The sequence below is a fragment of the Benincasa hispida genome, chromosome 4 (assembly GCF_027475165.1).
Source record: "Benincasa hispida cultivar pf3 chromosome 4, pf3_genome.v1.1, whole genome shotgun sequence".
In the NCBI taxonomy this organism is placed as follows: domain Eukaryota; kingdom Viridiplantae; phylum Streptophyta; class Magnoliopsida; order Cucurbitales; family Cucurbitaceae; genus Benincasa; species Benincasa hispida.
In genome coordinates this window covers 17,415,602-17,487,198 of record NC_143481.1, presented here as the reverse complement: position 1 = coordinate 17,487,198, position 71,597 = coordinate 17,415,602, and the positions used below count along the sequence as shown (strand labels likewise).

The 71,597-nt window shown below is 37.3% G+C and overlaps 1 protein-coding gene and 1 pseudogene across 4 annotated transcripts; one reads left to right on the top strand and one right to left on the bottom strand.

Annotated features, from left to right (window-relative positions):
* Window positions 1-11,338: 11,338 nt before the first annotated feature.
* NRPA2 (nuclear RNA polymerase A2) lies at window positions 11,339-55,810 on the bottom strand. Of its 4 annotated transcripts, none has more exons than XM_039030093.2 (27): window positions 55,500-55,810; window positions 54,270-54,352; window positions 54,040-54,159; window positions 53,548-53,624; window positions 43,706-43,769; window positions 42,447-42,517; window positions 41,267-41,344; window positions 41,122-41,167; window positions 38,613-38,793; window positions 38,474-38,526; window positions 38,281-38,354; window positions 37,987-38,104; window positions 36,692-36,779; window positions 36,043-36,158; window positions 33,137-33,264; window positions 32,978-33,057; window positions 31,247-31,488; window positions 30,995-31,159; window positions 30,706-30,870; window positions 30,346-30,420; window positions 29,268-29,371; window positions 29,097-29,172; window positions 20,573-20,701; window positions 20,338-20,478; window positions 13,587-13,799; window positions 13,040-13,297; window positions 11,339-12,107 (listed from the first exon to the last, which is right to left on the bottom strand). In XM_039030093.2, exons 1-27 carry the CDS (start codon window positions 55,663-55,665, stop codon window positions 11,697-11,699), a joined length of 3,522 nt encoding a protein of 1,173 aa, XP_038886021.1. In that variant the 5' UTR covers window positions 55,666-55,810; the 3' UTR covers window positions 11,339-11,696. The 4 variants fall into 4 exon arrangements, with proteins under 4 accessions (XP_038886021.1, XP_090169065.1, XP_090169066.1 ...); XM_090312939.1 differs by having other exon boundaries at window positions 43,706-43,780; window positions 55,500-55,733; XM_090312940.1 differs by lacking the exon at window positions 53,548-53,624 and having other exon boundaries at window positions 55,500-55,776.
* Window positions 45,783-50,761, top strand: LOC150036547 (uncharacterized; annotated as a pseudogene).
* Window positions 55,811-71,597: the final 15,787 nt, after the last annotated feature.

Below are 71,597 nucleotides of genomic sequence, written 5' to 3'. Positions count from 1 at the left end.
TATAGTATCAATGATAGACTTCGATCAATTTTTATCACTAATAGATATTGAAAGACTTCTATTCGCCTTTATCAATTATAGACTTCTATCAGTTTCTATCATTAATAGACATTGATGGACTTCTACCAGCGTCTATCGGTAATAAACTTGTATTAGTTTCTATCACTGATAGTATCAATGATAGACTTCTATTAGCCTCTATCAATAATAAACTTCCATCAGCGTTTATCAGTGATAGACATTGATAACAATATTTATCACAACTATCTAAAAGCAACAAAAACTCAAATCTAGGATCCAACCTCATGGGGTGAATCAATTTTAATACCAAAACTTAATGGGTGTTTAAAAAAACCCAACAAAGTTAACCAAAAAGACCCAAATCTTACCCCTAATGGCCAAAAATCCGATGAACTTTAGCGCTAGCAGCGACAAGACAGTGGTGACGAGGGTTGGGTTGCATGGATCTAAGAGTTAGAGGAAGAGAGAGTGAATCAGGTAGAGAGAGAAAAATCGAATCACCGTTGATGACGTACGACCAAATCTGCGATGTAAACCCAAATGACAGTGGATCAATTGGATATGAGTGTGGTGCCTGCTAGACATTACAGTGTAGGTTGGAGAGAGAGATCTGTTGGGTTTTATGTCCTAAAACTCTTTGTAAATAATAAAACTTATTCTGAAAATTCAATAAAATTGTTATTGAATATATTGTTTTTAGAAATCCAATAAACTAAAGTCCCTTGACTATTATATGAGTACTTGAACTTTATGTAGAGATATACAAGTGGATCAGATTCGAGTAAATAATTAAGATGATCTATAATATATGAATAAGGTTGGGTACCTTATTTTGGTAACACTATTGGATGCGGCTTACTCTTTAGTTGTTACAAAGAGTTGTAAAGTGTTACAAATGAAGGGATCCTAATTCGTTCATATTGGGACATGAGGAATGGGGGCGTCCTGTACAAATGAGTTTTGTGCAAGTTTGGACCACGAAACCAGTCACTCTTACTTTATAACGTTGTTTATTGTTTAAGACTGACTATTTCAAAGCAATGACCTAGGTAACTGAACCTTAATCCTGAGCTAAATATGAACTCTTGTTTGTTCGAGATTATCCTTTGATCTGTAAACTGTGAGAAACTGCCTCTGCTCAATAAGCTTACCATTTTGGGGATAAGACCGAATGAATAGCTGGGAACATAGGATACAAGAGGGAATTCACTCCTACCTGATTAGGGGTAGTAGAGAGGTTATTCCCTTCAAGTGCTGATTATAGGTCTTGAACAAGAGGTCTCACCCTCTCATTGGCCTGAGAGGGATTCGATTTGTTGATTGGATCACAAATCAACAGTTCATTAGGGGATCAGTGGGACTTAAGGAACAAGAGGTAATTTCGAGGGTAAAACAGATATTCGACCCAACCGTTATTACAAGCAACCTGTGAAGGGTTAACTTACTAATCATGGTTATATCGAGTGGACATAATATATCTGGAGTTCGGTTATGTAGGCTTTAGTGGATCACCCATTAGTTAACGAATGGGGGTTAGATCGGTCTAATGAGTTTAGCCGATTAATCTCGGATTGTTGGAGTCCATGATCTGTTGGTCTGCGAGGTCTCTCTACTAGCTCGTAAATGGATTAACTCTAGAATAGCGTGATAAGTTAATTTGAAGTGTTCAAATTAGAATTAATTGAAATTGGCGAAATAATATTTAAATATTATTTAAATATTTGAAGATAGAATTGTGTAAAAATTAATTTAATATTTGATGTTAAATTAATTAGAATTATTTAAATTGTTTAAATAATTATCTATTAATTTTATTAAAGAAAATTAATTTATGAAATTAATTTTGTAAAAGTAATAATATTTTCAGTTTTATTAAATAAAATTTATTTATGAAATCAATTTTGATAAAATTGAAAAAGAAAAGAAAAACACAAAGTTGGAAAATTTATTTTCTATTTTCTTCTTCCTACTACACAAACAAACCACCTTAAACTCTTCATTAACTCCAAGCAGCATCTCATACAGCAAATCTCTTTGCATAAATGTCTGCAATATATTGAAGAGATTGGAATGTTTTGAAGGGAATGCAACCGAACAATTTTTCTGAAAAATTCGTGAGAGTTCTTCTGCTGGGTTTCTACTGTGAGCTTCTCCAAATTCCCTTAATTCCAACTTATTTTGAGTCTCACTACTCAATCTTAAGCACCGGAAAGATCTTGGGGTGGTCTACTACAAGATTTGCAGCTGGTTTAAAGCTTAAAGGAAGTTTTTCAAAGGTATGTCATGAAATCCTTTATTTCTATTGAAACATGTTTTTTTTCTGTCAAAATTAATGAATTAAAGTGCTTATGGATGCTGGTGTCTTCCGTTGCGCATTGGTACCTTCCAGCAAGATCAAGATCGGATTGAAGAAGAAAGTGTGTGGGTTAGAAGGAGACCGAAAATGGAGAAGGAGAAAATGGAGAAAGGGAAGATGATTAAATTTTGCTATTTTGTGTAAATTGTTTCTCCTATTTTGCTATTTTTGAAAATCCCCCTTTAATTAAATAAAATAAAAAATATATAACATGCTTCTCCAAATATATATATATATATATATATATATATATATATATATATTTAACATGCATTAAAATATTTTAAAAATTGATTGCAAAAATTTACATTATCAAATATAAATAAATTCTATTTTTAAATGTTGCTCAATTTGATTTGTAATGCTATTTCTCACTTGATTTATTATCTTGAATGATGTCAACTCAAATCTAATTCAATTATATTATTATCAGTGAAGCTAAGGGAATATTTTAATTAACATATTTTATATATTGTGAGATCCTAATTGATTTCAAATTTACTAAAAAAAAAAATCAAAATTAAAATAATATAAATATGATGTTGCAAAATTTAAAATTCAAAAGATATTCAAATATATAAATTTGAAATTTGAAATTTGAAATAATATATTAATATAAGTATTAGAGATTTAAAATTAAAATAATATATAAATCTAAATCTTGAAAATTTTGAACAAATAATTAAAGTAACATATTAATATAAATAAATTAATAAAGAAAAATAGAATAAATAAATATAAAAATATAGCAAAATTAATGCAGAAAATAAAGGAGAAAAATAAAGTTTGTCTTACCTGAAATTCAAACAGTCGGCGAAGCCTTAACATGTCCTCAAACACGCCTATTGTAACGGTCATGCTTGTCCAGGGCCTGTTGCCCATGGCCGCATGCCCAATCCAACCCCCTTCTAGCTTACTTTCATATCCTCTATTGTATTAGTTTAGTTAGCTTGCTTTATTTACATTTTCGTTGTAAGTGACCACTCGCCCTTTTGCATATGCAAGGGCGTCAGTTGGCTTTTTGTTCAGAATGCACTATATGGGGATAAGACTAACCATCATTTCCTCATACCCGGAGTAGTACTCTATAAAGCCGTTGTTGTTGCTTATTGCTTTCTAGTCTACTACAATCTTTCTTTCTTTATTCACACTCACAAATCTTCTTACGAAAACCTTTTCTCTAAACCCGTTTTCTAAAACCGTTTTCCCTAAAACGGGGGTGGAGGTTGCAAGAGGCACTCGGTGTGCCATCGGCAGTCCGTAATCGAGTTGGCTGACTTGTTCGTGAGCGGGAACAAGTGCCGCACAATCGCTAAGAGAAGCTTCCGAAAGAGCGATTGTGACAGTTGGTATCAGAGCCAGGTTGGCTTATAGAGGGAAGATCAGTGATCATGTCGGCGACGAAGAACCTGAACAAGTCCCATGTGGATAGATTGGTAGAGATGGAAGAACAAATGCTCTACCTGAGAGAGGTCCCAGATAATGTTTGTTTTCTTGAGACTCGGCTACAAGAAGTTGCCGAGAAAGCTGATGGAATTGATGCGGTGGTAGGCCGCCTAGACGGATTACCCGTCAGAGAATTGATGATGAGGGTAGAGACCATCGAGACCAAGACAGTACGGTCCGGCAGCTTTGAACGAGGCGATAGCTCCTCGGGCTCTGTTGCCCACATAGAGGAGCGTGTCGAAGAGCTGGACAGCTCCCAAAAAGCAATACTTCAGATGGTAACCGATTTATCTGAAGACTTTCGATCGGCCCTGGATGTCGTCAGAGCCGAGATAGCGGATGTGAGTGCTAGGGTGAATCTCACCATCCGAGCGGTAGGGAACCAAGCCCCACCTGGGGGAGCAATGGCAGTGAGCCGAATAAAAATCCCAGAACCGAAACCCTTCTGTGGGGTGCGAGAAGCGAAAGCCCTGGAAAATTTTATCTTCGACCTTGAGCAATACTTCAAGGCGACGAACACAGTGACTGAAGAGTCGAAAGTCACAATAGCAACGATGCATCTAGTTGAAGATGCGAAACTATGGTGGAGATCACGATTTACAGACATACAGGAAAGACGCTGCACTATTGATACTTGGGATAGATTGAAACAAGAACTTCGTTCGCAGTTCTTCCCTGAAAATGTCGAGATCTTGGCTCGACGAAAACTCCGAGAGCTAAAGCAAACAGGTAACATCAGGGACTATGTAAAACAGTTTGTAGGACTCATGTTGGACATACGAGATATGTCTGAAAAAGACAAGGTCTTTTGCTTTGTGGAAGGGCTGAAACCGTGGGCAAAATCAAAACTATATGAACAGAGAGTACAGGATCTCCCCTCTGCTTATGCGGCAGCTGAACGGCTGTACGACCTTAGCACTGACTCACAAGATGTGAGGAAACAATCAACTTCCTCCAATGGGGGAAACAGAAACAACCGTTCCAGTCCTCCCAGACCTGGGGGAGGAGACAAGAACACAGGGGGGGACCGCAAATCATCCCAACCGAGATCAGGAAACAACTGGCAGGGGCCGCCACAACAGCATAACAATTACAATCGCCCCCTATCTTGTTTCATATGTAGAGGGCCACACAGGGCGGGCGAATGTCCAAATCGAACTGCGTTCAATGCTTTTCAAGCCACATTGGCCTCTACCTCCGAAGACAAGGCTGAACTGGAAGAGACGATAACCGAGCCAGCGGCAGAAATTGAGAATCCCAGGATGGGGGCATTGAAATTCCTATCTGCACTTCAGAAGAATATGGGAAAGGCGACGAGCCACTAGAGAAAGGTCTCATGTATGTAGACGCTTGGGTCAACCAAAGATCGGGCAAAACCACTATGGTTGACTCTGGGGCTACCCATAACTTCATGGCTGAAAGGGAAGCTCGCCGCCTGAACTTGAATTGGGAAAGAGATGCAGGGAAGATGAAAGCTGTGAATTCCGCAGCCCTACCAATTACGGGGATAGCGAAGAGAACTCCGGTGAAGTTAGGAGACTGGAAGGGCTTCGTTGACTTCGTAATTGTCAAGATGGATGATTTCGACGTGGTACTGGGGATGGAATTTCTGCTTGAACATAAAGTCATACCAATGCCCCTCGCCAAATGCTTAGTCATTACCGGATCTACACCGACCGTAGTCCAAGCCAATATCAAGCAGCCAAATGGGGTGAGAATGATTTCAGCCCTCCAATTGAAGAGGGGCCTGGCCCACGACGAACCCACGTTCATGGCCATCCCGATAGAATCAGTTGAGTCCACTGAAGAGGAGATCCCCCAAGACGTTCTATTTGTCTTGGAAGAGTATCGAGACGTCATGCCGAAAAGCCTGCCCAAGTCCTTGCCCCCACGAAGGGGGATTGACCATGAGATTGAGTTGTTGCCAGGGGCAAAGCCGCCTGCCAAGAATGCATATCGGATGGCCCCGCCAGAATTGGCTGAGCTTCGGAAACAGTTAGACGAGTTGTTAGAGGCAGGATTTATTAGACTGGCAAAGGCTCCTTATGGAGCCCCAGTACTGTTCCAGAAGAAGAAGGATGGGAGCCTCCGGTTGTGCATCGACTATCGGGCCTTGAATAAGCTCACCGTCCGCAAAAAATATCCCCTTCCTATCATCACTGACTTATTTGATCAGTTTCACGGTGCTAAGTATTTCTCGAAGCTGGACCTACGGTCTGGATATTATCAGGTTCGAATTGCTGAAGGAGACGAACCTAAGACGACCTGTGTCACGAGATATGGAGCCTTCGAATTCCTCGTGATGCCTTTTGGCCTCACCAATGCCCCAGCAACGTTCTGTACCCTAATGAACCAAGTGTTTCACGAATACCTCGACAAATTCGTCGTAGTGTATCTTGATGACATTGTGGTCTATAGTGCCTCGCTAGAGGACCATCGGCATCACCTCCAACTAGTCTTTGAAAAGCTGAGGAGAAATCAGTTGTATGTAAAGAGAGAGAAGTGCTCCTTTGCCCAAGAGCGCATAAATTTCCTCGGCCACGTGATTGAGTGTGGTCGGATTGGTATGGAAGAGGGCAAGGTGGCCGCAATTAGAGACTGGAGGGTACCGTCATCCGTGACCGAATTACGATCCTTCCTCGGACTAGCCAACTACTATAGGCGGTTCGTAGAAGGATTCTCGAGAAGAACAGGGCCATTAACCGAACTGTTGAAGAAGGATAGCCAATGGAGCTGGACTCCTGAATGTCAAGCCGCCTTTGAGGGCCTTGAAGAAAGTGATGATTGAGGGGCCGGTCCTCGGAATTGCCGACGTGACCAAGCCATTTGAAGTAGAGACTGATGCTTCTGACTTCGCGTTGGGCGGTGTTCTCCTCCAAGACGGACACCCCATCGCGTATGAGAGTAGAAAACTAAATGATGCCGAACGGAGGTATGCCGCCTCCGAGAAAGAGATGTTAGCAGTAGTTCACTGCTTGAGGGCCTGGAGACAGTATCTCTTGGGGGCCAAGTTCGTGGTCAAGACCGACAACAACTCCATTTGCCACTTCTTCAACCAACCGAAGTTGTCGTCGAAACAGGCACGGTGGCAGGAATGTCTAGCGGAGTTCGACTTTCAATTCGAACATAGACCGGGGAAAAGCAACCAAGCGGCTGATGCTCTTAGCCGAAAGAGCGAACATGCGGCCCTGTGCATGTTCGCCCGCCTACAAGCAAGTACGTTGAGTGCAACAGTACGAGAAACTGTCAAAACTCATTTGACAAATGACACAGCGGCGCAGGCCATCTTACAGTTGGCCAGAGAGGGGAAGACACGCCAGTTCTGGGTGGAAGATGATCTACTATACATCAAAGGCAATCGCCTTTACATCCCCAGATCCGGGGAGTTACGAAGGTCGCTGATGAAGGAGTGTCACGACACACCGTGGGCAGGACATAATGGTTGGCAGAGGACTTATGCCCTTCTGAAGCAAGGCTACTATTGGCCAAGTCTTCGAGACGATGTCATGCAATTTACCAAGACTTGCCTTGTCTGCCAACAAGATAAGGTTGAAAGGACGAAATTAGCGGGTTTGCTGGAACCCCTACCTGTGCCCTCTAGACCATGGGAGAATGTGTCTCTCGACTTCATCACCCATTTGCCCAAGGTGGGAGAGTTTGAATCGATCCTTGTTATCATCGACCGGTTCTCGAAATATGCCACGTTCGTCCCAACGCCGAAAATGTGCACAGCCGTGATGACTGCTCAGCTGTTCTTCAAACACATCGTGAAATTATGGGGTGTCCCCATGAGCATTGTTAGCGATCGGGACGGAAGATTCACTGGGACATTCTAGACAGAATTGTTCAGAATATTGGGATCATCACTGAATATCTCCTCTAGCTATCATCCCCAAACTGACGGTCAGACGGAACGCTTCAACAGTATGCTCGAGGAATATCTGCGTCACTTTATCGACGCTAGGCAGAAGAACTGGGTCCAGTTGTTAGATGTGGCTCAGTTCAGCTTCAATAGCCAACAGAGTTCCGCGACTGGAAAAACGCCCTTCGAAGTGGTGTGCGGCAGACAGCCACTCATGCCACACTTGGTGGACCACCCTTATGCAGGCAAAAGTCCTCAGGCACATAACTTCACTAAAGAGTGGAGCAAAACCTCTGAGATCGCTCGCGCCTACCTAGAAAGAGCATCGAAGAGGATGAAGAAGTGGGCTGATAAGAAGCGGAGGGCCCTTGAGTTTCAAGCTGGGGACAAGGTCCTGATCAAGCTACGACCGGAACAGTTTCGTTTCCGAGGCCAGAGAGACCAACGGCTAGTAAGGAAATATGAAGGTCCAGTGGAGGTAATTGAGAAGGTCGGGAGAACCTCATACAGGGTTCAGTTACCCTCATGGATGAAGATTCATCCTGTCATCCATGTGAGTATCCTGAAGCCCTATCATCCCGATCCCGAGGATGAACAGCGAAACATGCTAAGGCGCCCACCGGTCACGATGAAGAGTTCTGCTGAGAAAGAAGTTGCACAAATCCTGGATAAACGTACGCGCCGTATTGGAAGACCCAGACGAGAACTGACAGAGTTCTTAGTGAAATGGAAGGATCTCCCCGACGAAGAGATCAGTTGGGAGCGGGCCGAAGACTTGAAGAATGCAGCTCCAGCCATTGCAGGTTTTGAACAAGGTCGGTTGACGGGGACGTCAACCAATTAAGTGGGGGAGAATGTAACGGTCATGCTTGTCCAGGGCCTGTTGCCCATGGCCGCATGCCCAATCCAACCCCCTTCTAGCTTACTTTCATATCCTGTATTGTATTAGTTTAGTTAGCTTGCTTTATTTACATTTTCGTTGTAAGTGACCACTCGCCCTTTTGCATATGCAAGGGCGCCAGTTGGCTTTTTGTTCAGAATGCACTATATGGGGATAAGACTAACCATCATTTCCTCATACCCGGAGTAGTACTCTATAAAGCCGTTGTTGTTGCTTATTGCTTTCTAGTCTACTACAATCTTTCTTTCTTTATTCACACTCACAAATCTTCTTACGAAAACCTTTTCTCTAAACCCGTTTTCTAAAACCGTTTTCCCTAAAACGGGGGTGGAGGTTGCAAGAGGCACTCGGTGTGCCATCGGCAGTCCGTAATCGAGTTGGCTGACTTGTTCGTGAGCGGGAACAAGTGCCGCACAATCGCTAAGAGAAGCTTCCGAAAGAGCGATTGTGACACCTATCAACCAAGTTGGCCAAGTCCAACCATTTGACCAAATTGAAACGGAATATTAAAATAGAAACAGAAAACGGAATCTATTTTATGTAGTTTTTTAAATTTGGCTCCATTTTTAGAAATGTTTCTCAAATTTTAAAATATAAAAGGAAAATTATTATCAAACAAGTTAATTTCTTAAAAATTAGAAATAGAAACAAAAAACAAAAAACAGGAACATTATTAAACAGACACTTAGTACCCGATTAGTGAAATTTAGACGCTGACAAAATTAAGCATAATAGTACAATAGGTGTAATGTAATGTTAATATCTATTATCAATTTGGATTATAATATCACTATTTGAAGTTTTATATAGTTTAAATTACAATATTGTTTACTCTAAATTATTGGATAAATCGAATTTAAAAAGGTAGAAGCAACAAATTAAATTTTAGAAATAATATGAGAGGACTATTTAAAAAGCAATTGCGCATACGAAAAGTTAATACAAAATAATAACAAATCTAGCCTAATTTAAAAATACTTGCATATGTAACATATTTTGAAGTCCTAATTGTCAGGGATCGATCTATCATTACTTAACATATATCAGCGATAGAAATTATTAATAATTAAGGTTTATCATAGATAAACTCATCTAATAGATCTATCAATGACCAAGGTTTATCAACAATAAACTTATTACTGGTTGGGATCTATTATAGGTGTTTAGCATAGGTTGTGTGCATATTTGTTTACCATTATGTTTATGATATTTTATAGGTTAAAATATTATTTTGGTCCAGTGATTTAGGATCCATTTCATTTTAACCTCTCTATTTTCAATTGTTCCATTTTAGTTTTTGTATTTTCATTAAATTTTAAATTTAGCTCTTCAAAGTTAATTTTTTTATTGAAATTGGTTGATTTATAATACTAACCTCCATGCAAGAGAGATGCTTGTGAATATACAATTTTTTTTAAAAAAATGTCAATAAAGACCAAAGACTAAATGTTTTTTTTAAATCAATAAACTAACAACAAAGACTAAAACTGACATTTGAAATTACAAAAATTAAAATGAAAAAAGATTCAAAGTACAAACTAAAATGATATCGTAACCATCATAATATCGATAAAATATAGGATTTCATTTGAATAACTACAAAAGACTAAAACTAGATATTTGAAAGTACAAAAATTAAAATGAAAAAAGGCTCAAAGTACAAACTAAAATGATATCGTAACCAAAATGTGTATAAGTGATGTTTACTTCATTTACTATTGGGAGATTGGGCTAAATTGTAAATTTGGATGTAGGATTTCATTTTTTTAGTTTAGATAGAAAAGTTGTGGGATCTTTAAAATTGCATGCTCGTTTATCTAAATTCTAAACTGGCTACAGAAATACACGTTTAATTAACTTAGGCTCCTAGAATTATTCAAGAAGTTCAATTAATGTTTCTAAGTGTCAACTAGGATAGATTTAACTTGATCACAAATAAGAAGAGAAAGTAATACCCAGATCCATCTGTATCACATGCTAAGTTGTGCCCAAGTCCAATTGAGATGATAGTATGTAAGCACAAAAACGGTGAGAATTTTAAGTTTGTCATTATTTTTTTACATCATTTGTTTTACTATTCTTCTTAACTTTCTAGCATACCTTAGTTTCATATGTACTTTCCAAAGCTCAACACAAGCATAATGTTTATCTCAATTACCCTTGGTCGCAAACTTTGAGGTCTTTATTGAAAAAAGAAAAAAAGAAAACAAAAAGGAATTTTAAGAACCCTTCATTGAAAAAACAATTCAAATTTGGTATATAATCAATTATATACAACACTCAAATTATTTTGTACTAAGGCTACATTTATCATGGGAAAAATTTTAATAAATCAATGATAATATAAAAAAAGTCTCATTTGATTACTTTTGGTGTTGTTTACTTATGTTTTGTATATGTACTAAGATTTGGAACCCACTTCCATACACTGTTACTATTATTGTTTCTGTCACAATATCAAAATTATAAATTGTCCTATTTACTTTAATCATTTATTTGTAATAGTAACAATAGATGAGATAAATTCATTATTCAAAATAAATATGATAAAAAATAATCTAATTACTTTTGTCATGGTGACCCATTTTACAATAATTAATCAATGAAATCTTATTATGATTACACCAATTGTATTACGAATTGATAAATCCAACATAAGTGGATAAATCCCAAATGAGGGCTAAGCCCACCGCAAATTTTCTGATAAATCCTAGTTGAAATGTTTGTTCCTGATAAAGCAGAAGCACTCTAATAATGGAACACTCTTTCTATAAATTATAATCCATAAATTCATCAGGCGTTACAAAATCATTCGTTTATGTTACACCATGGCTCATGGAATGGAATGAAAATTATAAATGAAACCAAGAGAGAACTCGTCAGCCCATGTTTTCAATAGAACAAACATGGGAACTAACAATAACTCAGACCCTAAAACGAAAATATCACACTCAAAATTTGGTCGCCTCCATGGCAATAAATTTACCGCTGTGCTGTAGGATTTCACTCGAGAGCAGCCCAGTTGTGTTTTTTAAACCGGTCGAGTCTGATCTCACTTGTGAAACAAGCAGGTCCGTAGGAAGAGATCTTAAACATGAACATTCTTCAAATCAGGCAGCTCCACTACTTAGCTGGAGAGTCATTTTTATGTTCATCGCTGCCAACTCTGCAGCCAAGTACTTAAAGACGTAAGGCATTGCCACTGTCTCCATACCTTTACTTGTTTTGCAAGCATGACACGTAACCCTTTTATGAGCCTTCCCCGGGGGAAGCCCACCAATTTCACGCACGGCACGCTTCTGGGGCTGGACGATAGATGATGTAAGAATGCTACCGCAAAGTGAACATACATCAGCAATGTGATGATCAGAACATGTATGAAGCCTATCATGTAATAAGTACGATGCTCCATGTGCTAGCATGGAGTCGCGCTCCATTTCACCAAAACGTATACCACCACCTTTTTTTCTACCTTTGATGGGTTGCCGAGTTACTTGATCCACAGTTCCAGTGGAACGAACCTGATCATAGCAACACAAAAATGAATCGATGGTCTATGTAAACATCAGAAATGCTCAAACTCCTAACAAGATAAAAGTCTCAAGCGCCTACATTGACACAAACAGATCTTGTTGCATGTGTTGAATGTGAAAATAGATAATGATATGCTATTGAGACTTTGGATCTCCAGAGGGTATAAATTCCATATTACAACACTGTTCGGGAGTGATTTTGAAATTGTTAAAATCACTTTTGTCGTGTTGAAACCCAAAACACGTCTTTAATCACTTAAAATTAATAATAATTAATTTTACATTCTTTAATCACTTAATAATTAATTTTGCACTTTTAAATATCATTTTGATATCATCAAAATTGGTTTTGAATGACTAAAAGCGTGTTTTGGAGTGATTTTGAAAATGACAAAAAGGGAATTTAATCATTTCACAACCATTCCCAAACATTGCATAGTAGATCACAACAAATTAATACAATATTTTGTTAAATTTCACCCTACTTCTAATAACTAGATAAATGATAGTATGTAGTGTAGAAGATGCCAAGAATACGGTTAATAAAAAATTAAAAAAAAAAAAAAGTAATTGCAGTGGAATTCTAGGCCACGTAACTCTCTATTTAGAAATGTATTGACCATTTTAGATATTATGGTTTAATCACAAAACATTTTTATGCGTCAGCATCTAGACCAATTCTGACCCAAGTCGTTGCACTGCCTTAATCGCTACCAAGGATGCATGAAATGGAATAATATTAGATTAGAACAAATATCTATCTTAAGAATAAAATGACGCCAGTGTAACCCAACAAGCCAGTAGTAATTCATTCTTCACAAAGCCAATAATGCTAAGACCTCGAAGCTAATGTGAAAAAAATAATTTAGTAATCGTAAATTTAAAAAAAATGTTTAAAAAATGTTTAAAAGAAATGTTACCTGATATTTGTCAGAAACCATGTGCCGAAGACGCTGATAATATACAGGTCCGATAAAAATTTCACATGTTAGCTCTGTTCCATAAACCCCACTGTACAATACTTCAAGACCATGGTAATTAAATCCCCTTTTAATTAACGTGGAGCCAAGTTCATCAACAAGTGTCTCGGCGTTTGACTCTTCATCTCCAACGTTAGTCTTCTTAACAGAACTCCTAAACGGTGTCGCATTAACAAATTCTCCATTTAAACATCCTCCCTGTCACAAGTGATTGAACTGTAACTACAAGAAAATGGTTTAACAGGCATGCCAAAAGAAGCAAAGAAACACTGCAGAAATCATAATTTCTTTTCTTCCCAACAGAACACCGATTGTTCGTTTTCAACCGTAACCCCCCAACTACACATTTTATATTATTAAATTAACTGAGGGGGCTGTTGATATGGGAACCCCAGCTATTAGGCTGTTCCTTCTGGTTTCTCAATATATTTTCAGGTTTCTTATGAATAAATAAAAAGTTAACTACTCCGTTTCTGGATATTGTTACCTTAGCAGCGACAGACTCCATCAACATTGCAATTGTCATTCTCGAAGGAAAAGCATGGGGATTGATAATCAAATCCGGGCGCATTCCTGTAGCTCCACAAAATGGCATATCAACATCTGGCCATAGCTGGGAGCAAACACCTTTCTGCCCATGTCTACTACTAAATTTATCTCCAATCACTGGATTCCGGGGATGTCGGAAGCGTATATTCACCTGCTCAAATAGAGAAAAGGACGGAGAGCAAAGAGACTTCATCAGACTACTTTTTCATGAAAACAAAACCTGAATTGATTAAAAACGAAGGAAAACAATAAATTTAATACAACCCCAACGGGGTAAGGATTACAGAAAAGGCATCGAGTATCCAAAATAAGACCTGCTTTGCTAATGATCATTGAATCTTTATTTGTAGAAAATACATTTTTTTAAAAACGTGGGAACAAAAAGGGAGGATAAAATATCTACCTATAAAGGTGTTTTTTTCTCGAGATATTGACGTTTCGAAGGAGTGATAGAAGAGATAAGATTGTCAAAAGCTTTGGTCCGACAAGCCTATATAGAGGCCAAGAAAAGTAATTCTATTTACAATCTCAAGTTCAAAAATGCATCTTTTCTATATATATGGAATATACCAGGTTCTCACAGACCACAATTCCCGTAACATGGCCCAAACAAACATAGTCCACAAATCATGAGTTTGCCATGAAGCTCATGGCACAGTAATACTTTATTCAAATCATGAACTGATCAAGTTATCAATATCAGCCACGAATGTTAATAAAAATATATATATAGATTTAAAAACAAGAACAGTTGGAACTTCCTTGCTTTGATAATTGATGAAAGTAAAAGAAGAAAGGAAGATAGTAGCACACACTTGTTTATATGAAAAACCCTAGAACAGGGAGAAAAAACCACGATACAAAACACTTTTATTAATTTGATAATACTGAATACAGGAGAGGCTACTCATAAAAATAGACTATAGAAAACCATAGAACAAGGATAAATTACTAAAATGCCCTTAGGGCTAAACCCTCCTATTTTCAACTCTCCCCCTCAAGTTGGGACATAGATGTCAATAAGACCCAATTTGCTAACACAAAAATCAAAGCTTTGTCGAAGTAACCCTTTTATGAGAACATCTACAACTTGTTGACGGGAAGGAAGGTATGGAATACAAATGTTGCCATTGTCCCGTCTTTCTTTGATGAAGTGTCTATCAATTTCCACGTGTTTTGTCCTGTCATGTTGAACAGGATTATTCGCGATGCTTATTGCTGCTTATTGTCACAATAGAGTTTCATCGAGAGATCACTATCTCGATAGAGATCCGACAGGACTTTCTTCAACCAGATTTCTTCACATATTCCTAGACTCATGACCCTGTACTCTGCTTCAACGTTGCTTCTGGCAACCACTCCTTGTTTCTTATTCTTCCAAGTAACGAGATTACCTCGTACAAAAGTGCAGTACCCAGATGTTGATTTTCTATCAACAACAAAACTTGTCCAGTCAGAATCGTGGTACACTTAATGCACCATTTGTCAGATTTCCTGAACATCAAACCCTTACCAGGTATAGTTTTCAAATATCTCAAGATGTGCTCCACAGCCTTCATATGTTCTTCATAAGGTGCTTGCATAAATTAACTAACTACACTGACTACGTAGGATATGCCCGGTCTAGTATTGGATAGGTAAATTAATTTCCCAACAAGACGCTGATATCTTTCTTTATTGACCAAAACTCTATTATCCAAATCACTAATTTAGCATTTAATTCCACAGGAGTATCAACATGCTTACATCTAGTCATACCCGTCTCTTTAAGTAAGTCAAGCATGTATTTCCATTGAGAAACTGAAATCCCTTCTTTTGACCAAGCTACTTTTATTCTGAGAAAATACCTCAATTTCCCAAAGTCTTTAATTTCGGACTCCTCAGCCATTTTCTCTTTAAGCCTGATAATTTATGTGGCATCATCACCAGACAGGACAATGTCATCCACATAAACAATGAGAACCACAATCTTTCCCGATACTGACCTTTTTGTGAACAGAGTGTGATCTGAGTGCCCATGATTGTACCCTTAAAGACTTCACGAAGGTAGTGAATCTGTCGAACCAAGCTCTCGAAGATTGTTTCAATCCATACAGGGACTTTTCTAGTCTACAGATTCGATGATTAAACTGACTCTCAAAACCCAGGGGATGACTGATGTAAACTTCTTCTAACTCACCAATAAGAAAAACATTTTTCACATCAAGTTGATAGAAAGGTCAGTCTTGGTTCACAGCCACTAAAAAAAGGACCCGAACGGTTTTTAGCTTTGCAACTAGAGAGTTTCTGACTAGTCTATTCCGAAGGTCTGAGCAAAGCCTTTGGCAACCAAACTAGCCTTGTACCTATCAATCGTTCCATCAGACTTGTACTTTATGGTGAACACCCACTTGCATTCAACTGTCTTGTGTCCTTTAGGAAGCGCGATCCCAAGTGTTGTTTTTCTCAAGGGCTCCCATTTTCTCCATAACCGTAGCTTGCCATCAGAATTCCATTGTCATATGTATACTGCTTGGTATCGTTATTGTATCCAGGCTCATAGTAAAAGCCTTGAACTCGAGGGACAAATTACTGTAAGACAAATAACTGTGCATAGGGTACTTCGTGCAAGATCTAGTACCTATTCTCAAGGCAATAACACGATCGAGGAAGGCATCATGACTTTTTATCTCATCTGACCCTTCACCACATTCAATATTCTGCTTAAGAGTTTCCTTTTCTGAGGAATCTTTCACACATTCATCCTTCCTTGTAAAGTTGTAATATTATCACTTTCTCGAGTTGTTTCCTTAAAATTGTTATTTCTAACCACATCTCCATCGCACAATGTGTCCTTGGTACAATTGTCGGTATTGTCAAATATTTCTTCATTCTCACCCATATTACACATATCATTCTCAAAACAAACATCAATATCATTAGAGGTAGGGATATAAGTACCTAGAGCTAATGTTGGTCTGACTTATGGAACGGAGTCGGAGAAGCAACAGGTGGCACTTTTTCCTTCCTGATATTCGTCCTATAATATGTTATCCACGGGACTTATTTGGTAGGGAGGACAGTCTCAGGTTCAGGTAGTAAATCTAATGAAATTGGTGATGTGGACCAATTATCTCTTCACTAGAACTCTCCCCTTGAGGATGACTAATGGGAAAGAAGGGTTGATCCTCGAGAAAAATAACATCCATCAAAACGAAATACTTTCATGAAGATGGGCAGTAACATTTATACCCATGTTGATGGAGGGGATGCCCAATATAAATACATTTCTGAGCACGGGGAGTAAATTTGGTGTGATTAGGACCATGGGCATAGACAAAGGCAACAACCCAAACACCCAAAGAGGGACATTAGGAATAAGGCGGGTGGTTTGGTACGACTCTTTGAACATTCAAGCGGGGTGCGAAATTTTAGGACACGGAAAGGCATGCGATTAATCAAATGGGCTGCAGTAAGGACAACATCCCCCCATAAGTAGGATGGAAGGGAGGTAAACAACATGAGGGAACGAGCAACTTCAACCAGGTAGCAATTTTTTCGTTCAGCCACCCCATTTTGTTGAGGAGTGTATGCACAGGAACTTTGATAAACAATTCCCTTAGATGCGAAAAATTCCCGAAAAGGATTGTTGAAGAACTCACACCTGTTATCACTCCGAAGGATGGCAATTTTCGTGTTGAATTAGGTTTTCCCAGTGGTATAAAACTATTGGAACACCGATGATACCTCTGACTTATCAATAAGGAGGAAGACCCAGGTAAGTCGAGTGTGATCATCAATAAAGGTCAAGAACCAGCGTTTTCCAGTAGAGGTGGTGATGGGTGAAGGACCTCAAACATCACTATGGATAAGAGTGAAAGGTTTAGACGGCTTTTAAGGATGAGAGTAAAACGAGACACGATGTTGTTCAACCCGAACACATACATCACAAGTCAAAGAAGGGACATCAACATTATGAAACAAATGAGGAAATAAATATTTCATATATTGAAAACTGGGATGCCCAAAGCGAAAATGCCATATCATGTAGTCTTTTTCAAAAGTAGAATAACAAGAGGAAATCAAACTAGTCCTATCACAATTCCTAGACGAAGCATCTGCATTAAGGAAATAGAGCCCCCTATCATGCCAGGCAGCGTCAATCGTCGTCCCCAAGCTCAGGTCTTGAAATAACACAACATTAGGTGAAAAAACGACTTGACAACCCAAATCTCTGGTAATCTTACTAATAGACAATAAGTTATAAGAAATTTTTGGAACATGTAACACGTCTTGTAAAGTTAAGCCCTCAAACGAGGAGAGATGTCCCTTCCCTACAATAGGAGCAAATGACCCATCTGCAATCCTGATTCTTTCATTACCAGCACTTGGACAATACGAAATAAATTGATCAGATGAATCGATTAAGTGAAGTGATCCGTAGATCCCGAATCTAAAAATCATGACTTATTACCATTTACACTAATAAGACCAAAAGATTGAATCGTACCCGACTGGGCAATGGCACTTACACCAATAGCACCAAAATCATTTTGATTATTCACCTAAGCTTGGAGCTGAGAACCACCATTTGTTGACTCACTTATAAGAGCTCGTCCAAAACTTGACTTATCATGTGACTGACATCGTCTACCATTTGGTGGTCTACCATGCAACTTCCAACACTAAACTTTAGTATGCCAAGGCTTCTTGCAATGTTCATACACTGGAGGAGACTTTATTGTTCTGTTTGTCACTATCTAGTCCGGATGACTTAACGTTAAACACAGTAGAATCTGTTGGAGAGATCAAAAGATTATTCATGGCACTGGATTTGTCTTCCTCAAGACGAACCTCAAAACGGACTTCCATGAAAGAGGGTATTGGTCGCTGTTCTAATATCTGACTACGTATCACATCGAATTTAGAATTCAAGCCTGCAAGAAAATCATAAACCTGATCTGTTTCCTCAATTTTTTAGTACTATACCCCACCACAAGCCAGACAATCTCACAACACAGGTCCATCTCCTGCCAAAGTAGAGACAGCTTGTTGAAATATGATGTCACATCCATCGTTCCCTGTTTACATTCATGGACTTGTTTACATAAAGTATAAAGTAGAAAAGCATTTTGTATCTTGGAATATAACTTCTGAACTGCATCCCAGATATCCCGAGCAGTCGCAGCATACAGCAGGGGTTTGCCTATTTGGGGTTCCATGCTATTCACCAACACAGATCGAAGTAACGACTCCACTTTCTTCCAGATATGTTCTTGAGGATCACTAGGCCTAGGTTTCGGTATCTCACCCGTTAAATACCCAAATTTATGGCGTCCTTCCAGGCCATCTTTGATAGATTGATTGAGACCACGAGAAATAGTTCTGACCATTCAATTTCTCTCCAATAATAAAACCTACAAAATTTCTCATTGATCCAGACAATAAATTTGCTGTGGGTAAAGCAGGGAAAGAAGTTACCGGATTTTCTGAATACATTGGTAAGTAGGAAGAGAGATTTGAGTGGACTGAAATTGACTAGATATTCATGGTTGTCCCAAGGGCTGCCCCGAGTGCTACTATATGTTGTTGAAGTTGGGTGAATTGTTGTTGGACCTCTGTTGGGGATAGATTTGTGTGGTCCGTTGTGCCCTGAGCCCCTGAAACAGAGTGCATATGGTTGGTGGTGGTAGGCTAGACAGGTTGCTGTCCGAGATAGTGCAACGACAACTCCCCAACTTCAAACCCACTCACCATCAGGACAAATTGCTGGCTGAAGCTACTGGGAACCGAACTCGGCTGGAACCGAAGGCTGAAGAGGAATCAGCATGTCACGGATGCGACGGTTGGGTTGCAATTGCGGTTGGGCTTGGTCGAGAGCTCAAATCGGATGGGTTGCGCTGATGGGGTTCGACTGGGTCGTGGCGCGAAACCCAGTCGCGTCAATCTGCTGGGTCGCGGCGCGGTCAACTGGCTGCTGGTCGGCCCGATCGAACGTCCGGCTAGCTGGGCTTCACTTGATTGGTGGGCTTCAGTAGGGTCGACTGACTTGAGGAGTTGAGGGAAAATCGTTTGAAAATACCGTTCCACGGCAATCTACACAACAACAACTATATCGATGGTTGTGGAGCCATTGTTGTCGGCTGATGGCGATTGTGACTATCATTGGTTTTCTTCAATAGTGGCTAGGGTTTCATCTTCACACTCTGATACCATGATGAAAGTAAAAGAAGGAAGTAGCACACACTTGTTTACGTGGAAAACACTAGAATAGGGAGAAAAAACCACGATACGGAATACTTTTATTAATTCAATAAGGAGAGGTTGCTCATATAAATAGACTAGTAGGAAACTCTAGGGCAAGGATAAATTACTAAAATGCCCTTAGTGCTAAACCCTCCTATTTTCAGCAATAATAATACTCACATGGGGAAAATTGTTAAATTTATATATTATTGAATAAATCAGGATAATTCAGAGTAATTCATGATGCATAATGACCTTTTATATAGGAAAATAAATAGACAGTAAAGAAACCACTAAAGGAAAAATACATAAATAAAAACATCAAAAAGGAAAACAATAATTAACCATAAACCCTAATTTTCCTTTAACACAAATGAGGCTCCCAAGTTGAGTTAACCATAATCCACAATAACAATTTATGTGCTGTTACAATTCAGATAATAACGCAAGAGATCCCTATTTACCTTTTGAGGGTGCTTCTTATTCTTCACATCAACAGACACATAATCAACAATAACAGCTTCTGAACCTTTAAGTTTCATGGTTCTGGTTGTGCCTGCAACCTCATCATAAATGCTACAATAGGGCTCATCTGGGTGTATCATCTGAATCTCATCAAATTTAGTTAGCTTTTTAACACATGCAAACAAAAAAAAAAAAAAAAAAAAAAAGACAGCAACACAGAAAATAAGGCTTAACCTGACCAACATAAGGGAGCCCATCTGAATCTATGATAGATCGCACAGATGTATCAATATTACTCCTCCTAAAGATCTTCTGACTTCGACTTGATCTATTGCCCTGATCAGACAAGTCAATAGTTTCTGTCTGCCAAATTATCAGAGTGCATGAACAAAGGATTTAGTTTCAGCAAGAATGTGTTGTAACAATTTGATAAATATCAGTCAAAGGGGAAAAAACATGGAATGTGCACCTCGTATTTGTCAATCAACTCCATCATTAAACGGAAAGAATCCATAACCATTTGTTAGCGTTGGAAATTTTATCATGTGTTTGTACATATTAGTCATCAATATTTGGTATGCATAGTTATTATTCTTTCCAGATATGTAAAAATGTCACTCCTCTGTAAAAGACAACCTAAGTTACACAGTTTGATATATCAAAATATTCTTTATCATCTCAAATTTGAGATGGTATCCAGAGAAAAGGTACTAAACCCTGGAAACCTTTTAAGCATTGTTTTATCAAAGGAGTTGAGAAGTAGGACTAGGAGTTAGGAAGTATGAGTTGTGAACTTCACTTCTTGTTTGTCCCAAGGAGTTTGTGGGTCTCTAACTACTAAAAATCATCAATTTTATACCTTATCAACTCCTTGTTATGCAAGAAGAATAGGGGTTAATTGGATATGATGAAAAAGGTGGAAGAAAAGAACACAATGTTTTACATGGAAAACCCTAGAACAGGGAGAAAAAACCACAATACTAGACTACTTTTTATTATTTTCTGATGATCTGAATACAAGAACAACTGCTCAAATAAATAGACAAGTAGAAAATCCTAGGGCAAGGCTAAATTACAAAACTGCCCCTAGGGTTAAACACTTATTTTCAACACTCCCCCCCTCAAGTTGGAGCGTAGATATCAATAAGATCCAACTTGCTAATACAATAATCAAAGTCGGGTCTAAGCAACCCTTTTGTGAGAACATCCGCGACTTACTGATTTGAAGGAATGTAAGGGATGCATATGCCGCCACTGTCCAATCTTTCCTTGATGAAGTGTCTATCAATCTCCACATGTTTTTTCCTGTCATGCTGAACAGGATTATTTGCGACGCTTATTGTTGCTTTATTGTCATAGAAAAGTTTCATCGAGAGATCACTATCTTGATGGAGATCTGACAAGACTTTCTTCAACCCGGTCTCTTCACATATCCCTAGACTCATTGCCCTGTACTTAGCTTCAACGCTGCTTCTGGCTACCACTCCTTGTCTCTTGCTCCTCCAAGTAACCAGATTACCCTAGACAAAAGTGCAGTACCCAGACATCGATTTTCTGTCAACAACAAAACCTGTCCAGTCAGAATCGGTGTAAGGTTCAATGTACCGTTTATCAAACTTTCTAAACATCAAGCCCTTACCATGATCTTCAAATATCTCAAGATGCGTTCAACGGCCGTCATATGTTCCTTATAAGGAGCTTGCATGAATTGACTAATAACACTAACTGCATAGGATATATCAGGTCTAGTATGGGATAAGTAAATCAATTTCCTAACGAGACGCTAATATCTCTCTTTATTGACTGGAATTCTGTTATCCACATTACTAAGCTTCGCATTGAATTCCACAAGAGTGTCAACGAGCTTACACCCAGTCATACCTATCTATTTAAGTAAGTCAAGTGTGTATTTCCTTTGAGAAACTGAAATACCCACTTTTGACTGAGCAATTTCCATTCCAAGGAAATACCTAAATTTTCCAAGTTCTTTAATCTCAAACTCCTTGGACATTTTCTCTTTAAGTCTTATAATCTTTGTGGCATCATCACCGGATAGAACAATGTCATCAACATAAATAATGAGGACCGCAATTTTCCCTGATACAGACTTCTTTGTGAACAAAGTGTGGTCTGAGTGTCTTTGATTATACCCTTGAGATTTCACAAAGGTAGTGAATCTGTTAAATCAAGTCCTCGGAGAATGTTTCAACCCATACAGGACTTCCTTAGTCTACAGTCTTGGTTCTTAAACTGACTTTCAAAACCAGGAGAGGACTCATGTAGACTTCCTCTTCTAACTCACCGTTAAGAAATGCATTTTTTACATCAAGTTGATGAAGAGGCCAATCTTTGTTCACAACCATAAACAAAAGAACCCGGACGGTATTAAGCTTGGCCACCGGAGAGAAAGTTCCTGAGTAGTCCTATTCCAAAGGTCTGGATAAAGCTTTTGGCAACCAGTCTAGCCTTGTATCTATCAATCGTTCCATCAGACTAGTATTTTATGATGAACACTCATTTGCATCCAACTGTCTTGTGTCCTTTAAGGAGTGAGACTTGATCCCAAGTGTTGTTCTTCTCAAGAGCCCTCATTTCCTCTATAACTGCAGCTTTCCACTCAGGAATCTCCATTGCCACATGTATACTACTTGGCATCATTACTGTATCCAGACTTGTGGTAAGAGCCTTGAATTCGAGTGACAAGTTACTATAAGACATGTAAGTATGCATAGGATACTTCGTATAGGATCTAATACCTTTCCTCAGGGCAATAGGAAGATCAAGAGAGGCATCATGACATTTTATCTCGTCTGACCCTTCACCACATTCAATATTCTGCTCCAGAGCTTTATCTTCCAAGGGATCTCTCACACATTCATCCTCCCTTGTAACACTCTCACTCTCTTGGAGTCGTTTCCTCAACACTGTTATTTTCAATTGCATATGCATTGCACATGGCGTCCTTGGCACAACTGTCGACAATTTCTTCCTTTTTACCCACACTACACGTATCATTCTCAGAACAAGCACCAATATCATTAGAGACAGAAATAAAAGTACCTGGAGCTGACGTTGGGTCAAACTTATGGACCGGAGTCGGAGAAGCAACAGGTGACACTATTTCCTTCCTGAGATTCTTCCTATAGTATGTTATCCACGAGACTTGATTGGTGGGGAGAACCGTGTCATTACTACTTAAGGTAAGGTCAAGTTCAGGCGACAACTCTAATGGAATTAGAGATGTGGACCAATTAGTCTCTTCACTAGAACTCTCCCCCTGAAGATGACTAATAGGAAAAAAAGGTTGATCCTCGAGAAAGGTAACATCCATGGAAACGAAATACTTTCAAGAAGGTGGGTTGTAACATTTATACGCACGTTGATGGAGAGAATACCGAACAAACACACATTTCTGAGCACGAGGGGTAAACTTTGTGCAATTAGGACTGTGGGCATGAACAAAGACAACACACCCAAACATCCGGAGAGGCACATCAGGGATAAGACGGGTGGTTTGATACGACTCATTGAAACAATCAAGAGGGATGTGAAATTTTAGGACACGAGAAGGCATGCGATTAATCAGATGGGCTGCAGTAAGGATAGCATCCCCCATAAATAGGACGGAAGGGAAGTGGACAACATGAGGGAACGAGCAACTTCAACCTAATGGTGATTCTTTCCTTCAATCACTCCATTTTGCTGAGGAGTGTAGGCACAGGAACTTTGGTGGACAACTCCTTTAGATGCTAGAAAATCCTGAAAAGAATTGTTGAAGAACTCACGCCCGTTATCACTCTGTAAAATGGCAATTTTCGTGTTGAACTGGATCTCCACAGTGGTATAAAACTATTGGAACACAAACGATACCTCGGACTTATCTGTAAGAAGGAAGACCCAAGTAAGCCGAGTGTGATCATCAATAAAGGTCACGAACCAACGTTTGCCAGTAGAGGTGGTGATGGGTGAAGTACCCCAAACATCACTATGGATAAGGGTGAAAGGTCTGGATGGCTTGTAAAGTTGAGAGTAAACAAGACACGATGTTATTTGGCCCAAATACACATATCACAAGTCAAAGAAGAAATATCAACATTACAAAATAGATGAGGGAATAAATATTTCATGTATTGAAAACTAGGATGCCCAAGACGAAAATGCCATAACGTAAAGTCTTTTTCAAAAGTAGAATAACAAGAAGAAACGAAACTAGCCCTATAACAATCCCTAGAGGAAGCATCGGCAGTCAGGAAATAGAGCCCCCTATTGTGCCGGGCAGTGCCAATCGACATCCCCAAGTTCAGATCCTGCAATAAAACAGAATCAGGTGAGAAAACAGCTTGACAACCCAGATCTCTTATAATCTTACTGATAGACAATAAGTTATAAGAAATTATTGGAACATGTAGCACATCCCGTAACATTAAACCCTCGAACGGTGAAAGATAGCCCTTTCCTGCAATCGGAGCAAACGACCCATCTGCAATTCTGGCCATTTAGCTTTTCTCCAATAATAAACCATGCAGAATTTCCCATTGAACCAGACAAGAAAATTGTTATGGGTAAAGCAGGGAAAGAATTTACTGGATTCTCAAATACATCGGTATATTGGCAGAAAGATCTGGGTGAACTGGTTGCGGGTTTGCACCAAAAACTGCCCCGAAAGCTACAATCTGCTGTTGAAGATGAACAAACTGTCGTTTGACCTCATTTGGGGAAAAACTTACAGGACCTATATTGCCCTGATTCCCTGAAGCGGGTTACTATCCAAGAAACAGAGAAGAAGACTCCAAGCTCGAAGACCATTAGCTGATTGGTGCTGGCGCCACCGATTGAACCCACCGCGATCGCTGCTACTTGGCGTGGCTGGGAGGCTGTTCACCCAGGCGTTGCACGATCGATCAGATCCATGTTGGTCAAATGGAGGAATAGTAGCTGGGTTTATTTGGGAACCGACTCTGATGTGGGAATCCAGCTGCGTTGGTCGAAGGAAGTCAACGGCATGGTGGTCGGCTTGATCGGCTTCGACTGCGGTTGCACCTAATGAAAAGGATAGCGGCTAGTGCGAGCGCAGATGGACAGTGGTTGGATTGAAGCCAACGACAGTGGGGATGTTCGGCTACGACTGGATCGAGTGTGTTTGGTGGGTCTCGGTTGGGCGGCTCCGTCTGGGCTAGTTCCTGTTCCAGTCGTGAATGACACCGACTGGAGAAGGTGTGGTAATGCGATCTGGAAATACCGTCCAACTGCCTGTATCGCGACGGCAACAGCAACGTTGGTGGCGCCACTGATTCCTGTGGAGGTTGTCGATGGAGACTGTGGTTGATTCTCATCAATGACGATTAGGGTTTAGTCGTCATGCTCTGATACCATGATGAAAAAGGTGGAAGAAAAGAACACAAGTTTTACATGGAAAACCCTAAAACAAGGAGAAAAAACCACGATACTAGACTACTTTTTATTATTTTCTGATGATCCGAATACAAGAACGACTGCTCAAATAAATAGACAAGTAGGAAACCCTAGGGCAAGGCTAAATTACAAAACTACCCCTAGGGCTAAAACACTTATTTTCAATAGGATAATTAAGTAATATTCTAGGTTAATCCCTTTTTACCCCCATTTGTAGTAAAACTCTATAAATAGGAACTTTCCCCTCTTGTATGACATACGTTATTCATTCTAATAAAAGATCAACAATCTTGATTCTTGGAGAGAATTCTCTTTTTATTTCCTTTAGGCTACATCAATTGGCATCAGAGCGACCGCCTGGGCCAAGATTGACTCCGCCAGTGGAAGACTGAAAAACTCTTGGCGACGTTGATCACAAGAGAGAGCTTCGTAAGTTGTGCTCATTGCCAAACAACACACATTTAATTAGGGGGAACCCTTGAAATTCCAAGAAAGAAAGAAGAAACCAAACATTTTTCAAAATTTTGCAAGAATGGACCATTAACGACCAAAGGTGTCCAAGAAAAAATACAACAATTGGTATGGGCAAGAAAATCAAATTTACTTCAAAAAAGAATGCTGGAATTCTGACTAAGTGATTCCGAAGAAAAATTTCAACATACTAATTTTGCCCATGCTCGATTTTCTTAAAGAACCTATCATTATCCACATTGGAAATTTGATTCTAGTGATTCTAGTGATTTTGATGATGTAACAAGGGCAATTTGGGATGGAATAAGAAGAAGACAATATAGGAAAACGGCCCAAAGATCCAATCAAACCCATTTTTCAAGATATCAACGTAAAGATTGGGAGTTAGATGAATTAAAGAATCATCAAGAATGGATTTTTACAGCCCAAGAAAAACGTTCAAAACTCAAAATTACTCTATTGGTTATGAAACACAATCAAGAAAGGTTGATTCAAAAGAATCAATAGATGAGTCCTATACCTAACATGAGATTAAAACATATTCAAGAATCCAATAAAATGACTACTTAGATCCTGTAGCATTGGAGGAAATAAAGAAAACAAAAAAAGAAAACCAAAGTGCTTTGGGGAAAGTGACTCAACATATTGATCAACTATCAATTCATTTGCAAGAGTTCAAGAACGGATTGATTTTATATACCAAAGAAAAAACAAAAGAATCACGGTTGGAAAATTTTCAAATAGAAAATCTTGAAGATAAAATTGAAGAAAAACAAGAACGTGAAGATGTTGATTTGGAAATAGTTTCAAATGAAGAAGAAAAATCCAACGAAGAAAGTGAAAAAGAAGTATCAAACACCAAGTAAAAATCAAACAAGAACGACACACTGATTGCGGTGGAAATGGATAGCCAAACTGTCAAAGAACTTGAAGTAAATGATAAAGAAGACGTGATTCTTAAACGATTTTCCTTGGAAGGTGGTTTTGTAATGATTGGTCCTTTGAATACGATTTTGAATGCGCTTGAAGGAAACATATTTTTTGGGTTTATGACCGATGGAGAAGTTCATTTTTTGGTGGCAATATTAGATTGTCTTGAATTTATACCTTTGATCATAATATTTTTGTTCAAAATATAAAAGGTTGGTTTGGTCATACTCCGTTCAGCAAGTTTATTTCATTCCTTGTTTGCTTCATAATTTTTTTCTTTTAAAAACTCGAGGGCGAGTTTGCTTTTTGGAGGGGTAGAATGATGTAAGAAGAATAGGGGTTAATTGGATAATTAGGTAATATTCTAGGTTAATTCCCTTTTTACCCCCATTTGATGTAAAACTCTATAAATAGGAACTTTCCCCTCATGTATGACATAGTGAGACAAAAGCTCAAGGTACAAAAGTATTAGACAATGAGCAAGAGACCTAAGGATCAGCAAGCACACCCGGACGTCTCAACTAAGTTGACACCCGCATAGCGCCCCATCATATCCAAAGTACATACATACATACACAAGAAGGACAAGAGAAACAGTTGAAACACAGCCAAAACAATGCAAACTGCTTAGCTAGACCAAACAAATTGTCGGTACAGGAAAGAACAACATAGTGAGAAGAATTCATTCTAATAAAAGATCAACAATCTTGATTCTTGGAGAAAATTCTCCTTTTATCTTCTTCAGGCTACATCACCTTACACGGTTAGGCCCCATAAGTTCACAACTCCCTAAAATTCATCACTCCTTGGAGCTCACTATTTCACTACTTGCCCCAAACACCCCTTTAGAAACCATACCTGCTGCCAACATTTCTAAACCGTAGCCATCAACAGTACTACCAAACCCTAATGGTCATTGTCATTGTCGAAACCCTACATCCGATTTTGAGAAGGAATTTGAATGGAGTGGAATTTGCTAATTAAAGAAATCCATATATAGTTTCCAGCAATCTTCAAGAGCTTGGTTTGAACAGATTATAAAAGTTATGTCTAGCCATGGATATCTTCAAAGTCAAGAAGATCATACTATATCTTATAAACAATCAAAAAATAAAAAGATCTAAATTTTGATTGTCTAAATAGACGATATTATTCTCCCAAGTAATGATGAAGGAGGTGTAGTTGAACTCAAGAAAAAACTTGCTAGAGAATTTAAGATCAAGGATTTGAGAACATTAAGATATTCCTTGGGGATGGAATTCACAAGATCAAAGAAGTGAATATTTGTAATCTTAGGTAGGTGGCTGCCGTAGGATTTGAACTATTACCCCTAAAGAACCAAGTCCCTTCTTCTCGAAGCCCCATCATGAGCACATTTGAAAAGGAGTGAGGGAATGATTAACCAAAAGAAAAGAGCCAATCAAGTGGGAAAGCCCTTGGCCATTAATCCGACAAAACCAGATAGAGGAAGCCATGTATAACATGTAACTTTACAATAAACGATCGAGATGTATGAACGTTCAGGGGATGTTAGACTATCTAGTGCCAATGAAAGGTTTGCTTTCCAAGACATTACCCAGTAGTGTCAAACGATTATTAGGGCAGAAGAAGGATTGCAGTAGAATTTTTGTTGAAGTTTAACTTTCATAACTTCGCAGTTTTTAGTTTCACATTCCTGATAACTTTTCTAGTTGTTTAGGAAGTTAAGATCAGCAGGCAAGATTGAGTTACACTAGACTTAAGAAAGAAACCAATATAGCTTTTTCAATGAAATAACTTAGCTCTATTTCACTATTAGATTACTTGCATGCATTAGAGATGGTGGTATCTGGAAAAGGATGAGGATATACGAAAGAATGAAAAAGTTGAGTAATTGTATAGTAGTGAGAGTTATGAAGACCACACTTTTACATTTACCATAAAGAGAAGCACACCATAAACAAACCTGATATATTTGTCCATGGTACATTCCACGCTCCACAGAGGACTTGTTCAGAATCATTGCATCCTCCATGTCATAACTACGTACATCATGAATAAAATAGATTGATTAGGACTACAAAAAACATAAATCAATCCCATCTGAAAACTTTATCCTACAATCTTTGTTTCTTACCCAGTATATGCCAACACTGCCACTATTGCATTCGTGCCAGTTGGATATTCATCTATGTTGTATTTCATATATGTACTCGTACGAACAATAGGGGTTTGAGGAGTCTACAAACATTTCAAAGTAAGTCTGCACATTATTGCAAGCAAACAACCGAAAGCTTCAAACATGGAATGGAAGACAAATTGATAACCGAACGCACGAACACATCAAGTGTATTGCACATTTTGGCTCAAGTCACAAATTTACATCAAAACAAGAATCGAGTTATATCAACATCTTCTACATTGTCATCAGCATGGCAGATAGTGAAAGAATATAATGGATGTTAATCACACCTTTGATCAACAAAACAAGTGATCCAAGACACTCGACACCAGGTAATAAGATTTCAATTTCAGTTCCAATTATGTTGAAGTCATTTTTTTTTTTGAGAAATATTATTTTGAAGTCTTCGAGTCCAGCAATTCCAAAAGCTTACATTTTGTTTGGATCTGTTTAATATTAGCCTCACTTTAACAATTTCGCATCAAAGTTAAGGCAAAGTTTGGAGATCAGAGGGATTTTTCAGAATAAATCAAACCTCAGATCTCTCTGTTAGTCTCTGTTTAGTGTTAGACCTTTGGTCAAACTTGCAGCATCTATATGGAATTCTCTTTTAGGGTTTAGAGTGTTTCCTTGACATCTAAATGTTGTAGGGTCAGGCGACTTATCTTGTGAGATTAATCAAGGTGCCCATAAGCTAGTCAGGACACTCACATATTAGGAAAAAAAAACCTGGGAGATGTTTAGTACTCCCTTCCCTTGGTTTGCATGCCAATATATTTTTCTCTTTTTTTTTTTCCCTCATATGTGGAGTTTGTATATTTTGAGTATTAGTCTCATTTTATTTTCATCTTATCGATAAAAAATCTCATTACTTGTTAAAAATAAATTAAAATAAATCGAGCAAGCATATACTATCAATATGTCAATTAAAATCACTATCCAATAACCATTGCTGGATGGAAAACAGAGAGACTTGGGTGCTCTTGCTCAAATGAGAAATCGTATAACAAAAATAAAGAAGATGGCAACAAACTTGAAGATGGTATAGCTTTTGATCTGCGCGGTACCGAATAGCTTGCAGGGAGAATGCCATTGTTTGTTTTGCCATCTACAGTCGGGAGAACAAATTCAAAAGAAAAGTTAGGAGAACAAATTCAAAATAAACATCATTTTAAAAATGAAATAAAGTAAAAGCACCTTTTGGGACATATTTGCGTGTATTTTCTTAAAATAATTATCATTTTAAAATTTTCCTATTATTTTTTAATTTTATGAACTGCTTAGAAATACATCTTTTATTATTGAACTTTTATTTTAAACGATTACTTTCTACTTTTTAAATATAGAGAACTATTTTGAAACACAACTTCCATAATATCCATGAGGAGGAAACCTGGCATTGGTACATATTACGTGGGCTCTGATTGTGATCAGACCAGGGGGTAAGATTAGCAACCACACTAAGCATCCCAGTTGGATGGATTTCTTCATGTGTCGCAGGAAACTCATCTTTCCTCCCACCATCACCCCCATCAGGACATCGTATTTCCATAAATACCTGTTTAAAAAAATAATGAGTCAATTTTTTTAGCTTGCTGACATCCAGAAAACAAGTTCCATACAAATCTAACATTAAAGCCAAAAAGGGAACTTTTTTTAATAGGTCTGAACTGTCTTATAACCTGTTCAAATGGGCCAATGAGTTCAATATTTTGATTGTCCTCAGAAGAGATTGAAAGATTTTTAACTGGTCGAATAAATCTAGAAGGAGATGTGAAAAGGTATAAACCAGGATATGCTCCACTTATACTCAAAGGTACATATCCAACTTCCAGATCTTCAGGAATCTGAAACATGACATTCAAACAATAAGAATGAGAAAATAGGGAAGAAAAAAAAGACATGAAATAGCAGAAAAATGGACAACTACAAACCACGTGGGAAGATAAAACTTTTAATCGTCGTAAATGAGCAACAATTTTCTCTACTTCACTGGATGATATATAACCAACGATGCGACCATCTAAAAGAACATTAAGAACGTCAGGGGGACCCATTTGAACAAGCTTCGGTAGGGATGGTATCATTCCAACTGCAATTAGAACACTCAGAATAGACGTCCTTATTTTGAAGAAGTCCCTAACTTTTCCTTGAGAATTGAAGTATGATGTAATTCCTGAAATAGAAAAACATAGAATCCAAGGGAAAAATTTTCATCCCCTACGTGCAAATATAAAGACTAGCCATTACACTACTAAATAGCAGCGTGGAAGAACTTATCCGTGCAGCCAACACAAAATTTTATAATGACAATATAAGTACCAAAATGATTAACAAATTTAGCGAGAGCATTACTAATTATTATAATTTGTCAGTTAAGGCATATAACCCACATGTGATTTTCCATGATTATAACATTTCCCTTAACTTGTCTTTAATTACTGTCATACTGTGTAAGTCAATGTTTTGCCATTGTCTATTCTTGTTATTGAGTCTAGTCAATTAACACATCCCTTGTGGGAGTGAAGTTGGCCCTAGGTAGTAGACTCAAAACTCAGTTTAAGATGTATGTCCTGTAATTCCTCATCCCAATAAACCCAAGATAGACGAGTATGGTCGTCAATAAAGATAATAAACCATCTCTTCGCCCTATGAGTTATGATTTTAGAAGAACTCCACGCATCATTATAGATTAAATAAAAAGGTTTGGAAGCTTTATATGGTATTAGTAAATATGTAGAACAATGATTTTTTGCTAAAATGCAATTTTTTTTAAAAGGAAACACAATTTTTCATTGATGTAATGAAAAGAGTCTATTGCTAAAATTACAACGAAACAAAAAGTAAAGACAATAAGAAAAACCAAATCAAAGTCAACAATCCGACCCAAGACCAAAGCTAAACAAAGAAGACAAAAACACTTCAATTTAAACATAAATCTTGAAAACGTGACTTTCACAATGCAAAATAGAACACTCAATTCTCTTAAATAAATTTAAAATAAATACTTGAGATATTAACTAAAGGCTCCCAAAGAAGCAACTTGACTAACTAATTGACAAGTTGGGTATGGAAAACGTCTTTAAACTAGCTTGAGGGGGTATTGGAATTTCGACTATCAGTGTGTAAATATTAATTGTCAATATTTAGTCTTTGTTGTCATTATTCTTTCCATACATGTAACAGGTCTCTCTTCTATATAAAAAGACCTAAGTAGTACAATTAAATATATCTTATATTTTCATCATCTCAAATTAAGACCACCAATTGAAGGTAAGGTATACACATGGAGCACCAAATGCATAAATCTGTAGTTTTTTATTCTTTTTTTTTTCCTTTTTTTTAATAGGATACAGTAACCATTCATGGATATTTAAAAAAATGTACAGACATCGCCCCAAAAGATAGGTTGTTTGTAAAGGATATTTTCAACAGCTGTTATATAAATATGTGGTATTTCACAAGGATATTTAAAAAATTAGATCCCTAAAGATATTCAGAAGGGTTCTACGTATAAAATGTACAAATACTGCCCCAAGATCCTAACAAGTAATTTTACTGTGAAAAGAGAAAACTCCTGCACAGCAAATTCTTGTACACGTGTCACAGCTACAGATATGTACAACAATTCACATATGGACACATCAGATGAACAGTAAACTTACTGCAAGTGCTGGTTAAATGATTCAGCAAGCCACATGGTTCCCCATCAGGAGTGTGTACTGGACAAAGAAAACCCCAAGACCTACGCAATAATTCCACATTACCAAAGCCAAGCGCAATCATGATACCACAAACTTACTAAACGGCATAAAGCAACATACTCAGGTAGCAATTTCCGCACTGTTGTAGTGCGAAGTCCAGCAAAGGAAGCTCCACGATGAACAGCACGAAAATGAGACACAAAGCGCAAGAAATTAAGTCGTTCGGCCTGAACTGTAAAGCCTGCTCTCTAATGAAGTCAAACATTCATATTTTAGCACAAAAATAGAATATAAAATATATAAAATGTTTTTTATTTTTGGGAAAAAGGATACCACACTCATTAAGAAAATGAAAAGGACTAATGCTCCAAAACACAAGATACATGGAGAAAAAGAGACCTTAAAGCCATAAAGGTAACAGGCACAGCATAAGTAAGCATAAAGTAAAGTAAACAAAATACTAAGTGAATATCTATTAAAAAGGAACAATGAAACCCTCCCGACTACTATTATTATTATCTTCTATGGAAAATCCTCTCAAACTTTTAGGAAGAGAACACCAAGAGGACTTCAATGCATAAAATATAAAAGAACTCTTTATAGGTACAGGAAACGAACCTTTAGATTTGAAATATGAAACAAATTGTGCTGATGATTCAGAATAATTATAGTTAAAGGAAAGCGACCTTTTGGCCAAATGAAATAAGAACCTCAATACCAATACCATTAGTCTAATAAGTCTTTTGGTGCAACCCCGAATTGATGTAAGAAGAATAGGGATTAATTGGGTAATAAGTTAATATTCTAGGTTAATTCTCTTTTTGCTCCCACTTATAATAAAACTCTATAAATAGGAACCTTCCCTCTTGTATCAAACACATTATTCATTCTAATAAAAGATAATCAATCTTGATTCTTGGAGAGAATTCTCCGTTTATCTCCTTTAGGCTACATCAATTTGGTATCAAAGAGATCGCCTAGGCCAAGCTTGATTGCCACAGGTGGAAGACCGAGAAACTCTTGGCAACGCCAATCGCAAGAGGGAGCTTCGTGAGTTGTGCTCGTTGCCAAACAACACACATCTAATTAGAAGGAACCCTTGAAATTCTAAGAATGAAAGAAGAAACTAAAGATTTTTCAAGATTTTGCAAGAATGGAATGCTCCTGACCAAGGAAAGCGGCCAAGAAAAAATACAACAATTGGTATGGCAAGAAAATTAAATTTACTTCCAAAAATAAAAAATGCTGGAATTCTAACTCAAGTGGTTCAAAAGAAAATTTCCAACATACTAATTTTGCCCATGCTTAATTTTCTCAAATAACCTATCATTATTCACTTTGGAAATTTGATTCTAGTGATTCTAGTGACTCTGATGATGTTTCTAAGGCAGTTTTGGACAGAATAAGAAGACAAAAATATCGAAAAAGGGCCCAACGATTCAATCAAACCCATTTTTTCCAAAAATCAACATAAAGATTGGGAGTTAGATGAATTAAAGATTCATTAAGAATCATCAAGAATGGATTTTTACAGCCCAAGAAGAACAAGACTCAAAATTATTCTTTTGGTTATGAAACACGACCAAGAAAAGTTGATTCAAGAAAATCAATGGATGTGTTCTATACCCACTACGAGATTGAAACATATCCAAGAATCCAACAAAATGACTACTTTGATCCCGCAGCATTGAAGGAAATAAAGAAAACAACAAAAGAAATCCAACATTCATTGGGAAAAATAACTCAACATATTGATCATTTATCAATTCATTTGCAAGAGTTAAAGAACGGATTGATTTCATATACGGAAGAAAAAACAAAGGAATCACAGTTGGAAACTTTTCAAATAGAAAATCTTGAAGATAAAATTAGGAAAAATCTTTTCAAGACCCATGTAGTTAACGGAGGTGATTGGGACAAAAATCATGCGAACAAAGTAGAAGAAAAAGAAGAAAAAGAAAAATTTGAAGATATTAATTCGCAAATTGTCTCAAGTGAAGAAGAAAAATCCAACGAAGAAGGTGGAAAAAAGCTATCGAACACCGAACAAGAATTGAGCAAGAACGACGACACATTGATTGCGTTGGAAATGGATCACCAAACTATGGAAGAACTTGAAACAAATGACAAAGAAGACATGATTCTTGAATGATTTTCTTTGGAAGGCGGTTTTTTTAATAATTGGTCCTTTGAATAAGGTTTTGAATGAACTTGAAAGAAACATCTTTTTTGGGTTTATGGCCGACGGAGAAGTTCATCTTTTGGTGGCAATATTGGCTTTTTTGTCTCGAATTTATCCCTTTGATCATAATATTTTTGTTCAAAATGTAGGAGGTTGGTTTGGTCACACTCCGTTGAACAAGTTTATTTCATTCCTTGTTTGCTTCATAATTTTTTTCTTTTTAAAACTCGATGACGAGTTTTTTTTTTTAGGGGTAGAATGATGTAAGAAGAATTGGGGTTAATTGGATAATCAGGTAATATTCTAGGTCAATTCCCTTTTTTGCCCCCACTTGCAACAAAACTCTATAAATAGAAACCTTCCCCTCTTGTATCAAACACATTATTCATTCTAATAAAAGATCAACAATCTTGATTCTTGGAGAGAATTCTCCTTTTATCTCCTTTAGGCTACATCACCAATGTTACTATTCATTAATATTTCCAAAAAAAAAAATGGTATTTCTGATACTCTTCATCCAATTAACTGTAGATATCAAGTAATGACCTGAATTACGCACGTGTTGGTTAACCTTAAAAATATATTGGCATGGTTTTCATCTCTTTGCAGCCAAAAACTAATGGAGAAATACAACCCAAACAAAATAACTAAACTCAAGCTGTAAAGCATGTATGTCATTACCAAAATTCTGAATTCAAATTTATTTTGAACAAAGAATAGTTACAAAATAAATTTGAATTTGAAGCGTAAAAGTGTAAATAATAAATCTGGATCAAGAACTCAATAAAACATTCAGAAAATACCAAACACCATATCACATGTTGTATAACCAGTACATTCTTACCTGCTGCAGATCTAGGCCTGTTTGTGTAACGAGTCTTCCAGTTTTCAACATATTTTCAACAGCTAAACTAATCTGTTTCGATGGATTCTTGTCCATGACCTTCTTGACATGAGCTACTGATGATATAAACGAGTTGAAACTTTCAGAAACGAAAAGAGTAAGTACTACTGACATTGAATTTGAAGATAATTACTTCTGATTAAATGTCAAACTAATGTTTAAAAATTAAATATAAAATTGAAGCTCTTTTTTAAACAAAAAAAGAAGATTTCATTTACAAAAGAAAATATAGAATTAAAGTTTTGAACTTTTTCTTCTGTTTTTTTAAGAAGAAACGATGGTGTACAAAGAAGGTTTAAACTCTGATTGAAATACAAAACCAACGGTAAGTAAAGGTCCTCTTAGTTAGCTAAAGAGGATGCCCCTTATGTCTGTAAATTTCAAGGCACGGTATTTCACATTCCGATAGAAATAGAGATAGCTGCATTCTTGATAAAGATTAAATTATAGTATTCAAGGACAGATTAACACTAAAGAAGTTGATGGAAGTAATGATAACAATCAATGTAAGAATGCATCAAGAGCCGGTAAGTCAACGAAAGTTAATCTGACAAATAAAAATCAACCTAAAGCGTTCAAGAAAACTTACAGCTGCAGAATTCAAAATTTTTGTTGGGATTACTAATTTCATCTTGAAGAAGCTTTTTCACCTTTTGCAACCAATCTTCTAGTTTCTCCTAGAATTCACATCAAACAACAGTTTTCACTGACAAATAAACCTTATATTATATTACATACATACATATATACATACATTCATACACACACACGGGAACTAACAAATAAACTTTATCACAGGAAAAAGGTTATTAAGGTCCAGTTATATTTTTCTAATAGAAATGGAATTTGTATTAACAGAGTCAAGCTATTATTAACACAGTATAGAAATGACTCAAATAACTGAATCTATCAAATTATTTGTAGAGTCTGCATAGTATTGACACAACGTTTCTTGATAACTCCAACCTCCTTGCAAAGAGAAGATCACACACTTACCTATTGATTGAAAAAAAGCATGGCTTTTGAATAGCTTAATTTCAACTATTATCGTTTAGAAAAATCTTAGTAAATAGCATAATAAAATATTATATTTCTACAGAAAAGTATTTCTTTAATATTCAATAAAAGTAGCATCGGTGTTGTATGTGTTCCATCAATTTGGCATGTGATACACCTTTAATTGGGTTGGGCGAGTTACTTGTTTTCTATTTTTGTATAAAAAGTCGCAAAAAGTCTGCTCTGCAGGAGAGGATCTGCTACTTCGCGGCTACTTTTTAAAAGATGAATGACATTACCTCTCTTTTCCAGTTGCATCCTTTCCAGACAAGGCAAGTACTTTGGCTCAATTATATTACAAGTTTCCTTTTATCCCTTTCTTTCCCTTTTTTTTCCATCGTTAGAGAGGAACCACAATTTTTTGTTAGGAAACGATAGAAATTTTTTATCATTCAAGGATGCCCTTTTCTTACGGCTACTTAATGTAGGCTTGGTAATATTTTTTTCATATATCTTTAAATAATATTTTGGCCAACTGGAGAAGCTTTTTGAAACCTCGTTGCCTTTGGGTAGCAGATTACATTACATGGCAATTTGTCATCGGATAGGAAGGCTATGAAGTACAAACTCAATTCATAGAGTATACAACAAAACAAAAATAAACTCTGAAAAAAAAATGTAAGATGATTACAGTGCAAAATGTAGAAGACTGTTATGGACATTAAACAGAATTACACCCTCCAAAAGAAAAAGCTTGAGACTGACTGAAATTCAACCAAAATAAATTATGACATACTGGATATATCTCAATGAAAGTGTACGTTGCCACTGTAGAAGACTGAAAAGTTTTTCACATCAAGTACCTAATGAAATAAAAGTTCCAGGTACCTTGAGATAAATAGTAATCAGTTGACCAGGTAGCAGAACGTCCTGGTTTTGCAAGGAATCAGGGTTGTCAGGTACAGACGTCTGATCTACAAGGGAGAAGAGTTTCTGCGCCATAAAACTTGTCAAGGGGGGGAAGCCACGAAGGGAAAAAAATTGTCAGCAACATACACAATAGAAAATCATAAAATGAATGTGCAAAAGAAAAGGACAACCAGTCCATTAAAATAAATCCAACTCTTTAGGACTCTTGTGGAATAAAATAAAAAAGATTAAAAAAAAGTATCGGAAGCTCACATAAGCAGATTGAACTTGTCGTAATTGTTGTCGAGGTGAACAAATATGTAGCGTTTGAGAACCGCATCTGCAATCTGTAAAGAAAGACATAGAGCAATGACTAAATATAATGCTTTATGAAGTGAACCTGCAGAAAAATGGTTTACATATCAACCAAAGAATATGTTATGAGTAAAAGTGTACTATAACTCACAGTAGAATATTTTTCTTTTCCCAGCCCCTCCATGACTGGCTGGAAGTGTTGTCCTAAATTTATAGTAAATTGAATTAGTATACATGGATAACTGTCACAACCATAGAAATTACCATTTAAATTATACTGAGGCAATCACCTATATGCTCTAGACATTGACGATGATCAAACAGTGCCAGGTCCCGAACTTCATCGAGAATAATCTTTGCCCTTTCACCAACAAGCTCAGTTCCAACAGCACCCTTACCTTTTCCATGTTTATCACTATAACAGCTTGTCAGACTTGCATATATTTCATGGTCGGTTGTGTCAATTAGGGCCTGACAAAACAAAGTAAATATGGAATTTATTGTCCTATTCATGATACTGAGATGTGAAAGAGATATGGGATCAAAAGAAAAAACAACAATACATATGCTGTTTTTCTCCAAGAGACAATATCTCAATGTTAAAATGAATTATACAAAAGCAAGAGGAGGGAAAGAGCTTCCCAAGCCAAGAGGATTACAAAAAGTTTTTCAACTAAGCAAACAGAATATTAAGCACATCTCAAAGCTTCTTTATGGTGCTCTCTTCACAATGTTCTTGATGACTTCTCTCGACCGACCGACGACCAATTATCTCCCTATACTTACTCCTAAAACTTCCAACATTAGGAGTTCTAACTTACACACCGGCCAGAATGAAGCCACATGGATTGTCTTTTACTTCAATGAAAGCATCAAATCAATTAATAAGATTTATAGTTTGTGTTTACAGTCTTTTTCCTTTTTATTTTGTATTGCATTTGTATTCTTTTGTGTATCTAAGTTTAGTTTCTGAACTTTGTAGTTCACTTCCCGCCTATTAATTTTGTATATTATTGAATAAATCAGATTATATAATCAACCTTTTACAAGGTGAATAAATAGACATCAAGAAACCACTAAAGGAAAATACAAAAATGAAAAGTACCCAAAAAGGAAAATAATAATGGAAGATGATAATTAGTAATAAACCCTAATTTCCTTTTAACATCCTCCCTCAAACTCAAGGTGGTAGATTGGCAAACAACTTGAGTTTGTAAAGATAAATTCTGAAACAAATCAGCAGATCTGGAATGGAAACAAAAACGCACAAAGAACAAAAACGCGAAGTAGGCTGGAAACATAAACCCACAAAGAACGAAAACAAATTTCTGGGATGGAAACAAAGATCCTCTATGAGAGAGATCGATAACAAAACCTATGAAGAACTTATGGACTGAAAACAAAGATCCTCATAGAGCGATCTACAACAAAACCCTCGAACAAATGATTTGAAAATGGAACATAAATCTACAAACGCAAAGTGAACCAAAGCAATCAAACAGACCAACTCAAATGAACCAAACGAATTTAATTGAACTGAACTAAGTCAGCCAAACCAAGTCACTAAACAAAATTCTGAACCGAACTGATTGAACCGAACCAATTGCTAATCCAAAAAATGAGTTGGGCAAGATGTTGGATTGATCCACACCAAACCATGGCTGAATTGAACCGGAAAGAGAGAACCGGACCAGGGAAAAAAATAAACAACCCATTCAGTACAATCGTGAGCAATACGACTTCAACGGCAGAACTCCAAACTCACAAACTGGATCTTAGCTCAGATTGAGACTAGAGTGATGCGAGATGGGCTAGGAAACGTTGGATCAAGGTTGGGCGACGTCGGATCGGGTTTGGACTGAGTGCTTCCACGCGAATGGATGGTCGAATTGGTCAAACTTCCATAGATCTGGGCGGTAAGCTGAACTTTGGGCAAGGCAATGCGGCGAAGAACACAAGTGACGAACGGATCTACGCTTTATGAACAAAGAACTTAGACCCGCAAACAGACACGGATCCAATCTACTCTTGGACGAACGAATATGTATGCCCGATGTTGACGGCGTGCAGCAAATCTAGACAACAACAGCAACAACAATGGAGGCAAACGCAAAATAGACCCACGAACGGCTACAGATGATGGCCGACAGAACTATGACGGCGCGAATAGAAAACCCTAGTAGGGCAGAGGGAAAGCAAGTAGAAAGCCCTTGTGGTAACGGGCAACGAGCCTACCTTCGTCGACAGCCGATCAACAGAGGCAGAGATTGCACAAGACTATGGCAGCTAGAATTCATTGAAACAAAATCCTAAAGCTCTGATACCATGTTACTTTTGTATATTATTGAATAAATCAGATTACATAATCAAGTAAATAAATAGACATCAAGAAACCACTAAGAAAAATCCATAAATGGAAAATATCCAAAAAGAAAAATAATAATGGAAAATAATAATTAGTAATAAACCCTAATTTCCTTTTAACACCGCCAAAATATTGACTCACCTTACAATTGAACAAAATATCATAAGGAATGAGTATAATCCTAAAGCTCTGGAACCATGTTAATTTTGTATATTACTAAATAAATCAAATTACATAATCAACCTTTTACAAGGTGAATAAATAGACATCAAAAAATCACTAAAGGAAAATACATAAATGGAAAATACCCAAAAAGGAAAATAAGAATGGAAAATAATAGTTAGTAATACCCTAATTTCTTTTTACTACCGCCAAAATATTACACACCTTACAATCGAACAAAATATCAAAAGTAATGAGTGCAATTATTCAACCTTTAGTACAACCCCTATGGGAAGCAAGTACTCCTTTCCCTGAACCCTGAAAAATGCGTTAAAATAAAGTGCATTTAGCATCAAAAATCTTGGGGAAATTTTAAATACATATATATCTCTGTAAAGCCCTGCCTACAACCATTACCAAAATCCAAGTCTGGCACTTCCGTTCCTAAGATAATATAATTTGACTGTTACTGAAGATTGATCTTCTCTTACACACCTGGATTTGAGAATCAAAAAATAAACCTTGAGTTATAACTTAAGATTGAATAGATCCCACAAATCCACGAAAACAAAGAAGATAAAGGTGTTCATATTATTCAAAAGAAATTAAGCAATTTATAGGAGGAGAAAACATTAACTAGAAAAGCTTCAACAAAAGGTAAAACCACGTATTCATCTTGTAATTTCGATCTTACAAGAGATGCAAAAGAAAACATGACCTTCAATTGGCTTCTTTAGAAAAGTCAATGGTCCTAAGGCCTCAAGATTTTAATTAATAGCACTTTTCTTCAATGCAAGACATATATTTATTGATCAAGATCGGTTTAGTTGCTCATCTTACAATGTGGGATCGGTTTAATTTCATTGAAATTTGTTTAAGTGGTGAGTGATGGCCTTACTTTATCGAGATCGGTTCTGTAGGTTATACTTGTACATTTGAGTCCTTTATGTTTTGCGGTTTTTATTCTAACTGAATAAATAATTAATATAAATACATTTAAATTTAAAAATAAAAATTATAATAATTTTAAAAAAATAACTGTTCTACTGAAAGAAACTTAAACCTTTCCAGAACATGAAACTAAGCATAGGGGAAATTCAAAGGATACCAATTTTGTCAACCAATAAAATTGAACAGGAGGAAAAGAGCTACCACCCTAAGCTCACAGGATATTGAAAATGAATAAAAATATATCAACATCTATTATGAAATTTCAATTTTGAACTCTGAAATTACAAATTAATAATAATTTCAAAATAAAATTTATTTATTTATCAAATATAAATAAAATAATTATTATGGGGAGGAGGAAAAAACTCCTCCAATTATATGCATAAAATAGAAAGAAAATAGAGATTAAAAGGAGTAAAAGATTACACCAAGAGCAAGTCAAAAACCAGATTGTATTATAACATGTATTCCCATGTATTTGCATTTTCTCCTTTATGTAGCTTGTATCTTTTGAGTATTGGTCTCTTTTCATTTGTTCAATGAAAAGTTTTGTATCTTGTTCAAAAAAAGACATGAAAGAAAACAATAAAAGAATTGTTACTTAAAGAACAAACTTGTTTGAATTTGAAAAATGAAGAAAAAGAACCTTATAACCACTGCTTTATCAGTATAACCTTCCCGTCGATCAGAAAATGAATTCCTCACCATACTCATTGGCTGCAAAAAGAGTTATGACACTAAACAAACGATATAGCAAATAATCTTTTTAAATGATTGATCGCTCAACTCCCTTTTTTTTCTTTTTCTCTTTCCTTTTTCTTAAGAAACAGTCATTGTATAGAAACCAAAAACAAGGCAACCCAAGGGTTGGGGAAGAGGAAACCCCCACCCAACAACCTACAAAGCAACGCCTTCCAATCACTAATAATCATGGAGAAGCTGTAGTTACAAAAACAAATAAATAAATAAATCTAATGGTTGTAAACAAAAAAGAGGTTGTACATTGTTTTATAGAAACCACTAATTTCATTAAAAAAGAATGAACAAATGCAAGGGCATACAGAGTACCAAGCGACAAAAAACCCCTAAAGAAAGAGTTCCAACTAAATAAGATGTTGCCTAGAGAATAATTACAAGAAGTGTTCAAAATTGAAGTACAAAGAGAAACATGAAACCCTAAACAAAAGCCCAAAAAAGAGGTATTAAATAGTAAAGACCAGCCCATTGTTTTTCTTTCTCATCTACCCATTGTGCAATGCATTTTTTCTAAATTTTTTTTTATGCATATGTATTATTGGTTGATTCAGTCAGTTTGAGTTTCTCTGGGCTCACCAATCAACGGATGCCGATTACATATACATTAAACCAACCAACTGAAGATCGGCTAAGTTTTCCAATCTTCCTTGCTCACTCCTATTTTGAGATTCTTGTACACATAAGATTCAAAGGCAAGGTAAAGTATTATGGAACTGTGTGGTCAAAGTTTTGCTAGGCTTACTTGGAGGAGAAGAATCGAACGACTTTTTATAATAAGATTGACAAATTCTTTTGTAATGGTGTACAACATACCTCTTCATCATAGTATTCCTGAACCACAACAAACTTTTTAATAACAATAACCTTTATACATCATTTGCCATTTGGAGGGCTTTCCTTCATTTTTCTTGGGTGGGGTTCCCTTTATCCTTGGCCCCTAGGTTCTTCCTGTTTTATTTAATTATATTTTAATGGCCCTTACTAAAAATAAAATAAAATGTCAATGAAAACTTCTGTCCTTGTACATACACATACATATACTAAAAGAAATCCAAATGACATTAAATAGAAAAAATGATCGCATGCTAAACAACCATAACCCTCGAATCTCTGTGAAAGAGGTCTATGATAAAAAGTTAGCTCACTTACGTAGTTTCGTTTGGGTGCTATCAGCAGTCGAACAACTCTCTCCAGTCCATTCATAATGAAATAACTACAACATTACTGAAATAATTAGGATAAGCCACTTCAAAAATACTTTGGAAGAATCAGCTGCCCCATTAAAAGAATGTGATGCTTTTTATTACAACACCAAAGGCATCGGAAATAAAAAATATTCAACATGCCACACACAAACAGAAAACTAAACGAGAAAACAACCAATAAAGATGGGTGACATGATAACAAAGAAGTGAAGAAAGTGTAGATTTCTTAGACATTTTTATGAGTTATTTGAAATGTTATTCACGGAAATAATGGGGAACCTCCACAAGTTTCTGCCATTTAGACTTTAATGAAGTTCAGTTTCTCTCCCATTAAAAAAGATAGATTAAAAATAAAATAAAATAAGTCTCACTGCTTCATTCAACACTAGTGAGGAACTTCAAAGAAAACTTTCTTTTCCCAGTCTTATGCCTTCAGTCAAAGCGGAACTAATGTAATAGGATTAGGGTAAGTTACGATATCTTAGTTAAATCCTTAATTGATTAAAATTAGGATTAGTTTCTAAGGTTCGTTAGGATTAGGATTAGTTCGCTTTCCAATTCTCTTTAAATAGAGAAATTGTCTTCTTGTATAGACAACTTTTAATTCATGATAAAGACTGATTCTTGGAGAAATTTCTCCTTTTATCTCTAGGCTAAACCAATTTGGGATCGGAGCAAACAACTTGGCCAATATTGGTTGTCATCAGCGAAAGACCGAGAAACTCTTGGCTACACAAATTACAAGAGAGTTTTGTGAGCTATGCTCATTGCCAAACAACACACGCCTAATTAGAGGAAACCTTTGAATTCAAGAGGCAAGGAGAAATTTGAAGAATCATCCAATAATAGATTTCTGATAAGGACAACGAACCTCCATGTATCTCCACAATGAAATGATATTGTCCACTTTAGGTATAAACCCTAATGACTTTGCTTTTAGTGTCACTCCAAAAGGCCTCATACCAATGGAGATAATTGTCCTACTTATATACTCATGATCACTTCCTTCCCTAACCAATGTGGGATTTTATTCGCACTTCTAACAATCCTCCCCTTGAACAAAGTACCACTTTAAGCCTCCCCTCGAATAAATCTGTTTCACTCCTAACCATGAGAGCTTGCTCTAAATCCCAAGGCACCTCCAGTTCATCTTGGGTCACTTGCTCACCCGAGCAAGAGCACGGATCACACTTGCTCTTTATCACCTAGCTAGAACACGAACAAGACTCACCAAATTTTTTTGTTCGGGATCTGAAGATCAAATCCACACAGTTGGGCCTAGACCAAGGCTCTGATACCAAATCTGGTGTGTCACACAGAGAAATCAATTCTCAACTTCTGAAAGAATACTTCAATTAATTCATTAAAGGTAGGGGAGTTCAGTTTAAATATTGAATCCTTTGACAGCCTAGTGAAAGATAGTTACCAACGGTAACATTCTAACGATTTTCTAACTAAAGATTACAACATAAAGAATTTAAAGATTTTGGAAATTACAAGCTTAAATACTAAAGAATTGAATACAAGGCCGCTTAAAAACAAAAGAGAAGCTCTCGATACTCCTACATTACGTCAACATAATCAAACTAGAACAATACACCACGGGAGAAAAGAAACTTGACCTGGAAAAATAAAAGCACATCGGTTTAAACAAAGGTCTTGAATGGAGAAATCTTCAAAAGGCATGGATATAGTGAACCAAGATGAAGCATTGAACCGACCTACTTCAAAATGATCCACCCACCCCATTTGCCTGGTTTGAAACACCTTTTTATTTCTTTTAAACCACTCAACAAGCAACGCCTTAACCGCATTAGCCTAAATCAACGAAGAAAACTTACGAAACTTAAGAAGATTCAAGACTTATGAAGGAGTGATGAGCAAACACGTTGAGATCCAAGACTCAAGTGTGAAGGACGTTGTGGAGGCAAAGAAGAAAAATCAAATGAAAAGAAAACTCAAACTCAAAGTTGCACAGCCTATGTATTGAGAAAACTGCAAGCAAGAAACAAGATGGGATGATGGCACCTAAAACTCTATTTGTAATACTTGGCGGAGCGAAAGAAGTTGAGATCCAAGGTAGTTTTTTTTGTTGCTTGTGAATAGAGAGGCGAGAAGGAAGAATATCCAACCATATTCGCCCCAATACTCATCCAATCTGGCCCAGCTTGTTTCATTATTTTTTCGACCCGCAATCTAGAAATTCCAACTCAAATTCCTTCATTCTGGTCCCATGACCCGTGTAATCTGACCCAACTTTAACTCTCTTCATTTCTTTTCCTTAATCCAACAAAGCCCAGTTACAAACAACCAAGCTCATTCTTTAAATACAATTAACTCAACCAATTTTCTATTTTGAACATATGAGAGTTTCTTTTGTTCAAGTCGGCCATTACAACGTATTTTGATGTTGAGAATGTTTACTTATTGTTTTTTTATATTCATTTTCTCTATAAACTCAGGACGAGTTTTTTTTCCAAGGATACAATAATGTAATAAGATTAGAGTAAGTTAGGTTATCTTGGCCAAATCCTTAATTGATTAGGATTAGGATTAGTTTCCTTGGTTTATCAAGATTATGATTAATTTCTCAAATTAATTAGGATTTGGATCTTTTTCAATTCTTTATAAATAGAGAAGTTGTCATTTTGTATAGACAACTTTTGATTCATAATGAAGACTTTGATTCGATTCTTAGAGAAAGATCTTCTTTTATCTCTTAGGCTACATCAAGAACTTGAGAATCACTATTAGGTTTATCCTAACCCTCTCTGACCCAAACCTAGTTGCCATCATTAGACCTAATCTTAGTCGCACCGCCACCGATCCTATTTTTCATCATCCAATTTCCATGGATTTTTCACCTCCACCCATTGTCCTCATTCAAGTTCTCAACTTTCAGCAGCCATCCTCATTCGCAAAACCAATTTTCCCTCCCATATGGATTAGTTTCTGCAGTCCTCTATCGTCGACACTTCCACCATCAACACCACCTTCTTCCTTAGTCATTGTCTTCACTGTCAGTCATTTTGCTCTGTTGGCAGTTTTCAATATTTTTAGGATTTCCTTTCTCCTACCCATTTACTTCACTTGTTGTTGGCCATTTGCTACCATTGCCACATTCTTTTTACCTTTAATCAAGATCGTTGTTTTGCTGCTTTGGTTGGGTTTCTTTATCTTTAAGTCGGTGTGCTTTGGTTCGCTATTTAGGTTAGTTTTTGTGAGGTTCATTTCTTTTACTAGTTGTGTGTTATTTGTCAAAGTCACTTTGTCATGGAGGATTGAATATGAAAAGTCTTTTCCTTCCCCTTACCCATTTGGAATGTTCTTCCTTGCAATTTCTATTTATCCTTTTCAGTATTATTCTTTCCTTATGTCCATTTTTACCGTTATGTGTCTTTACCATATTTGACAAACATTGTTGTATATATAAGGGAGACTCCCCCTTGTAAAATGTATTGAGATAACTCCAAGTGCGCGCCTAAGGCGAGAGGCGATGCGACCGGAGGCCTGTGCACCTCGTGTGTTGCAGGGCGTGCATATTCACTGAAGCACTCACCTTGTCGCACCTTGCGCCTTGGCCAAGGCATGCGCCTGAGTGATATTCAGAATCCTTTCTTCTTTTTTTTTAATTATACCAGTATAATTTTATAACCTAAGCCCATGCAAAAAAGGTCCACCAAATCCATGCAACCTAATATTAAAATACACAACCGTCTATACCATGATAAAGCAAAAATCATTATAGGAAAACGTCATAGTCTCTTCCTATTCTCCACGTTTGGGTTAGTCTTTTTTTGTTCCAAGTTTGAAGCTCTCCTTGTCGTAACATTCTGAAACACTTCCAAAAAAATAGGAAGAACTTTTCTACAACTTTTCCCATTTAACTTCTTCGACTGCAATTTTGAGGGGTAGAAAAAGCAATCACAAAGGTTAGTTTTTTTTTTCCTCCCCATTATAATTATTCTCTTCGGCAGATTCTGAGGTGGTTTTATTTAAAAAAAACAAAAACAAAACAAAACAAAGGCTTTTTAGTTTTTTTTTCCCATTGTACTTGTTCAACTTGTTTTTTAAAAAGATTAGTTTTTTCTTCAACCAAAAAGGTTGGATTTTTAATTTTAGTTCAGTATGCTACTTGTTGTTTTGCATATTCAACTTGTTTTTGAAAAATATTAGTTTTTTTTTCCATGGTACTTGTTCCCTACGGACTCTGTGGGTTTAGTTTTTCAGCATAAGTGATGGTCTCTTCCTATTCTCCACGTTTCTGTTTTTCAGCATACTAGTTTTTTCATATTCAACTTGATTTTTAAAAAGATTAGTTTCTTTTTTTCGGACTTTCAGTATACTGTTTCTTCAACAAAAGAGGTTGGTTTTTTTTTTATTTTTGTTCAGTATACTACTTGTTGTTTTGCATATTCAGTATACTTTTTTTTCAACCAAAAAGCCTCATATGTTGCATATTCGACTTGTTTTTTAAAAAGATTAGTTTTTGAAAAGACTAGTTTTTTTTTCCAGTATGCTTTTTAAGTTTTTATTCAATTCTGAGTGGAAACATTTCTAAAATAGGCTTCTTTTTCTTTTTCAAGTTTTTTGGTTTATTTTCATTGTTTATAATAGGATGGAAGAAGGAGAGCAAAAACGGAAACATCCGGATTGGCAATATGTCATATTAGAAAACGAAAAAGATACGAACAGTTGTGAATGTATGTTTTGCAGAAAAATCACAAAGGGAGGCATTTGTCGGGCAACACAACATTAAAGCATGTTTGAAGTGCCCAACCAATGTAAGAAAGGAATTGAAGGAATACCAAATGAAGATAAAAGCAAAGAGGGAGGAAAGCAATGCCCTCCGCTTAATGAAATGGAAGTTGGTGGATGTGGATCAAGTACCAGAACATCTAAAAAATGAGCAATTCAATCACAATCACAAGCAAATCCACCACAAACTAAGGGAGCTATAGATAAATTTGTGTATCCAAATCCAGCCAAGGTCGTTGATGATCGAAATAGATTAAAGAAGCTGAAGCAATCAACCATCACCGAAAAAGACAACAAAGAAGGGAGAGATGCTACAGTTCAATTTATCATGCGTTAGATTTATCAAGCAGGTATTCCCTTGAATACAATTCGGTTGAAAAGTTTTCAAGTAATGATTAAAGCCATAGGACAATTTGGACTTAGGTTAATACCTCCTTCTTATCATGAGGCTAGAGTGGCATGCTTAAAAAAGGAAGTAAAACATACAAAAAAATTTAACGAGTAACCATGAGGTTGAATGGAAAAGAAATGGATGTTCTTTAATGTCCGATGGGTGGTCTGATAGAAGAGATAGAACCCTGATAAATTTTTTAGTGCATTCTGCTGCAGGGTCATTGTTTTTGGAATGGATTGATGCACATCTTCATGCATCAAAACTGGAGAAAAAGTATTTGAGCTCTTGGCTAGCATGGTGGAAAAGGTAGGAGAAGAGAATATTGTCCAAGTTGTAACTGATAATACCTCGAATCATGTCCTAGCTAGCAAATATTTGGAAACAAAGCGGCCACATTATATTAGACACCATGTGCTGCCCACGGTTTAGATTTGATATTAGAGGACACTGGGAAGATTGATAAGATCAAAAGATGTTTTAAAAGGACTGTAGCACTGAGTGGTTTTATTATAATCATTTGTACGTACTTAACATGATGAGAGATTTTACCAATCAACAAGAATTGGTGAGACCGGCGGTTACACATTTTGCAACATCATTTTTTACCCTAGCAAGTATCCACAGGAATAAAGCGAACTTGAGAAAGATGTTTATTTCTAAGAAACGGACGACTTACAAATGGGCAAAAGATCCAAAAGGAAAGAGAGCAGCTAACACCGTTTTGATGCCATCATTTTGGAACTTAGTGATCTACACTTTAAAGGCATCCAGACCATTAGTTCAAGTACTTAGACTTGTCGATGGTGATAAACCTGCAATGGGATATATCTATGAGGCCATGGATAGGGCAAAAGAGGCCATTAAAAGTGGGTTTAATGATAATGAGATTGATACCATCTACTAGTGAGTGATTTTCTTAAAGTTGTGCAAAGATTGATACCATCTACTAGTGATCAAAACCGATGCACAGTGGAACTAGAGTTATATTTTGAAGCTAAAAGCATGTTCGGCATTGACTTAGCAATCAACACAAGGAAAGTTAAGACGCCAGGTAAGGACATTCCCTACTACATTAATAGTATATATAAGTATGTTATTTCTAAATCATGTTAAATGTGTGAACAACATCATGGTGGGCTCTTTATGGTGGTAATACTCCAGTTTTGCAAAAGTTAGTCATGAGAGTCCTTAATCTAACGTGCAGCGCTTCTAGGTGTGAGCGCAACTGGAGTGTTTTTGAACATGTAAGTGATCATTTTGTTTTATACATTATTAATTTAAAATTGAAAATAAAATTCTAATTCCATATTGGTTAATAATTTGTAGATTCATACAAAAAAGAAGAATAGGTTGGAACAGAAGCGCTTAAATGATCTCATTTATATATAATATAATCAAGCACTTAAAGAGCACTTTGATTTAAAGGATCAACTTGATCCAATCTCCTTAGATCATATAGATGAGAGTAATGAATGGTTGGTCGGAACATTGGATGAAAAAAATAATGTAGCTGAAGTTGACAATGAGCTAGTTTTTTATGACGACGACCTCACATGGGGAGATGTAGCTTGTGCTAGTGACGTTAGAAAACCCATCACGTACACTAGATCAAAAGGAATGCCTACGGGTTTTCTTATTGATGATAGTGACGATATTGATGATAGTGACGATATCGACCGTGACCTTGATACGGAGCTGGAGCTTCTAACTATGATGAATGCGCTAACTATGGATATGATGCCGGAAATAGACCGACTGCCTTTGCCTCCGCTTCTAGAGTCCAAAAGCAAACACCAACTATACATGTGTTTAGTGATGAAGATGGGGACGACGATGAAAATGAATTAGACATTGAGGACGATGGCCAAGGGGGAGCAATGGATGAAACCTTAGATTTAGATGGGGTTGATGTTGAATTTGACATTTGATCATGTCTTGAACTTTTACTTTTAGAGTTTTGTTCATTTTTATTTATTATATTACTATTTATTAATCTTTGAGGCTTTGGCATTTGTATATAAACTTGTTCTTCTTCTACAAATATCATATATTTATTTATTTATTCATTGCGCTTCGCTTCGTTTGGGCATCGCCTTTTTGTCACCTCTCACCTTGAAGCAACAAGGGACTTGTCACCTTGAGGTACGCCTTGCGCTTTGAAAACACTGAGAAGAATATTGAGAAAATTCATAATTTCAACATGGTATCAGAGCCATCTCTCTGAATCATTTTCATAGGTTTCACATCTGAAACCCTAGCAAAGAAAAACAGAACATTGAAATTTCAAACTTACCAATTTATTTGAAGTTGTGCGTCAGAAAAACCACCATCCACAACTTGGAGCTTCACGTCCGAAGCGAATCCATACTCCATCGTTCACAACAGCCGAATCTCGTTCTTTGAGTATCGATCTAGTCCGAAGCAACCCCAGTCAAAACGCGTTCTTTGATCGAGTATCATGTTGTCGTGGGTTTGTTCGATCTAATTCGTGTGTGTTGTCGAGTATAGAGTATCATTAAGGGGTTTGGTTTTGTTATCGTGTTATCGAGTATCATTTTCAAGTATCGTGTTGTCGTGCTTGAAGCCATAGATCGGCGTGTGTAGGTCGCCGTTCTTCGTGGGTTTGTGTTGTGGTGATTAATCATGGGAGAATTTCATCAACTGAGTCAATTCAAAATTCAACGAGGTCTGAGAAGCTTTTTTTTTAGAATTCGGGTTGGACAACCGGGTCTGGGAAGTTTCTTTAAGAATTCGGGTCTGGGAGTGTGTTTTTTCCTTTTTCCCTATTTCTTAATTTTTGTATTGCAAATTATCAATTTTTATAGCATCAGTAAATTCTAACAATATAGAAGTGACCATACTCCCAATTACTAATCACAAATTAAATGGAAGAAATTATCTCCATTGGTCACAATTTGTTATGATGTTTATATATGGAAAAGGAAAGAAAGATTATCTCTCAAGCAAAACTCCCATCCCAGACCCACTGATAAAAAATACAAGACATGGAAAGCAGAAAATAATATGGTTATCTCATGGCTAATCAACTCCATGACGACAGAGATCCGTGAAGGATTTCCACTCTTCTCAACTGCAAGCGAAATCTGAGAAGCAGCTCGTGAAACTTATTCCGACCAAAAAAATACAACGGAGTCATTTGAAATTGAAGGCAAAATTCACGAGCTACGACAAGGGGATATGCAAGTCACTCACTATTTCACTCAATTGTCTCGTCTTTGGCAGCAACAACTTGATGTATTTGAAAGCCACAAATGGGAATGCACTATAGATGGAGCCACATTCAAGAAGATAGTTGAGAAGAAACGAGTGTTCAAATTTCTCCTTGGCCTTAATAAAGAACTAGATGAGGTACGTGGTAGAATCTTAGCCATTAAACCATTACCTAACAACAAAGAAGTTTTTGCAGAAGTAAGAAGAGAAGAAAGTAGGAAGAAACTAATATTAGGAGTGACTGCAAGCTCTGAATCCGAAGGATCGACTTTAATTGCTCAAAACCTTGGTAATGAGGTACATATAAATACTCATGATAACCGTTACAATCAAAATCAGAACTACACAGGAACTGAGAATCGGCAACGAAAACCAAGACCATGGTGTGAACACTGTAAAAAACTAGAACACACTAAAGAAGTGTGTTGGGATATTTATGGTAAACCTCCAGATTGGAAGCCAAACAAAGGTGCTGGAGACAGACGTGGACAGGCCTACCAAGCAAGTACAACATCTGAAGGTAACTTCAACTCTGAACATAATGTGTTTACTAAGGAGCAGTTGGACCTTCTCCAAAAACTATTTGGTCAATCGAAATCTACTTAAAAAAACATAAGAAACCAATGTAGCAACAGTGGCACAATCAGGTAACTTCCTTTGGGCTCTTAATGCAACCTAAGAAAATTGTAGTACTTGGATTATTGATTCTAGAGCATCAGATCACATGACAGGTGATATCTCACTTTTAACTAACTATACACACTGTAACATTCAAATTACTGTAAAGATTGTTGTTGGCACCTATTCTAAAGTAATGGGAACTGGCAATGTCTTTGTATCTAAAGATCTTGTGTTAGAAAATGTGTTGCATGTCCCAAATCTTAGATGCAATCTCCTTTCCATAAGAAAACTAACTCTTATGAAAAATTGGAGTGCAACTTTCTACTCAAATAATTGCATATTTCAGGATTTGAATTCGGGGGAAGATGATTGGCAATGCTAAGGAAACCTCGAGTCTCTACATACTAAATGTTCTTAAGCCTCAAGTCAAGGAGATAGGTCTTAGCAAATCTACTTTTGTTATTTCTAAAGACAATTATGATAGTAAATCTACTTTTGTTGCTTCTAAAGACAATTATGATAGTATATCTACTTCTGTTGCTTCAAAAGACAATTATGATAGTACGATAATGCTATGGCATAATCGTTTAGAACATCCCAATTTTTTATATTTGAAATGAATTTTTCCAGATAATTTTAATAAAAGTTCTCAGGTTTTTCAATGTGAGACTTGTGAAATGGCAAAGTTGGCTCAATCCTCATATCCGATAAGAGCACATATAAACCCTCTTATCCTTTTTCTATGATGCATAGTGATGTTTAGGGACAGTGAAGTTACTTACCCACCCATTTCTGATGCCTCTTCTTTGTAAGAGATCAACTTCGTGGGATCAAGACCTCTCAAGTGACAAAGCTTTGACTGAGTAAAATGCAGAAAGTAGATCAATGGCTAGGCAAAACAAGGGAAACAAAGGTAACCCAAGTTTTAAGAAATTCATGCACATGCTGATGCACTTATTGCAGCTTTCCACCTATTTCTACTTAAATTCAGATTCCAATGGACCTAAGCAACTATGGGAGAGTTCCTTCAACATGAAGGAAAATAATTAAGTATAATATTCTCTTGCTTTATATGAAGGAGTGAAAATGATATTCATATTGCCAAGAGGGAAACAACTTAAAGGGCAATGAGTAGAGAGAACCCCACCCCAAAAAAGCTTTTCAATTTCTAAATATAATAATTTAACAAAAGAAAAGAACAATGATAGCGTCATTTAGTAACATTAATTATAGAGATGACATAAACAAATGAAACCAAAGCATGGAGCACAAACCTTCAACATTATTGGGAAGTGCCCAAAATTAAACTTCTCTCTTATGACAGCTTTTTCATCATATTGAAAACAAACATCTGCCATGAACTTTCCGGTATATGAAATTTTAGCTTGCCTACACTGTTTGAGGTGAAAAAGGATGAAACAAGATCATCCATAAGTTCATTAGAATTGCGTGTAGAGTAACCAAAAGGAAAAGGAAGAGGATAAATTTTTAATTCAAATCATACTTCATAAGGAAGCAGAGCTTCCCGAATTGTTCTCAAATTGCGCTCCTTCTGTGGCGGGTATAACTCGGGCTTGCCCAACCAAAGTGAAATGATAGTCAAGAAAAACATAATATATAATCATAATTATTAGGAAATAAAACCCAAAAGTTTCACAACATAAACTATAGGTCGAATAATTCTTAAATAAGTAAGTTTGATGGGAAGAACACGCCAAGAAACTGCATGATGAATTCGACAAAATTCCTTTCTGTTTCTGTTTTTTTTTCACTCAATTTTTCATATCCCCCCCACCCACCCACCCAAAGAACCGCATCTGTTGCACAAGGATTTCGTAGGAATCTTGCAACTGCCTCTTCCAAAAAAAAATAAATACATGAATCTCCCATTCCTTTCCTTCTTCAAATCTCTTTTTTTTTTAGTACGCCCTTTCCTTCTTCAAATCTTAAAGAATGATCAACCATGATTTATACTGTAAATCGGGTCTCTTGGAAGCTCAATTGAAATTCTCGTATAATTCCAGATAGTTGCCTTCAATTCAATACATGTTTCTGATAAATCTAGGTTCTCTTTGCAGTTTGCACATTGAATGAAACCACCACAGCTTACTCCAAATTGCTCTAAAGATCTTCTTTCTCCATAACATCAATGGTCGGCCTCTCAACTTAATCCTCCCCATATGAAGGAATCCCTTTCGGCTTTCCATGGTTTCAAACCGACTGTTCTTCAAATTTAGATCCTTATCCAAGATAAACTCAACGCTTGTAATGTACTCTAAAGAAGGATGCCCAATTTTCTTCTTTCTCCCAATTGATTTTTTATGTGTAAGAAATATGTAGAGAACCACTCTCACCTCTATGTGTAAGAAATATATTTCTGCTATGCTACGACTACCAAAATCCATGATTGCACTGATTCATAAGCTCCAATGTCACAACTTGCAAAGAGAGTAACAAATGAGAGAGATTCGACAGAGAGCTCCATCTACATCTCCATCATTTAAGAAGTCAATAATTAATATAAACCGGACAACATAATCAGATGGGTGATGACATTCGTCAAATCCATCAGTTTAAAGAGATAAAACAAACGTAACCAGCAAGGGGAAAAGGCAATAAACATTCGGAATAAATCAAACCCCAGCAAAAAATAATAATAATAAACTGAACGAATCACATTCAAAAAATAACAGGAGAGAAAAAAGTAAGCCATAAAGATTCATAAGTAGGATATTTCTAAGCTTTTTGTTGGTGAAGGAGTCGTAGATTTCGACGGGTTTGATGCTGTTCATAAGTGTCTCCAATCCCGCATCAACAAAGTGATCAAACGATTCTATATGATGTCTGAACAGCTCGCGCAACGCCTCATAGTCTTCGTTCTCGTTAAATTTCACCACCATCTTCTTCGCCGTCTTCCTTTGTCCGCCTCAGAGTGTCTTTCCTCCGTCGGAGTTAGCGACTGGTTAAGACAACGTTTGTTCGCGCAGGCGCAGGGTTTTGGGGTTGTGGGGGGGTTTTGGAGAGCCCGCCAACGAGGTATTTATAGAAGGGGACATTCAATTTTTCTTTTTTCTAAGGGCCGGGAAAAATCAAAATATTTATAAATATATCCGGATGATATTTTGTTATTATTACTAAATATTTTTAACAATTTTGTCATTTAATTTTTTTTAATATTTTGTTTTTTATTTTCTTTTCTAGAAGATTTTATTTTCTTTTTTAATTTTTAATTTCTATATTTTTCTTCATTCCTGTTGAGTCTTGTTAATTATTCACTGTTTTTAAGAAGTGTATTATGTATAGATTCACTTTTCTTAGTAGAAAAAATTACGTCTACCCGTGTTTCACTTCCTAATCAATTTTTGTGATAGGAGAATTGGAATAAATTTTGAATATTCAAACGTTAGATTGATTTTATTATAAAACAAATATTAAATTAACTTTTAGTTATTAATGACATATTTTAAAATAATCTGAAACTAATAAAAATTGAATATATCCAAAAATCACTTTTGAATCTATCATTTGTTAACTTATAAATATACGGTATTTTTAGTACAATAAAGATATAGTGAGAGGCTTGAATCTTCGACCATGAGCAAATCAATAAATGTTTTTGAAGATTCGATGTTTAAAAAAATGAGCATATAACAATTATTGTTGAGGTATGTTCACGTTGATATATCATCTGTAACCATTAAAATAAGTTTAAATGATTTTTTTCTATTTTTGTCTTTATTTTTAATTTTATTATTATTTGATTATTAATGAGTGGTTTTGAAATTTATTACATGGGCAATTTGTAGTTTTGGAGGTTTGAAACTAATATTTGTTTAGTCAAAAAGTTGCAAATATACATGCACTTCATCCTAACAAGTGATGACTGGGTTATGTGTTGATGCGAATGAGATGACATGTGGACAGGTTACCTTCAAAATTAATTATATGTTAAAAAAATAAAAAGAAAATATTTAAGAGGTTCTTGGAGCATCGCCGAGTTGATTATAATGGTCAATTGTTATTATAATTTGTGGGGTTGTATGATGATCCATGGAGTTGAATAATATGTGTTTTGGATGCAGGCTATTTTAGTTTCTATTCAAATAGTTTGTGTTTGGGTGCATATTATTTTAGTATGGGTCCAAGTAGTTTGTGTTTGGAGTGCATATGATTTTAGTATGGGTTATGAGAGTCTGTGTTTGGGTGTAAATTTTTTTCGTATGAGTTATGATTTATGTGTTTGTGTTGCTGATTTATTTCACATGGAGATTTTTATGAAGTACTGGTACCTTAAATATCATATTTTGTAAATAGAAATACAAATGTTTGTTCCACTAAATTTTAAAAATGTGTTAGATATTAAGTTATGTTATTCTCATCCATTTGGACATTTTGGAATGTATTGATATTGTTGAACATGTATGAGATACACAAGATTAGACTAAAAAATCATATCATGAATTAAGTAAGAAAGCTCCACATTTGAAGGTGTATAAAAATAACCAAATCTCGAACTCCATAATACTACACAAAAACATATATCTCTTGGAGTGATAGTTGCCAAGTATAGACAACCATTACGAGGACGCACAAAAATTGTCGTCAACGTAGATACATGATTCCAAAACACAATAAAGGTAGGTTATCATTCAAACACGATTCAAGGAGAAGGGTTGATCAAGTACATTTTTTGCGGAAGAGCTTGCAATACTAGAATAAGTTGTTATATTATACGAGTTGAATCAAAATGAACCAGTCATTATTAAAGATCTATTGGGATATTTCTTATTTTATTATATGGTTCGATTTTATAAATGCTTTTTCCACATATATACATTTTTTTCTTGCTTTAGACTTTAATGTGACCCATGAAAAGTTATATATTAGGGTATATTTGGAATAACTAGAAAAAAAAATGTTTTTCGAAAAGTCATTTTAATTCAAACAATTTTTATAAAATACTGTTTAAAATAAAAACACTCACATGTTTCATTACATTTTCTCAAGTTAAAAATGTTTTTATGGACGAGTTTGTTTGGTTTGTTATACTTAAAATATTTTTATTAATGTCATATTAGATAAAAGAAGGCTATTAATTAAACAATATGAACTAGTCATTGGAGTTAGTCATAAAGGTGGTCATTGGAAGTGATCATTGGAGTCAACCGTCAAAGCTAGTCGCATGGAGGTGGTCATTGTCAGAATGGGCTTCGAATGTGGTATTTGTTGGAGTTGGTTGGAGACAGTGGAGTTGTTGGGAACACTGAAGGGAGGAGTTAGTATGTGTTTTAGGTGTATAGTTGTAAGATTGATTTTTTTTTTCTTTTTTATAGTTGTGAAAAGTAGATTAAAAAGGTAAAATGAAATTACCCGACAAATGTGAAAAGTAAACAAAGAAAATAGAATTATGAAAATTGATAAATGTGCAAGGTCAATGCTATTTACTACTTGTGTTGGGTTGTATATACCAACTTAATAAGTTTGTTAAATTTATTCCTTCGATTTGACTCGTTCATCTTGGCTCACATTTGTTTTGGACCTTAGTTTTTTATGAGCATGCCATCAGCACATGCAATTGTTTATGCTCAACCATTTTAGTTATATATTTTAGCTAACGGCTTAATGGTGAGTGATGACTTGAAATCGGTCATATGTTATGTATGCATGATGATGTGCTACAAGCTCGTGTTATCACAAACTTGTAACGCTAAATGTAATCGTATGTTGTGTTAATGCTCATGCACATTTTATGTGATACTACTTCTAGATATATGCGTTGTTAATCATATGCTTGTAGTATGCTATGGAGTAATACGTTGTCACAAGTTTCCTTGCACTAAAACCAAGTATAATTCCAACGTAAGTTTCTCAGAGTAATCCGAGGTCGAACACAGAGATTGTTTTCGTTAATGTGTTACTTTTGTGATACATGCGACCAGTTTTTACAATTAATGAGAATTGAGTTTGTACATGAATTTAAAGTTGCGGTAAAGTAAAGTTACGTTAATAAACTAAATTGCGACGAAGATAAACATAAGCTAATGTGATACATGATACAAGATACATGGTAATATGATGCTGAGTTCGAGACTGACTGTGAAGTTTCTACAAGGATCGTGGTATGCGATGACAAGTCTTTATGGATGAATCAGAAGGAGAAAGAATAATTAGTACAAACGTCGCAAGTTTGTTAATTGCGTTAAAGACGTAACTAAGGTTCCTCTTTCCCTTGGCGTGCACCTCTCGGTGATTGGCCCGTTCCCATATCTCTATGGTGAAACAGGAATGAACGTGGTGAACGCAAGGTTGCTTCCATCTCTGGAAGTACTTCTCGCTTTAATTAACGCATTCTTCCAACCCTCTCTCGATAGGCGGAATAGCATCTTCACTTCTGCTCTCACAGGTGAAGATGTCGTCTAGTATGCCTTAACTAAACTTAATTATTTCCTTAATCCAATTAATTTACTTGCTTAATTCTTGCTAATTACCCATGGGATTAAGAAAACGTCATGGAGAAAATGAATTATGGATGAACGAAAATAGACAGAGAAATGATAATGGAAATGATCATAACATTCAATACTAAGATTAAGCGTCTGATACATGGTGTGAATGATAGACTAAGGAGATGAATACAAGTGATGATGAAGAGATAGAAATAAATACAGAAGAGTGTCAACATCTTGACATAAATCTGGACGGTGGTTTTACTTGTCAGTGTGTGGAATAGATGAACAGAAGAGCTTCCCTCTCAGGCTTGTTCGTCTGGTAGAGGTGACCTTCGTACAGAGCTTCGACGGCTGGGATCAGAAGGATTATTTTCTCGGAGACTCACCTCTGGTCCTTGTCTCTTAATTCTTCCCAGATCTACTCAGATTAGTCGCTCAACCAGTCTCTCTCTCAGATCAGTATATACACTTTTTCTCTGTATTCAAACATATCACTTCAATGGAATTGCATAAGCTATTTATAATTGAAGCTTTGACTCTTTGCATTGTGATCCCTACTTTATTGTTAAGCCAGCTCCTAAAATGGTGGAGTGAATATTCCTTCTGTTACACAATCAATCCCGTCAGTAATGCACAACGTCAGCTGTACAGCGTCAGAATCTTCCGCAATTGTGTTGCTCTTTACATCTTTGATCGTTTGCCCGCATGCGGTGTTATTTTTTATTACCGCATGCGGTTGAAGTTGCGTTGATTGCAAAACTCTTGATCGATTATCGCATGCACCGTCATTGCGTTAATCGTCTCTTCATTATTAAGTGACGGGTGCAATGCGATGTAGATATGTTGTTCCGTTTATCTTTGAGCCGTGAACGAATGCAATGACTTGATTTCCTGCAAAACATAACTAAAACATTCTTTTCTACCATTGCAATGGTATCAGTGGGTGTATTGATGACAATTTATAATTCTCACATTTCTTAGTCAATTTCTATACTATCTACACAACTTTTCTTTCTTTTGGTAGCAATATCTAAATAAAACAGTATAAATAACTTGTATTTCTACAAGTTATCGCACCCCCCAAATTTAGATATATGTTTGTCCTCAAGCATATTTTCTACTAAAGCAATCTTGCTCAATTCCTATCCTAAATTTTGCATCGATTGGTTGCTCCGAATGCTCCACCTAGGCAACATCACTTAACAATGCAATTTCCTTCTATCCTTGATAATTCATAACAAAACCTTACTTTATTCTTCTATACAACAAATTTCTACTCAAAAATGCTTTTCTAGTTTTAAAAAGAATGTTTACCTCTTCTTGCAAAAACAACATGATGTGTCTGAGTGCGGTGGTCAAATTTGTGTCATTCATTTAGAGACTGTTGATCATGATTACACATTTCGTTTTGGCTTGTTCCCACAGGTGTCATGCGAACATCCAATTACGGTCGTGTGCCAATCTCACTTTAACTCTTGAATTTCAGCTAAGTATAACTTTTGCTGATCAGAGGAGTTGTCTCTTATATTCTTTTATATATTTTTTTTTCTTTTTCTCATTTTTCTCTTTTTTTTCATATTGCGTCGTTCTTGGAAACCCACCTTCATTTTGGCTTGCTCCCACGGGTGTCATGCGAACATCCAACTACGAGCAAATTTCTTTCACGACTTAACTCGTATCAGGTTGAGATTGTTTTGGAATTTCCCTTGCGCTAACATTGGAGTCTTGTATGAAATAATATATATAATATTATATATATATATATATATATATATATATATATATATATATATATATATATATATAATATAATAATAATAATAATAATAATAATAATAATGGAAATGAATGCATTTAATGACCGCATCTACTTGATCGCATCTGCTCAGACCTTCCCCATCCCCAAATTTAGAGATGCGCAAGGTCTTCATTGCATTGTTTGGACAGAATTGACAAACACTTAGACAAAATTTTGAAAAGAAGGTTTGAGCATAATTTTGAAGGATAAAAGGCAAAATAATGCTATAACCACAAATTAACTAAGTGTTAGTCAGAAAATACAAAGTGTGGGAAATGCTACTAAGTATATGCATATTAGTCATCATGGCAGCGCAATAAATAACGCAAAATAAAAGATCAAGAATATTGTAAATAATGACAAATGATGATAAAGAGGAGGCTAAGGCATAGGGAAAGAAATGCTACTCAGTTGTATTAAAAATTAACTAAGTATACAAGGAATTACAATTAACGCAATAATTTTTTTATTTTTTTTATTTTTTATATACAACGAATCAAAGAATTAGCTTCTATATAAAGAAAAACAATGAATGAAGTAAAAATAAAAGAATAACCGCAATAAAAAAATTGTAAAGTTATTGAGGAGAAGGAGGTTCCAGTGGAGGATTCTGATGAGGTACGCGAGGAGCTTCTTCGAAATCCAGACGTTGTTGCAAATGTGGAGGCACCATGGGACCATGAAGATAGGTCGTCAAGAAGTTGAAATATTCATGGTTGCGCTCCGCTACTTGCCTTTGGTTCAGGTGGATCGTATAGATGTTACGTTGAATATTGATCATCATCTGCCTTATCATAGCAGCATTGCGTTGCAAGTCTTCGACTCGCTCGTTTACCTCATTTATTCTATGGCAGAAAAAATCTTATTATTGAGAGAGAATGGACCGCATATCTGCTAGTTCAGCAGCTAAAGAGGCGATGGTGGGTTGTGCCTGCGATGTTTCGCCATCATTGTTTTAGGGTTGGCAAAAGTGCCTTCACCCAAATCGTATGGTTCATCGACATGCAGCGGTGGAAGGGAAAGTTGCGGTGATGATGAAGGTGAGGATGAAGCTACTGGATATGCGGTTGGAGAATCAGGGGCAAGGAGAAGGTTAGTGAAATGTTCGGGAAATGAGGGAGAAGGTTTTGCAGGAGGGCTTGGAGGGCGAATTATTAAAGGCAAAGGGACCAAAGTTTCTTGATCTTGCGTTGATGCCCCTTGGACTTTTTCCTTTCCTTTGTCATCCTTGCGCTGTTTCTTTGGCTTTGGCTACTGCGACGCATTTAAGTCGATCATGGGCCTTTTTGGTGGAAGTTCGGGGAAATGTGGGGAATCTTTGAGAAGCATTCTCAAAATTTTGACGTTGATGATACCATGTACTTCCGACATTGGTTCCTCTTCAATACCCACACCTAGTGAGAGGCATAGGCTTGAGACTGTCCAAGGAAAGAAATATTAGCCTCTTATGTGTCCTACGAAACCTCGAATTTGTCTTGCGATCAACTGGCCCACGTTTATTAGAATGTCGCGTGCGATGCAGTATACGGGCATGACTCTATCCCTCAAAATTGTTTTGTCATGGGAAGTCAGGATGAGTCGCCATTTCACCAAATATACCCAAAGTCACGCCTCTGGAAGCAATGTCTTGGACGCCAGGGATCTGATGCCTTCTAAGGAAACCGACCACTGAGTGCCCGGTTGTGTTAATATTCTCAGCGCATCTTCCATCTACTCTTCTGTGGGATCATCAATGATTTTATTACCCGATGCATATGGGATGTCCTTCATTTGATATAATTCATTGATGTCCTTTGCGCTGAAAGGCACCACTCCCCCTTTCATGGTCACTGCATCTTTGGTGCCATAGAGCCATCCATTATAGAAGTCACGCACTACCTTTGAAATGATGATGGATGGGCACTGGCAAAATGTTCCCCATCCATACTCCAATACAATGTTTGTGATCAAGTCCGGTAGTGGTGTTGGCATAAGGAAGAAACTCATCTCCATCATCATATCGTCGTTTTTTTCTTCCTTGATGGTCGTCCATTAGCAAATGCAGACTAACTGCTTTCTACAACTGCTTTGCCCTTCTCTTTGGTCAACGCGAGACGGGATTTTTGCTTTTGTTTCCTTTCCCTTGCCTTACGTTGTTCTTCCTTCTCCCATTCTAGAATTTCTTTTCCCTTCTTCTCTCTTATGCACTGAACGTTTGCTCAACGCTTCTTCTCCTTCTCTTCCTTCTTCTTCCTCTTCTCTCATCTCTTTCTCAAATTCTCTTTCGAACTGCTCTGAGGCTAGCAAAATGCATTGTTCTTCCTCGAGCCTTTTCCTTTCCTCTTCTGCCGATATCTCATTGTTGTGGCGCACCTCCTCATCGTGTAATTTTCTTCTTCTACTACCTTCTGCGATGATTTGTTGTGCCCGCAACATTTTCTCTTGCTTTTTTTTCCTCCACTTTTCTTCTCCTTTCCTTATCTTCAATGTTTCTTACAAAATTGATGGGTCAATTGCTAACCCGTGCGACGCATTCTCCTTGCGACGCCGCATCAAAGGGGTAATGTCTGTATCTTCTCCATCATCAGTCGCAACTAATCTTACTTGTGTTGTTTCCTCCTCGGGTTGCACCGATTCTCTCAGTTGCGCTGACTCCCCCTTATGCCCCCTTACGGATGTGGATTTCTCCTTCCAGTTCTGGGCTCTCAGCCTTCTTCCTCCTTTTTCAGGCGCCTCTCTTCCCGCCTGCGTTCCTTCTTCTCATCTGTCCTCCTTTCCTTCTTCTTGATTGGATGGGCATCCTCATCTCTTTCAGACCTCTTCTCTTTGATCTTCTTCTTCTCTTCAGCCACTTCAGGCTGCTTCTCCGCCGTCGCTTCCTTCAAAGTGACCTGATGGGTCCCTCATAGGATTCTGCACTAGCAGTTTCCTTAGGATCCAAGATTGCCAGAGCGCTTCTCCTTGATGCTTCCTCCACCTCTTCCTCCGAAGGCAGTGGCTGGTTCACAACCCCGGCTTCTAGCAGTCCTTCTTCTTTCTCCATGTTACTAAGTATACTCCAAAACACTTCCTTATCGTCCCTTCTCTTCTTTTCACTTTCAGAGGATAATGTTGGGAGTGGGGTACTCTTTAAGCTTTGCCCCATTTTAAACTAGAGTGGTACGGCTGCTACAGGCTTTCACCGAGGTTTTCTGGCGATTCGAGGGATGGTTTATGGCTAGCGGTGAGACGGTGGCTTGTCGCGAGGATTGCCGCCTCTCTAGCAGTGATTTGGGCTGACGAGGGTGATGAGGGTAAAGAGGATGGTTGGTCAACCATGGATGAACTGAGCAAGAAAGCTGAGAGATACTTAGGGTTTTAGAAAGAGAGTAAGTCTGGTATGCAGAGGCGATTTAGCGTTTCTGGTTGCAAAGAGATTTAAATAAACAACCTAAGATGGAGGAGACGGAATTTATAGGTTGGGCTTTGCTAGGCCAACGCAAATTCTGCGGTGGCAGGCCTCGAGGTACTCAAAAAGCCTGCCGCCGCGCACCTCACATTTATGAACTTACAAAGACGTACGTCCTTTCAACTGCGAATTCATCATGTCCTTGGAATCCTAAGCGATTGGACTTCTCAATTTGCAAAAAGATTTTTTTTTCTTTAGTGTTTTATTCGGATGAACGCAAGGTTAAGAATTAACGTGATGCATCAATCAACACAAATGCATCTTTGTAGAGGACGGGCAACAATGCATGTATCCTCGTAACACACCCCTTAACGCAACACATTTCTGGTGGACGAGCGCACAGTATTTCTACTGGTGCAACACTACCTCAACATAGTACATTTTCGCTAAGGACGGGCAAAGAATACATACGAGCGCAACACACCCCTCAGTGCAATGCATTTGAGTTGGATGAACGCAAAGTGTATCTTGTTGGTACAAGATGCACCCATCATCGTAATGCATATCGAATGTTGATTGTTTTATTTTATTTTGTTATTATTTTTTTTCATCAACGCAAGTCACCAGGACTTTGTGGTATTAATTCTCTTCTTATTAAACAATCATTCACCAAAATTTAAGGATAATACATTTAAGACAGAAAAGTAAGGAAATTAAAGAAAGCACGGAAATTAATGCAAGAGAATTAAATGAGGCATAATTTCATAAAGCACAAAAACAAATTGAATGAAGCAATAAATGACAAAGTTCATGAAGCAATAAAGACAGTAATTAGGAAAGCATGTAAACATAGGATTTAGAGATATGGACCGGAAGACAATTTTTCATGATGAACGCAATCCACACCTCCGTAGGTGATTCAGCTTGCCTATCCAATGTCTTCAAGGACATTGCTCCTTACCGTGAGATCCAGAGGCTTCAGAATTGTTTGGCAGGATTCCAGGTGTTCTATTACGTAGCTCGGATGCTAGCTACCCTACTTGAATCTCCAAATTTATGATTGAAGACGCCTGCGACTGTATTACCGCATCATTTTTCTCAATGTATTGCTTGAGTAGGGACTTCGATGAATTACTAGAGGTGTTAGAAGAGGATGGTTGGTTTTGTGGCTGTCTCTGATGCCCTTGATTCTTGTTTTGGTGAAAAGGTGGAGGGTTTCCTTGATCCCAAAATTGTTGTTCTGATGGTTGCTTGGCCCACCTTGGTTATGATTTCCTCCCCAACCGAAGTTAGGGTGATTCCTCCGACCAGGATTATACATGTTGCTGTATGGATTATTTTGGATAGCGCATACTTGTTGCGAACTCGATGGGCACATTTCTACCGTATGGCCCCCCTCCACATTAGACGCAACTTATTGTGACCACTTGTGCCGGCGCATTGGGTTGCGCTGATCCTTGGGAGAGGGCACCTTGATTAAGCGCCATCGATTAGAGGATAAAAGTTATCGCGACCATTTGTGCGGCCAAAGTTGTCATTGTCTCCATAAGCACAATGGCAGTATCATTTTTTCTTCTCTCGGAACCTCTTCCTCCGTACCCGTCATCAACCCAGTCATCCATATTTCGCGAGATGAGTTCAAGGATGACCTTGGCTTCAATGTATGTTTTATCCATAAAACCTCCTGCCATGGAGGCATCAACAACAGCTTGCGTTGATCTGTTCAGGTCATTATAGAACGTTTCCATCAGAACGCAATCGGGTATCCCGATATGCGGACAATTCTTCACCAATCTTCTGAATTGCACCCAAGCGGTGCTTAAGGTCTCATTATCCATCTGCTCAAAGTTCAGCACATTCTTTCGTCTTCTTGCGTTGACTACCGGAGGGAAGAACTTCTTTATAAATCGTTCAACCAACTGGTCCCAGGAAGTTATTTCATTTGGCTCTAGTGAATGAGCCCACTTCTTAGACTCATCCCTCAAGGTGTAAAGGAAGAGGTAAAGTCTAATACCTTCTGGGGTGATGCCAGGTATGGAAAAGTTACCGCACATCTCGACAAAACTGGTCAGATGGGCATGTGGGTCCTCACCTTGTAGACCACCAAACTGCCTCGTATTCTGAATCATTTGGAGCATGATCGGTTTAATCTCGAATCTTGCATTCTCCTCAACTATCGGTCTTGGAATTCCAGGCGAAAAATCATACAGATTAGGCGCCACATAGTTTCTCATTGGGATGTTGCGGTCGGCAGCAAGAACTACAGGGTCTTGCGCTGGCCGGCCCACCCCTTGATTCATTTCGGATGCCTCATTATTATTGTTTTCTGCCACATTGGCTCTCTTTTGCCTCGCTCTGTTCTGGCATGCCCTTGTGCGAAATGTACACTTGATTTCTGGGTTAGCTTCGAATTCTGGATCAGTTCCAGTACTCATAAACCGTCAGACTACTTTTCGCGATAAACAGTCGTACAAAGAGATCTGTCCTGATAAATAACACAAACATACTCAACACTAACCGTTACTAATCCCCAGCAACAACACCATAGACTTAATGACTTGAAATTGGTCGTATGTTGTGCATACATGATGATGTGCTACAAGCTCATGTTGCCATAAACTTGTAACAGTAAATGTAATCTTATGCTGTGTTAATATGATAACTTGTAGAAATACAAGTTATTTATGCTGCCTTATCTAGATATTGTGGCCAAAATAGAAGGAATATGCGTTGATTGTATGAAAATTAGCTCAGAAATACAATAATTATAAATTATCGCAATTACACCCACTAACATCGTCAAGATGGTAGAAGAGGATATTTTTACTCTATTTTATAGGAAACTAAGTCACCGCTTGCGATCAAGGTTCAACGAGAAACTGAACAACGTATCTTTGTCACATTGCGCCCGTCAATTAACAATGAAGAGACGATTAACGCAATGACGGTGCAATACGACAGTCGATCTCGAGCTGAATTTCAACCGCATGCAGTAATAAAATCAACACCATGTGCAAGCAACCGATCGAAAGATGCAGTTGAGCAACGCAAAGGCGAAGGTTTGCGACACGTGTATAATTAACCATTGTGTAGATTTGACGGTCTGATTGCATAACAGAAGGAATATTTATTCCTCAATCTTCGGAATTTTCATAATAAAAAGTGGGGTCCACAGCCAAGAGTTAAAGCTTTTCACCTATAAATACTCTCATAGAATTCAGAGAAGATATACTTGATATAGGAATAATTGATACGAGGGCTAATTGCTGCTAAATTACTGAGAGAGAGGCTCAGCTGAGTACTGATCGGAAGAAATCGGGGAAGAGAAGAGACAAGGCTGAGAGGTGAGCCAGATCCCCGATGTGAAGCTCTATACTCAGATCCTTACTACCGGTTGAGCAAGCCTGAAAGGGAAGCTCATCCTTCCGCACGATCCATCCACACCGACAAGCAAATCTCCATCCAGATTGGTGCTAAGACATTGACGCTTATTTGTATTTGTTTCTAACTCTATTTCATCAAGTGTATTTCATCTTCTTAATCTTTTCATTCACAAATTATGTATCAGACGCTAAATAGTTTTATTGAATGTCTCGATCATTTCCATTTCCACTTCTTTGTCTATTTTTGTTCCTCCATTTATCGATTTCTCCATGAAGTTTTCTTAATACCTTGGTAATTAATATGGATTAAACGAGTAACTTAATCTGTGATAAAGAGATAAATGTGTTTAGCTAAAGCATGCTAGACGGCATCTTCACCTGCGAGAGTAGAAGTGAATATGTCATTCTGATCTGTCGAGAGAAGGTTAGAAAAATGCGTTAACTAAAGCGAGTAGTACTTCTAGAGATGGAAGCAACCTTGCGTTCATTACGTTCGTCCCTATTTCACCACAGAGATGTGGGAACGTGGCCGATCATCGAGAGGTGTACGCAAAGGGAAAAGCGGAATTGTACTTATATCTTTAACGCAATTAAGAAACTTGCGATGTTTGTATTAATTATCTTTTATGTTTCTACTTCGTTCATGAGACTTGTCACTACATTACACGATCTTTGCATAATCTTCACAGTCAGCCTTGACCTCAGTATCTTGTATCATGAAACCTGTATTCTGTATAATCTTAGCTTAGATTTACTTTAACGCAATTTACGTTATTATCACATTTTTACCGCTTTACTTTATTTTATCACATGTTTAATTTCTTGTACACAAATTCTTTTATAAATTGAAAAACCCCTGGTCGCATGTATCATAAGCATAATGCAATAACTTCAAACAATCCCTGTGTTCGACCTCGGATCATACCGAGAAACTTGCGGTGAAATTATACTTGGTTTCAACACAAGGAAACTTGTGACAACGCACAACATACTACAAGAACATTAGTTAATAACGCATATCTAGAAGTAGTATCATCATATATAGCTACGCGTATGCCTAAGATAGAAACATTCATCAAATTGCGTTAACAAGTTTATGGCACTGTGCCGGGGATTGGTTAATTGTTTATTGTTTGAGTGTGTTTGTGGTATTTGTAGGACAGATCTCATAGTATTGGTTGTTCAACGCAGAGAGCAGCTTGACGGTTTATTAGTACTGGTGCTGAACCAGAATTCGAAGCTGACCTTGAGATCGAGTGTACCTTTCGTGCACGGGCACGTCAGAATTGGATAAGGTGAAAGAAAGCAGCGAGTATGGCAAATAATAACGACAATGCGGTTCCCGTAGTAAATCAAGAGGCTGTTAGGCCAGCACAGGATCCTGTTTTCCTGGCTGCTGACCGCAACATCCCCATGAGGAATTATGCGGCACTCAACCTATATGATTTTTCGCCTGGGATTTTGAGGCCTATTGTTGAGGAGAACACAAGGTTCGAAATAAAGCCGGTTATGCTACAAATGATCCAAAATGCAGGGCAATTTGGGGGTCTGCAAGGTGAAGACCCGCATGCCCACTTGACCAGCTTTGTCGAAATGTGCGGCAACTTTTTATTACCTGGCGTAACCCTGGAGAGTATTAGACTGTATTTGTTCCCTTACACCTTGAGGGATGAAGCCAAGAGGTGGGCTCACTCATTGGAGCCAAATGAGATCACATCATGGGATCAATTGGTGGTGCGATTCATGAAGAAGTTCTTCCCACCGATCGTCAATACAAGGCGACGAAAGGATGTGCTGAACTTCAAGAAAATGGAGAATGAGACCCTGAGCACCGCCTGGGTGCGATTTAGAAGATTGGTGAAAAACTGCTCGTATGTCGGGATACCCGATTGCATTTTGATGGAGACCTTTTATAACGGCCTGAACAGATCGACGCAGGTTGTTGCTGATGCCTCAACGACATGAGGTTTTATGGAAAAAACGTACACTAAGGCTAAAGTCATCCGCATATCGCTGAACATGGATGACTGGATTGATGATGGCTATGGAGGCCGAGGCACCGAACGAAGAAAGAATGAAACTGCCATTGTCCCTGCGGAGACAATGACCATGTTGGCTGCTCAGATGGCCGCGGTGACCTCGATTCTTTAATCGATGGCAATCAATCAAGGAGCCATCTCCCCACAATCAGCCCAACCCATTGCACCGACTCAAGTGGCCGCAATAAGTTGTGTTAATTGTGGAGGGGCTCACGTAGCGGAAATGTGCCCATCGAATCTCTAGCAAGTATGCACCATCCAAAACAACCCTTTCAGCAACACCTACAATCCTGGCTGGATGAGCCATCCTAACTTCGGGTGGGGAGGCAATCCTAACCAGGGGGGCCAAATAACCATCAGAGTGGCAGTCGAGGAAATCCTCCTTTTCACCATAACTCGAACCAAGGGCAACCAAGGCAATCATATAACCAGCAACCCTCATCATCAAACACCTCTAGAAGCTCATTGGAGACCCTGCTAAAACAATATATGGACAAAACTGACGCAGTAATGCAAGCGCAAACGTCTTCAATTTGAAACTTAGAGATCCAAGTGAGCCAACTAGCATTTGAGCTGAGAAATAAAGCACCAGGAACGTTGCCCAGCAACTCAGAAGCTCTGGGATTCAATGGAAAGGAGCAATTTCCCTAGGACATTGGGCAAGCAAGCCGGACCGCCTGCAGAGATGTGGATTGCGCTCATTCAGAGAAACGCATCTTCCAGTCTATATCTCACAATTATGTTTAATGCTTTCTTTAATTTCTGTCTTATTGAATTCTTGAATTTTGTCTTTACTTCTACATTTAATTCGTTTCTTGACTTTATGAATTAAATTCTTCATTTACTTCCTATGCATTTATTTTTATACCGTCTTTAATTCTTTAAACTTTTCTGAAATTAATGTGTTGGTCCTTAATTAGTGAATGATTGAGAAATAAAGTGAAATTTATTACCGCAAGTCATAGCAACTTGCGTTGATGAAAGAAAAAAAATAATAAAATAAAATAAATAAAATGAAACAATTAACAACAAGTATGCAAGGCGATGATGGACGTATCTTGAACCAAGCAAGACACGCTTGCGTTCATCCAACTCAAATGCGTTGAAATTGAGGGGTGTGTTGTGTGTGTATATGTCCTTTGCCCGTCCTTAGCTAAATGCACTATATTGAGGTATCCTCCAGAAATGTGTTTAGTTAAGGGGTATGTTGCGGGGGTGTATGCATTGTTGCCCGTCCTCTGCGAAGCTGCAGTTGCGTTGGTGTGCACATTACATCCATTTGAATAAAATATTAAAAAAAAAATCTTTTTGCATTTGAGATGTCCAATCATTTCGTATCCCAAAGCAATGTTGATTCTGCAAATGAAACGACGTTTTTTTTCCTAAAATTTCATAAATGAGGGAAGTTCGAACGACGGGCCTTTTGAGCTTCTCAAGGCCTGTCGCCGCAAAAATCGCGTTGGGCCCACTGTGGCCCTACCTATAAATAGGAACCCTTCCTCGTCTGTAAGTTTTTTACCTCATTTGCACTCTGAAAAACCCTAGCGCCACCATACGAAGCCTTCTTCTTCCCAAAACCCTAGCGAATTTTTCGTCTTCCCTAGCTTACTATCCATGGTTGACCAAGCTTCTCAATCTTCTACTTCACCCTTATCCCCTTCCTCTGACCAAATCGCCATGCGAGAGGCATCATTCCTTGTTGTCAGTCGCAAGCTTTCTGCCCAACCCCATAACATCTCGAGAATCGTCGGTAGAACCCGGGGAAACCCATTGTCCGTCCAGCCTCCTCAGTTCAA

What these genes read in the sequence shown, in the direction of transcription:
- NRPA2 (XM_039030093.2), bottom strand. Translation starts at nt 55,665, where the DNA reads ATGGTGGTGAAATTTAACGAGAACGAAGACTATGAGGCGTTGCGCGAG. An exon ending in TGATTACTATTTATCTCAAG is followed by an intron (nt 36,780 to 37,986) that starts GTACCTGGAACT and finishes TGTGAATTCTAG; the next exon opens with GAGAAACTAGAAGATTGGTT. An exon ending in TGGTTTCTGACAAATATCAG is followed by an intron (nt 12,108 to 13,039) that starts GTAACATTTCTT and finishes TGCTATGATCAG; the next exon opens with GTTCGTTCCACTGGAACTGT.